Raw genomic sequence first — 71,700 nt, 5'->3', positions numbered from 1 at the left:
TCGTACCAAGGGATTTGTGTATCGTTACATCCCGACCATCTAGCATTTATTCATCTCAAGTGTTTCTATTGCTCAAACATACAGTAATTCCTTGACTTGTAATGTAGCAAAGTGGAATATTCTAGATAAAGCAATAACATCTCCACGGAGACAAGCAGCGCCCACTAGAAAAGTTACACAGTGCACTTTTAAGACATGTTACTGTTAAAAAAGGCTGTTCTCCACCAACTACCCCCAGATGCACTAGATCAAAGTTATTCTGAAGTTTATTTGGAAGTACTTTGAGATCCCCCTGAGCCTTAACTGTTGTTGTTTTTTTAAACTCTGCACATAATTTCATATGGCGGCTGTCGCACTCTCTGTTTCAGTTCTACTTGTTTGTGTAGCAGCAGTGCACTGACCTGCTGGGTTATGTGTGTCTCATGTTGAAGTTCCAGGCCATTAAAAGTTAAATGTTTTGAATTGTTGCCTTGGCTACGTCTGTTATTGCCGTCGCCTTGTGCCTCTCGCTCTTGAGTCCACTTTCTTCTCTGGCTTCTTCACTAGGGGTGTGCAATATATTTAACTGGGTATTCTTAAAGACGCTGTACCTGATCTCATTGTTAAAAAAATATATATAATAACAACTAGTTCATTTTAAACAGTTTACAGGTCCAGTTATTGCGTCTATATTACGCAAAATTGACTCTTGTGAGCTTTAAACCATGTTATAATGCTGTTAACTCATCAAAAACATACCATTCACACATGTTTGAGTCGTCCTTTATTATTATCTGTATCCATCTCCAAATCTCCACATGCTCTGTTCCACCTTGTTATGTCATGTAGTGGTAGTTTTCAAATTAACAGCGACCTTTTGTTCAGTAGAATTTGAATTTCAAGGCTGAAATTATCCAAATGATTCCAGTGAAAGTGTATGTAGAGCTCTTTGTGTATTACTGCATGTGGGAGTGTTTTCTGTGTGCAAGAAGAGCTCAGCCAGAGGGTTTTTGTGTTAAGCATGTGTGAATGAAACAAAACACAACATGAGGAAACAACATTATATCAGAAAATAGCGGAATATCGTCTCTTTAATGATTATGACTATATTATAAAACACTTTAAAATTAGAGGCAGACCGCACAAATTTGTCCTGAGGTAAAACAAATGAAGCTAATTGACATAGATAAAACCAAGCATAGGTAAAATGCTAAAAACATTGGATGCTGTTGTTGTTGCTGTTGTCCATGGGTCAGATAGATGAGCAGATTATGTCATTAAAACTGAAGTGGCTGTTGAATGATTATGTCTGTGCCAGGCCTAGAACTTAGCACAGGCGAATGGGAGGTAAACAAACAAACAAACAAACAAACAAACAATTAACCTTATTGTAAAGCAACTTTGAGAGCAATGAATTTGTCAATTTTTACACAACTGACACTTTGCATCTGGCAACATTCCCCGTGGGTGTGAAGCTAACTGAAAGTACTGCTCTGTTAGAATCTCTGCTACTTTATTGTACCACTGACCAGAAAGAGCTGACTTGGTTGGAACTACAAGTTAAAAAAAAGTCTAAATCCTTACAATCTAAATAAAATGATTACTCCACTTAGAATCTACAACTCTTCTTTGTTGCTTTGTTGTTTGACATATTTACCATCTTCTATGTTTTCAGTATTTTTCCTTGAGCATGTATTCACTGTAGTTCTGGTCTGAAAGGGGGTATGAGATAGCCATTAGACCATTTATTTTACTAAAACAGTAAACAATGTATTAAGAATGTTTTTTTTTTTGGCAATTTTTTAAGTTTAAAAAAAGTTTTGAAATCCTGACATCGTTGTTACCTAGCTGAGTAAAAAAAAACCTCTAACATGAACAGAAAATATTATTTGACAAATAAAAATGTAAGAAACATTGTATCAAACATTTGGACAGAATCCTGCCAGTATGATGAACTTTCTACTTCCTTTCATTTTCCTATTTTTCAACTTTTCTTTGAGAATTGCTTTTTGATTGATGACAAATTATAATTTATACTTATATAAAAATTAAGGTCAAAATTTGAGAGAGTGTGCATTTAAACTAAGTGCCTTGATGCTGCCATGTCCTCCCCTGTACCTTCATGTGTCTGTATGAGGGTTTCTGTGTTTTTCCTGAGAGCTGAGTGGGTTTGTGGAGGAGCTGCTGTGTCATGGGCCAAATACTGATTATGAAACAGAAATGCTCCATTGTTTCTTGTGAATGAGCTCGCTCTGTTTAATCTGCTTTACACTGGGATCAAACCAAGTCTCTTACACTGCTGTACAGTCGCTTATACAAATTCAACAAACAGTGAATTCAAATGAGTCCAAAATGAAGGCAACACCGAGTCAGCAGGTCTGCACTTTGATTTTGCAAGCAATTTTTTTCATATTTATTGATTACACTTGCAGTTGATATATTACACAGAATTGACTCTTGTGAGCTTTTAGTCATGTTATAATGTTGTTTCCTCATCAAAAAACATACCTGGAGTTGTATTTTGTTTCATTCACACATGTTTGAGTAATCCTTTTGACCATTATTATTAGTCTGTCTACATCTCTGAAACTCAAAATGCTCCGTTCCAACTTGTGGTGTCATGCATCTGTTTTGAAGTTTACAGCTCCGTTTTGCCTTTAGTTCAGTAGAAATTGACAAAAAGTGTATGCAGTTTAAAAACACAGTGGTGCACTTCCTTACCTTCATTACCACATAACATCACAAGAGAAGAACTCTGCTGGATTTGTTAAACAAGTGTGAATGAAACAAAAGTTTTGTTTTGTTACAAAACACAACTCCAGGTATGTTTGTGATGAAAAAACATTACAACAAAAAACTGAAAATAGCGTAGTATAGCTCTTTATTATTTATTATTATTTATTTTATTTAAAACTAGGACAGTGCAAAAAAAAGAAACAAACATTAATCTCAGATTGTGTACAATCCTAGGTGCTCAGGTAGAATCCATTGCAAACGAAGAAATTCAATTTGTCAACTGGACAAAAGTTTATTTGGTCGAATACGTTTCGCAGCTTATCCAAGCTGCTTCTTCAGTGTTGATCAGACGCTGGTGGACACTTTCTTATAACTGTGAAAGGAGGAGCTAACTACACTGAAACTACTCTAAAACTAACACCCTACTTTTTACAGTTTCTATAGTTTCAGGTAGGCCTCCTGAGCTGTACTGAGGGTCATATTAGTAATCAGGCCCCTTTGGGCCTGGCCTGGCTATTCCTGTTGTTTTTCTTGTTTGTTTTGATTTAGGTTTGAGGATGGAGTTGTAAATAGAAGATAGATGGTGTCTGAGCCCTCCATTTCTGTTTAAGAAAGGATTCTCTTTCTTAACAAAAACTGCTTCTATATCTCCCCTCTCAAACTAATTCTTTTCTCTGGCCAACATCTGTACCTCACTGTCCTCAAACGAGTGACCCATGGCTTTTAAGTGGAGATGTACAGCAGACTGAGGTCCACTGCTGCTCTCTCGTCTGTGTTGGAACATCTAGAGCTCTGCACCCGTGGGACTCAATGCGAAACAGTGCAGTGCGGGACACATTTTGAAAGCTCATTGTGGGCGCGGGTGGGAGTAGCACTGCACACTGCGGGAGCAGGCAGATGACATGATAAACTGCAGTCCTGCAAACTAAATGAGTGTAAAGTAAAATATACAAATGATGAATGTATGCCTATCATGCAAAATTTGTGCTGGATATTTTATTTGGCATTAATAAAAACATTTTAAGCAGCCTAAATTTGCGTATGCGGTTTAATCTTGTGCATATTTTAGATGATTCCTTTCCGCTTCTCCGTGTTTGATAGACCTTAAGAAAGCAAACATCCCCATCTTGCAGGACTTGCAGGTGGGAGTGGGACTGAAGATTCTGTCCCGCGCAGACCTCTAGGTACATCCTCTCATGAAGTGCCTGTTTTGTTTCTCCAATGTAGCGCTCACTGCAGTCTTCACTACACTGAATAGAGCAGACCACATTGCTTTGTTTGCAGCTCAGTGTTTTGTCCTTTGGGTGGACAAGTTTCTGTCTTAAGGGCCGTTCACACCAAGGCGTCAAAGCGTCCACTTTCTATGTAAAGTCTATGTGGACGCGCGACTAGAGCGTCCTGCGTTTTTGCGGCGCGTTTTCGGCGTCAGCGCGGCGCGAATCTGGCGTCGATGCGGCGCGTCTTGAGCGTTTTGGCGTCAGCGGCCAAGACGCGCGTCCAAGGCGTCAGCGTCAAGAAGTTGAAAATGCTGAACTTTTCGCGTCAGACGCGCCGCGTCAACCAATCAGGGACGAGTATCCAGAGACGCAGCGACGTTATTATCAGGAAGCAAGACCCGAGAACCAGAACGAGAACCACAAACATGAGCGGAGCATAAATATACGCCACAATCACCGAGCCGATCGCGAGGACTACACCAGGACCGGACCAGGACTAAACCAGGACTAGACCGGGACTAAACAAGGACTAGACCGGGAGTAGACCGAGACTGGACCGAGACTAGACCGGGACCAAACCAGGACTAGACCGGGACTGATCCAGTGTCATTAGCGGAGTATAAATATATATACGCCCCAGTCGTCGACCCGATCTCCTCCGCTGATGTTTTATGTCATAAAAACTCTCTCTCAGTCTGGTCTGACATTGTTTCGGGAAAAGACCGGGACCGGGCTCTTGTTTCCAGGGCAACGGACGCGCGTCAAGTATTTTTGTCCCGTTCGTCCACGGCGTCAAAGACGCGCGTCGGGGGCGTCTAAACTCAAATGCAAAGGCTCCAAATAGAGACGTCAAGGCGTTTTTTGACGCTTTGGTGTGAACGCCCCTTTAAAGTGTTTGTGGGTAAGACAGAAACTGGTCCACCCAAAGAAGAAAAGATAGCACCCCACACTCATCTCAATAGGCCTAGCTAACTAACAGAAACTGTAAACAAGTAGGGTGTTAGTTTCAGAGTAATTTCAATGTACTTAACTCCTCCCTTCAGAGAGATTTAAGGCAGCGTCCACCAGCGTCTGACCAGAACTGAAGAAACATCTAATCGTATTTGCCCAAATAAACTTTTGTCCAGTTGAACATTGTACAGTGCATTTCTTCTTTTGCCATTAATCTCAGAAAGAAAAGATGCTCTGCGCCAAATTAACTACAAGCTACTTTCCATCTGCAGTCTTTGGGCAGGTACAGAATATATTAAACAAACTATTTACATTAGACCAACTCTAACAACAACATTTCGTCAGTAACAGTGACTCCTTAAAATAAGCACAATCCAATTTATCATTAAACATTTAAAACAATCAAAATTAATTCATTCCAATTTCCATAAATACAAGATTATATTAGATGTAAAGAGTCTGTGACTGTCCAAAAAGCACTATATAAAACTGATGCATTATTATTATTATTATTATTATTATTATTATTATTATTATTATTATTATTATGTTCTCTTTTGTAGACAGCTCATTTTGGTGGCCACAAGGCTTCATTTTAGGCCCCCTCTTATTAACTGTTTATATCAATGTCCTTCCGACTGTCTGTCCAGAAGTAAGCACAGAGATGTATGCTAATGATGCTGTCATATATGTCCATACCAAATCCTTCCACAACCTGCATCTGTGCTCCAGAGTGCAATCGAACAAATCTCAGGCTGAATGGTGCGCTCATGTCTGACTTTATATTTCGATAAATCTGTCAGCATGTATTTGTCGTTAAGGAATAATCTTCCTTCTGCTTCTGAAACTGGCATCAAGGGAGAAAAATTGCAAGTTGATTGTCTTAAATGTTTAGGTGATGAACTGGACAGAACACTGTTGTTTAAAAAGCACATATCTAAAATTATTAAAACTGTGAAATGTAATTTGTCTAAGTTTCGATTCAGTCGTCACCAATCAATTCCAATTTCCATAAATACAAGATTTCAAATACTCATATTCATTGTCATCAGTATCCTAAAATCACCAATCTCCTCTTTAATGTAACTACTATGAAGAACTTCTATAGCAGCTACTTCAAGGTGAAATACTTGAATGTGTCTTAGTCATTTGTCCTTTGTGTCCACTGGAATGAGCAGAGGCACTTCCTGCTGTGTGGGACCAGACACAATGCAAAGACTGTATAGATACTGTGTGCATACTTTTACAGGCTCGGCCCCGACACATACAGTATATTCCCCCAGACGCACTTCAAAATATTAGTCCAGTTTGTTTATTCATGTTTCCACACAGAGACGAGGAAGTCCTGGCCTCACCTGGAATGTGGAACCTGCCTGTAGGTTTGTTTTAGAGATCAAGGTTTGTACAGAAATGACTGAGTAGAAAAACACTGTATAACATAATAAAATAATAATAGAATATCTTCATTATTTTCATATAAAACTGAATACGTCTTTTCAATTGTAAAATAAATAATTGCATGTACAGTGAAATATAAGACTTTTTTTTAGTTCTATATTAGGAATAGGAATTTATTTATGGACAAAATTGTGAAATAAAGGCAAGGCAAGGCAAATGTATTTGTATAGCACAATTCGTACACAAAGTAATTCAAAGTGCTTTACAGAATAAATAAAAACACCAAGATCATGTAGCGGCTTAATACGAACATTTTTTTTTTTTTCAAAATGGCGAGGCTCACAGCAGCAGTTACAGAGAAGAGCGACAATTTTTCAATGTAAAGTCAACTGGAGCCAGAGTCAATGGAGCCGTAAGTGCCTCTATGCTCACTTCCTATTTGCAGCAGGTGGCTAGAGGGTTAGCTATTTATATATACAGTAATAATATATATATGTACTAACTACTACTACTACTACTACTGTTGCTGCTTCTCCTGGATATTACTACTACTTTATTTATTTATGTATGTATTTATTTATTTGGCGGAGGCATTGCACAATAAATGTATTGCACAAACCAGAACTACTACTACTATTGCCACTACAGCTACTTCTTCTGCTTTTACTACTGTTACTCCTCCTCCTCCTACTACTACTACTACTACTACTACTACTACTGCTATTAACACTAACTACTGCTACTCCTCCTCCTCCTCCTCCTCCTACTACTACTACTACTATTACTACTACTACTACTGCTATTAACACTAACTACTGCTACTCCTTCTCCTCCTACTACTACTACTACTACTATTACCACTACTGCTACTCCTCCTTCTAGTACTAGTACAGCTACTCCTACTTCTACTACTACTACTACTACTACTATTACGATTACAGCTACTCCTACTTCTACTACTGCTACTATTACCACTACAGCTACTCCTACTTCTTCTACTACTACTACTACTAGTACTACTACTGCTACTACTATTACCACTACAGCTACTCATACTACTAATATTACCACTACTGTTACTTCTACACCCACAACTACTACTACTACTTCTACTACTACTACTTCTACTACTACTACTACTATTACTATTATTAACACTACTGCTTCTCCTCCTCCTCCTACTACTACTACAGCTACTCCTACTAGCGTGTTAACCTCCTCTTACTTTTAGTTTTTAAGATGTTTCGTGTACATGTCAGAAATACCAACATCTTAAGAGTGACAGAGGTGAGGGGACATTGTTGACAGTTAAATGGTTGTGTAGTGTGGAGGGCTGTGCTTAGAGCTGACCCGCTGCTCCCCTGGTCCACTCAGGAATGTCACAAAAAGACGCTAAACCACATCAGTACATGCTTTGGTTTTTCAGTAGGTTTGTCCTGCTAAAAGGTGGTTTTAATATCAACGCTGCACTGACCTCAAGTGGTTAAAAGCCAAAATTACATTTATCAAAAGCGACAATGAACATGCTCAGGTTCCGTGGACAATGCCGGTCAGTTGTTAAAATAGATTGAAGGTGCACTATGTAACTTTTCTGAAGAAGGGTTGATTCTTAACTTGCCATTGTTTTGCCTGGAATACTCCACAGTATAGCATTAAACTTATCAACCTCCATGGAGACACTCCAGAAAAAGTGACCCTGCTCACAGTAATAAGTATAAGACAACAATGCCAATGCTTTCAATATTTTTTCAGAGATTCTGTATACACGTTTGCTGTGATGTTTGGAAATAGGTCAACTGAAATGTGAGGTTTCCAGACAGAATCTCTCAGAAGGTGCATTCAATAGTTTTGATCGTACTTGCAAGAAACAAAACACTGTACAAGAGCCTGATCCCGTCAGATCTCAGATGCTAAGCAAGGCCGGGCCTGCTTAGTACTAGGATGGGAGACCAGGTGCCACAGGGGGGCGCCAGTGGCAAAACTGTCATAGTGTCCTTAGGCAAGGCACTTTGCCCACATTGCCTAGTGTGTGATTGTGTGAGTGTGTGTGAGTGTGTGTGGGGGTGTGTGCGCATGAGTGCGTGTGTGTGTGTGTGAGTGATGGTGGTGACCGGAGAGGCCAATGGTGCAGATTGGCAGCCTCGCTTCTGTCAGTCTGCCCCAGGGCAGCTGTGCCTACAATAGTAACTTACCACTGCTGGGTATGGAGTGAACGAATAATGCTCTGTAAAGAGTCTTTGAGTGTCCAAAAAAGTGCTATATAAAATTGATGCATTATTATTTAGGTGATGAACTGAACAGAACACTGTTGTTTAAAAAGCACATATCTAAAATTATTTAAACTGTGAAATGTAATTTGTCTAAGTTTTGATTAATTCGTCACCAAATGAGTACAGCTGTTGTCAGGCTTTTTGTGCATTCATGATATTTTCACATTTTACTTACTGCAGTACAACATGGTTACTGGCAAACAAACTCTGCAATGCAACCTCTTCAAAGCTTGTGGAAACAAGCACTCAGGCTATTAGATAAGAAACCTACTGTATGTCACAGCATGATTGCAATATTGTTAAGAAATATACAGTGTTAACATTTCAGAATCACATCCTGTTGGCCAATTTAGTCTTGTGTATAAACATTTTCACAATCAGGTAACCCCAGCCCTTTAGGTCCACCACATTTAGACAGATGCTTGTATGTCAAAGTAGCAGGGGCCTGGGACTCCCACCTGTGTCTGTGAGAGAGTGAAGCATTCTGGGACATTTGAGTTTCAATGTTAAGAAGTGACTTAAAGAGAGTTGGAGCTGGAGCCATTAGTGATCATAATGTATGTAAATATTATTTGGGGTGTTGATGAGCTGCTCCCTCTGCTTTTGATGGGTGGTTGGTGATTGTTTTTTAGCTGTATGTTTATGTATGTTTATGTTTAATGTTGCATGGGCCATTTTGTGAAGAATCTGCACACTGTTATCTGCTGTGACTTTGCCTCTCCCCAGGAACTACAGATGAACATTAGCTCAGAAATAAATCCGGTTTGTGTAATGCATTTATTGTGCAATGTTCCTGTCAAATAAATAAATAAATACATACATAAAAAAATAAAAAAAATAAATGAATGAATTTTAAAGATAAACACACATGTAAATGAATGAATGCATAATCGATAAGTTTAATTGTATTCTGTGACATTCCAGAATCCTGAAATGGCTCTGCCCAACAGAAAAGTTACATAGTGCACCTTTAACTTGACAAAGGAGGAAGCACATTCTTTTACAGGACTAATAAAACAATTTTAGCTGAGATGAAACCAGAAATTGAGCATTAATTCCTCATTCATAATCCACATACTTCTGTTGTTTCACACTTTGCATGCGTCTGGTCACATGCTGTGAAATTGTGTGCTCAGAGAAGGTTAAAGGTGAACTTTTCAGGCTCTGTTCCACCACTATGAAAATCCCATGGCTTTGTTTGGCTCTGTGATACAATACACAATATGGTATTAAACTTATACAAGATGCATTTATTCAATTGTTGGTGTTTTTAATGTGCGAAAATACATCTCCGTGGAGATAAGTAACTGGCAAGTCCTCTACCTGAAAAGTTACGTAGTCCACCATTAAAGAACTAATGCTTAGGCTAAAAATAAATAATGTATAACAAGAGCTACTACAAGGAGACCTCTTTCATACTAAAAACTAGTGTACTTTTTTTTTTTTTTTTTTTTTTGCCTTTTCTCTGAACCTCTTTTGTCATTGTTTTGTTAAATTCCCCAAACTGCTGTAAGTCATGTAGGCGCATGTGTGTGTGTGTTGGGTGGCATCATGTATATAAAATTGAAAGTAATCTGCTGATGTGAAAGAGTGAACAGGAAGTCTCAGTTTGGCACACCCAGAGTTGAGTTTCAGTTAAACAGGTGGAAGGTGTGAAAAAGACCAGCCACATAAACTTCATCAAAAGGTGCGAAAAAAATAAAAAATCTATAGAAAGTCCATTTCAAGATTTTGGTAAATTAGAGAGAATTTATACCACACAATAGCTTTGACTTTATCTTGAGTACCATTAAAAACACAGTGGAGCATTTTCTGTATTACATGACCTCACAAGGCAGTACAAAGTGTTTTCTATTTGAGAGAAGGACACAACTCCAGGTACAGTTTGCTTGTGATGAGAAAACAACATTATAACAGATCAGAAAATAGTGTAATATTATTAAATCTAAAACTGACAAAAACAATGTAAATATTTGAAAATGCATCTTTCTCAACCTCTGATATGATATAGTTGTTTGTTGTTGTTTAAGAATAACATTATTATTATTGAGTACATTCTGCACTATTGTGGCTTTTTGAGTACAATTACTACACATGTATTATGTTAAAGGTTGTATAGAGGATTTTTTAAAGGGAAAAGAAATACAGCGACAGTCCTTTTTCAAATGTTGTGCTTGCGTGACACCAGCTGCCTCCTCCACAGCTTCCTCAGTAGAAACATCTCCTCTACTCTAGAAATCACGCTTGTTTACAGCCAGTGCGTGTTCAGAATTACTGCTGAAGTGACCTGTCTAGAAATAATTTAGCGACCGACACGTCAGTTTTTAGACCCTTCGTCTGCTTCAGTCGCGCAATCGCTGGAAGAGATCTCCAAGAATCACGTGTTTGGCTTTGCTCCTTTATTCCTTCTCTTCTTCTTTCAGCGACCTCAAAAACAGACTTTCTTTTGCGGTGAACTGGTCGTGGATTCTCATCCACCATCGCAACAAACTTGTGCGAGCTGCGAGGAAGCTACAGTTTGAAAAAACCTCTAAGAACCGCTGCATAAACCACATAATCCCTGCGTGCCTGCGAGTCAGTTACACTAAAAACGTAGGGAGTTTGATTGACAACCTAACAGCCAATAGAAAATGAGGTAGCCTTGTTATCTATTCGCTGAAGTTTATCTGGCCTCACTATGTCCACAGTTGATAGATTTTCATTCTTTTTTTTTTTTGTCAACATAATTACATAATAACAAGGCTGCTGCGTCTCTCTAATGGTATTTTAAACTTTCACTGACAATTTGAAACTAAAAAAAAAAAAACATCTTTCATATAACCTTTAAATTACAGTGGTATGTTAAAAATAATAAAAGACTACAATGTAAAATGTAAAATTTGGGTTACTACTTTTTACTTTTACTTTTTTATAATCTGTGTCTAGTGTGCAATCTAATTTGAGTCTAGTTGTATAGAGTGTTACAGTTACTGCACCCACTTCTAACTCACGTGATGAAGCAAATAACTGTGTGGTGACATGTGAGGAAGTTTCAAATTCAGACTCAGACAGGAAATAAAAGAACCATACACTTAAATACTTAAATCAAAAAACGATTATAGAAGCCAGAAATTCATTTAAAACACTCACTTAAAATGAATTGTTATATATAATAAATTAAATAAATCATATTCAATAAAAATACAAATAAACATGTTTTTCTCCCTCCAGAATAGAACAGGACAAAAAAATATCACCTTAACTTAATCTTAAAGTGTCACTGATTTGGAAACAAAGTGAGTCAGCCTCCTTAAAGGTGCATTGTGTAACTTTTCTGGGGGAGGGTACACCTCGTTTTTTTGTCTTTAGGGAGATGTTATTGTTTTGCTTGGCATGTTCCACAGTATGGCATTAAAAGTCTGTTCAGCTTTTGCTTCATTAGAGGTGATTTTAGTGCTCAGAAATGCATTCTTGTCCGCCTCTCCAAACAGTTCTGTACCTTGACCTGCTTGTTTCCATGAAGACAGAAGTTTACTACTACTACTACTAAAAATACTGATACTAATAATACCAACTATACTGTAAACAAGGGCCAAAGCTCATCCAATATTAACAGAAACATTTGAGAGCAACTTCAGTATTTGTTAACCTGCCATAAAATGTGTTCCTTATGTAAATATTCACACAAGTTAATTCTTCATATTTGTTTATTTTTGTTTACATTTTTATCAAACTGTTTTATCTATTTAATGTCTATTTATTTAGTGTTATCTGTTTATTTAAGTCACATCATGGAGGTCATATACAGATTTTTTTTTTTTTTTTTTTTTGTAACTGCAGAAGTTTTGTCAGATGAGGGTGACACGTGCAGTCGAGTGCAGACCAAAACCACTGTGACGCCTGTTTTTGCTTTCTTCCTCTCCACACACGTACAGTGGCATAATTGCATGAAGAAATCTTTGTGTAATGTCAGTTTAGATCATCGGAGTTTGTATCTGTCTGGGATTAAGCTTTTGTTTATGCATCTTCTTGCAGACAGGATGACACTTTTACAGGTAATGTGTGATTTTTATTTTTTTGTTTTTTTTTGGTTTTGCTGTTTCATTATGTTTTGTGGATACTTGCACACACTCATGCACTTGTGCTTTCACAACAGTTACACAATTATTTCGTATCTTGCACTTCACTAAATATGCATGTCAAACTTATAGCAGTAATATAATAGTTTAAAGCTCTAGTCATTAAAAAAGTGCATGAATCCATACAATTGTAAAACTGACAGTTAATCATTTCCATTGATTTTTATTTTTGTATGAACTTTAGAAGGGTTTTATGAAACTTTCTGTCGATGGTCTGCCACCTGCTTGTCTTCGCGGAGATATTATTTTTTCCGCAATGTTCCACATAATGGCATTAAACATTAGCAAGAGATGTTTTTATTGCTTTGAAAAACACGCTTTATTACTTTAGTGTAACAGCAACTTGTCCTGTTGGCATCAGCAGCTTGTCTCCATGGAGAAAGATAAGTTTAATGCTATACCGCAGAACAACCCGTGTAAAGTTATTACATCTCAGTGGAGACAAGCAGGTGGCAAACCCTCCACCCAGAAGATTACATTGTGAATTTATACAAATTAGTTTTGAACACACACCCACTGTAACTTGCTTCATCTATTCGTTTTTATAAGTGTATTCAATGTGAAACTACTTTTATGACTATGTGTGTATAAACCAGCCTCACTCTCCGCTGAGTTAAACTGAGACATGCACCTCTGAACTTCCTCTAATCAAACAACAACTGGCCAGTCTGTTTGATCTGGTTCATGCTGGGCCACTCTCTGCACTGAAGGGTCAGACATGTTCAAATCAGACAGTTATAGACTAGTCTCTGTTCCTCCATTCAGCCGGGCAGAGGAAGGGTGGAGTGTATTTTCACAAGCGGAAGATCACAGATAATACAGTTTCCATGGTAATGTCACAACCAAGGTTCAGGTCAAATCTGCAGTGCTGATCCTGCTTAGTGTAGAAATGCATGTTTTTAACGTATTTTTGAGCAAACCTGTAATGGAATAAATTATGTGTCTTTTTAATGCCACGTTAGAATGTTTGTTTCATTCACACATGTCTGAGAAACCCTTTATTATTATTCTATCTATATCCCCAGAGCTCAAAATGTTCAATCAATCAGTCAGACTTTATTTATAGAGTGCTTTTCATACAAAAATGCAATACAAAGCACTTATGTTCTGTTCCACCTTGTGATGTCAAGAAGCTGTAGTTTGCAATATAACAGCTATCTTTTACCTTTTGTTCAGAGGTTGGCAATTCTAGAAAATCTTCCAAACGATTCTGGGGAAGGTGTATGGAATTGAACACACAGTAGAGCATTTCCTGTACTGTATCCAAATCATCCAATTTGTCTTATGGATCAGTAAAGTTTGTTGAAGTCTAAATGACATACTGTATTTTCTCACCAAACTTTAATGTCTGTGCAGGTCTCTATGGGAACAACATGCAGCTTGTACAGAACATTTTGAGATTTTAATGATGAATACCTAGCGTAAAGATGGTCCAGAACATTTCCAGGTCATGGGGTGTCACCGGGGAGAACGCATCCAACCATTGCCCTCACAACAACCTGAGCAAGTGGGAGGAGCAGATAGATCAGATGTACACGTACTTCTACCTGCTGCTGTTTGTCCCCGGACTGGTCCTCAACACCACCGCCCTCTGGGTCCTCTGCAGATACATCAGGTAATTATATATGAAGTACACCAGTTCTGTTTGGGCACATCCTTGGTCCTACTGGATATAAATAAACACTTCCATCCGGTCTAAGAGTGGACATATCCAGCTCTTATGCATTTGAAACTGAAGTGTAAAAGTAGCAAAAATAAAAATAAAACAAACAAGAAAGTAAGTAAGAAAGTTTTTATTAGTGGATTTAGTAAGTAAGTAAGTAAGTAAGTAAGGAAGTAAGGAAGGAAGGAAGGAAGGAAGGCTTTATTTACCTTTCACACATAAAGAATCAAAAAGTGCTTTACAGAGAGCAATAAACAACATGTACAAAAACAGGAATACAGACACAGTCAACTAAAAGCTTGTATAAATAGCAGTGTCTTGAGCTGCTTTTTAAAAGAGTCAACCCTCACGGAGGGTTAGGCATAGGGCAATCCATAATTTGAGGGCCACATCCTGAAAGGACTGGTTGAGTGTGGATGCATTAAAACAGGTAAAAAGAGAATTACAAAAATCTAAAGAGATGAAATAAAAGCGTGAACATTCATCTCAAGATCAGCATTTGATAAAACTGGTCTCAGTTTAGTGATGTTCCGTAATGATTCAAAATTACCTTCAAAACCTTCAACATACTGTGAGTGTGCTCGCCATTCAGCAGATCTCACCTATAACTGGCTATATGGTGTCAGCTGCTTGTCTCTATGATGATAAATAATAAGTTCAAAGCCATACTAACTGTCCTCTCTGACCTCCAAGAGTCACTAGAGGTCATTTTCGTATGTTTAATCATATCCATATTTAACCTCATAAAAACTGAACAGAAACAAGTCAAACCTCCTCTTTTATTTTCAGTGTCACGATTTGGAAATCATAAATACAAACTTCATAAACTTCATCTTCATCTATGAGTTAATGAGGACCAAATATTGATACTTTGCAGCTAACTGTAGGCACTGCTCTGTTTGAAGCTCTGTTAGAGTTTTTTGTTAGAATGTTTTAAACACAATCTGACCATAAAAAAAAAAAAAAGCTGGAGCTACAACAGGTGAGCTGATTTGTGCTGCTAAACAAGTCTCTCTCAAAATAACTTTACAGTTAAAGTTCAGTTGGTCACTTCCACCATTTTGTTGAAAATCAAACTCCAAAACGTGACCATGAACACTCGTATTGATCATAGGCTCCTGAAAATGTGCTGTTTAAATTCATTTTCTATTTTTTTCTTGAGTTTTCAAATTATCTTCACATTTTTTTGGGTGGTGTAGCTTTTGCGTGCATTGTGTAACTATGGTTACTCTGCTTTCGATTATCTTCTGACTCCCACTTGGACCTCGGATTTGACGTCATGTCCGTTCCGTGTGTTGGAGTAACGTGTAGCCTCGCCACAACACAGACTACCAGACCCAGAGGCAGTGTAAGGTATTGCAGTAATACGAGTGACTGAAATAGTCATTTAAACCATCAAAGTCCAAACACAATAGAAACAGTTCATATTTACATGTCACAGTGGGCGACGCCAGCTTGGCTTCTGACTCGGAATCCTTGCAGGCGTGATGCGTGTGTCTCTAGGCAACTTCCTCGGAAAACCGACTCAGAAGGATAATCGCATGCAAGCAGTGTTGGGGAGTAACAGATTACATGTACCGGAGTTATGTAATCAGAGTACCAATTATGAGTAACTGTATTCAGTTACAGTTACTGTTTCAGTGAGTGGTAATTGGATTACAGTTACTTTGTTGAAATAAATGGATTACACGGGGGTATTTTCCTGTTTTCACATTTTGGGCTATATCCTCCTCTTTTTTTTTTTTTTTTTCAGTAATTCCATTCATTGCCAGAAACTAAACCAGGTCTAAACTAGATCTAAACTAGATCTAAACCAGGATTAAAACCAGGTCTAAACTAGATCTAAACCAGGTCTTAAACTAGGTCTAAAACAGGTATAAAACAGGTCTAAAACCAGGTCTAAAACAGGTCTAAACCAGGACTAAACCAGGTCTAAAATAGGTCTAAAACAGGTCTAAAACCGAATCTAAACCAGGACTAAACCGAATCTAAACCAGGACTAAACCAGATCTAAACCAGGTCTAAACCAGGTCTAAACCAGGACTAAAACAGGATTTAACAGGAGTAAATCATGCTGCACGGACTGTGTCTCCTCCGCTTCTATCAATAATATTTTTAATACGGTTAAGTAAAGTCTGGGCTTTTCATTTTCTTTTAGCAGAACAAAACATCTTTTGTGAAGATTTCCTCGTCTTTGCTTCTCTACAGAAAATCAAGTAATCCCAAGTATTCAGATTACGTTACTCACCTAAAGTATTTTAATGGATTATGTTACAAACTATATTTTGGGGTATGTAATCTGTAATCTGTAGGGGAATACATTTTAAAAGTCACCTTCCCAACACTGCATGCAAAGTTACTTCTGCTGTACAGATGTATGTAGAACACCCCCGGCGTGATGTCACTGCAAAGTATCAATAAGGATTTTGCACCAATAATAACATTTTATTCACAAAAATATTCCTGAGGCAGAACTATGGACAGCACAAGAGACAAAATGTGTTTCTTTGCTTCTGTTGGCCTGTTTTTGTCCATGGAGCTTTTGTTTTTTTCCTGACCATAATTATTTCCGCAGCTCACGGACTCACACGGAAATATCTTATTCAAGGAGAGGAAGGTTCAGGTCAACTGTGTCTGATCCCAAAGTCTGTATCAGTGATTAATGTGTATGTAGTCTACAGTGGTCCTACTGTTTAGCTTGAACTTTTAACTAACTAACTTTTATATTTGTTAATAAAGATGCATTGTGTAGTTATTTAGGTTGAGGGTCTGTAATCTGCTTGTTTCTGTGGTCTTTGCTCTGCCCTGAATGCTCCACAGTGTGACATTAAACAGCTCTACTTTACATTTATTCAACTACATGTGGTTTTACAGCTCAAAAATACCAAGAAAAACAAGCCTTCTGACTGTGAGCCTCTCCACAGATCTGACCTTTTAACTTGGTGTGATTTAGTTTCCATGAAAATAAAAAAGTTTGTGAAACATTTCAGACAAAGCAATAGCATTTGACAGACCCTCCACCAGAAAAGTTACACAATGCACCTTTAAACTGTAGAAGCTTTTTCACATTTTAGACGTGTTTTGAGGTTTTAGATGATGCACCATTCCCACTCATATAGTTTTGCCACGCACTAATAAAATCCCAAAGGTGGTGATGTGAAATGCATAATCTCACACGTTTAGGGTGATTCACACTTGCATAATCACCACATCAAAACTGACACAAAACCAGGACGAAATCTTAAACCAAACCTAAAATTTGCATCAGATATAATTGACAGTCCCTGGGGATGTGATGCGTTTAACTGTAAGCAGCTGAGGATTTGTGCTGTTGAACAAATCTCTCACACATAAAATGACACATCACAAGTTTTAGCCAACAGTTTTTCAGGCACTCTCATCGTTTTGTTGAAAATCTAACTCCTAAACAGGACCATGAACGTCACATTGACCAGACTGGGACCAGACCAGGAATGAGACCAGGGCTGAGACCAGGACTGAGACCAGGACTGAGACCAGGGCTGAGACCAGGGCTGAGACCAGGGCTGAGACCGGTTTAGTTCTGGTTTAGTCCGGTTTTAGACCTGATTTAGTCCTGGTTCAGTTCTGGTTTAGGTCTGGTTTAGTCCGGTTTTAGACCTGATTTAGTCCTGGTTCAGTTCTGGTTTAGTCCTGGTTTAGACCTGATTTAGTCCTGGTTCAGTTCTGGTTTAGACCTGGTTTAGTTGTGGTTTAGTCGTGGTTTAGTCCTGTTTTATACCTGATTTAGTTCTGGTTTAGACCTGATTTAATTCTGGTTTAGTCCTGATTTAGACCTGGTTTAGTGCTGGTTTAGTCCTGGTTTAGTCCTGGTTCAGTTCTGGTTTAAACCTGGTTTAGACCTGGTTCAGTTCTGGTTTTGACCTGATTTAGTCCTGGTTCAGTAATGGTTTAGACCTGATTTAGTCCTGGTTTAGTCCTGGTTTAGACCTGATTTAGTTCTGGTTTAGATTTGGTTTAGACCTGATTTAGTTCTGGTTTAGTCCTGATTTATACCTGGTTTGGTCCTGGTTTAGTCCTGGTTTAGTCCTGTTTTAGTCCTGATTTAGACCTGATTTAGTCCTGGTTCAGTCCCGGTTTAGACCTGATTTAGTTCTGGTTTAGATTTGGTTTAGACCTGGTTTGGTCCTGGTTTAGTCCTGGTTTAGTCCTGGTTTAGTCCTGTTTTAGTCCTGGTTCAGTTCTGGTTTAGACCTGGTTTAGTCCTGTTTAAGTCCTGGTTCAATTCTGGTTTAGACCTGGTTTAGTCCTGGTTCAGTCCTAGGATCAGTCCATATGTGAGGCTAAAGTCCGGCATCTTAGTTTTAGTCACGGAAACAGGAAACAGTTTTTTTTCCATTATTCATTTAAACACAAATTTAAACATTAAACACATTTAAATGAAAAGTGAGTTGGAGTTTTATTTTGAAAAAGGAATGAACGAATGATACACGGATTCCCCTTCGACATGATCCTGGTGTTTTTATTAGCTATTTTATCCGTGAATAAATTCCTGTTCCTAATAATGAACGCTGCTCAAAATTAGAGTGACCAGATTTTCAAATAAAAAACTGGAACAGCCTCGGTTATAGTCACATTTTCTTTGTGTTTTGATCATTTTTAAGCATTTTTTTATGTATTTGACCTAAACAAATGACAATGTATGCCTCTTTTTACTGTTGGCAGGGATCAAATTGGTCAAAAATAGGGACACCAGGGACATTTTTTGTATAAAACTGGGACAAATCACTGGTTTTGGATAAATCCTCTGGGACTGGGGACACAGATCTCAAAACTGGGACTGTCCAGGGTAAATAGAGACATTTGGGCATTCAGTTTATGGTTTGAGAGCAAGACCACACCTCATGAGGGCTACTTCCTGCCCCTACCACATTTGAATATTACTTGTATGATAATTATTTGTGTTTTCATTTGCTTGTATTATGCTTTCAATGTTTTTCTTATTCTGTAAAGCACTTTGAATTTGTGTATGAATTGCCTTGACTGTTGCTTAAGTAATATATAAGTCATATTTACATTACTTGTGGTCTATATCTTGCAGTAAGAAGACCAAAGCGGTGATCTTCATGATAAACCTGGCATTTGCTGATCTGGCACACATCCTGTCTCTGCCTTTGAGAATCTACTACTACTTCAACCACCACTGGCCTTTTGGGCGCAGAGTCTGCCTGCTCTGCTTTTACCTCAAGTACCTCAACATGTACGCAGCCATCATGTTTCTGGTAAGAGCGGAAATATTCACCAGCTCTCAAACATTCGAAGTGTAATACAAAAGCAAGCACAGTCATAAAATACATAAAATATATATGAACAAAAAAAAAAAGGCAAAAAGTTGTGTGGGTGTTACGGTGGTTTGCACTCTTCAACTGCATGACTAGAAGAAGGTACACAGCTCAATTCACTGAAGAAAAAAAAAACTGTAGATTTTCATTTGCATGCTGAAAAAATGCTACGTGTCCACAGTCACAGAACACAGCAGTGGGCAGAGATAATGCAAGATTACTCAAACAGGATCAGTCACACATGCATGCATGAATAGAAATACCACTTTGAGAAAGCTACAAATGCCAAAAGTAATATCTGGGCAAGTTAAAATGACTTAAATTAAGATAATTTGACTTTATTTGAGTAGATTCAACTTGACAAGTCAGATTGTCTACCAATAGAATCAGTTTCTTTTTCTTAATTCAAGCAACATTCAATTTATTTTCTTATTTTCTGTGCAAATAGTTGTTGCTTTTCTTATTTTAAGTATAGTGTAGTACTTTCATTAAGTACAAAAAATCTTGTTCCATTGGTAGATCTGGTCAAGTGAAATTTACTCAAATCATGATAAAAACATCTTAAACTAGATTTGAATAGATTTTAGTTTCATTTTTTTCAGTGGTAAAAAAAACATCACTGGACTTGGTTAAAACTAATAAAAGTTGATTTTACAAAAGTCTCCCTTAATGGCTTAATGAACAGTTCATACTTTGTAGCTCATGTCATCAACATTCCGTCGGGGTGTGAAACTGGCTGAAAGCACTACTCAACAGAAGCTCTTTACTCAAAATAGACTTTTTAATTTTAATGCAATAATTTTTTAAATTATGATTATGGTTTTTGCACTTAAACAATCTTTCCTCCATCAAATTAAAGCCACAACTAAGGCAGCATTAGTATAGATCAGAGCTGGGACCAAGTCGTTGTTTTGCAAGTCTCAAGTCTTTGATCTAAAGTCCAAGTCAAGTTCCAAGTCAAATACAGGCAAGTCCAAGTCGAGTCTCGAGTCACTGGTCCGTAAGTCCAAGCCAAGTCCAAGTCGTCTGCTTTGAGCTTCAAGTCTTTTCAAGTCTTTAAAACAAAGTAATAAATTAGATTTTTGCAATTTATATGAATTATAAACTAAATTGTTCTTAAAAATCATAGTATATTTATATATGAGTATTTATAGAGTACATAAGAGTTGTAGAAATGTTAATTATTATTATTATTTTTGGTGTGAATCATTACGGTCAGAATAGAAAGACTTCAGGTTTAAAAGTTCTTCTGAAGTCTTCTCAAGTCACAGGCCTCAAGGCCAAGTCAAGTCCCAAGTCACTGACCTTCAATTCCAAGTCGAGTCCCAAGTCTTAGTCCATTTTATCAAGTCAAGTCTCAAGTCCTAAAAATAGTGACTCAAGTTTGACTCGAGTCCAAGTCACGACTTGCAAGTCCCCACCTCTGGTATAGATCACAGGCTCCTGCAAATTGTCTGACTAACTGAATACATGTACTGAGAATATGTATTCTGAATACTTGTTTTGAGTAACTGTATTATGGTACAGTGACTTTTTCATTTGGTGGTATTCAGACTAAAGTTACTTTTCTAAAATGAAAGGAATACATGGCAGTTTGCTTTGATCATGTAATTTAGGCATCAAACTGTCAACCGTCTTTTAGTGAGAAAAATAAACAACACTGCTCCTGTGGTGTGGCATGTGTGATTTTAACTTCTGCACTCAGTGATGGGAAATAAAAACAGGAAACAAACATAAAGCTGTTATTAATACTATGTTATGTTTTCACACGATAATTGAAATGCAACTTGACATAAACATATCCAGAATACAGTACTCTGATTGGACCACATATATGAATACATTACAAAATATATGTTAATGCATCACAATTCAGTATTCTGTAACTAAATATATTTTCATAATATTTTTCATATCACTGCACTGCAAAAACTAAAATCTAACCAAGTTAAAATTACTTGAATTAAGAAAGTTTTATCATGATTTGAGTAAATTTCACTTATACCAGTCAGATCATCTATAAATGGAACAAGACTTTCTATACTTAAAATATGAAAGTACATCTGGCTACACTTAAAAACAACAACTCTTCGCACTCAAAATAAGAAAATAGATTAAATATTGCACACACTTACTCCATTGGTAGATCATTTTACTTGTCAAGTTGAATCTACACAAATAAAGTCAAATTATTTTAATTTAAGTCATTTTAATGTACTCAGATATTACTTTGTGCAGTGTGAACACCCCCAGCATGATGTTACTGCAAAATATCAATACCTTCTTCAATATACAATATGTTTGTTCTACTTAGATTTAGACTTCGACAAGCTTTATTGATGCACAATGGAAATTATTTGGACACAGTAGCTCACACACCACAATACCTTATAATAACAAAGAGCAAAAAATAAAAATGGTAATAATAAATTCTAAATTAGTAGCAAACACGATAGTCATAGACAGATGTCAAATAAGGCATAATTATTTAAATGCATATGTAATAAAAATATCTCAGCAGGAAACAGTGCAAAGACGATGAAGCCCACATACAGTATTACACCCCAGTCATTTCAGTACTTATAATTGTTTCACTCTCTCCTACAGGTTTGCATCAGTGTCCAGAGATGTGTATTTTTGCTTAAACCTTTCTCGGCGCGGCGGTGGAGAAGGCGTTTTGATGTTCTGATCAGTTTCATCGTGTGGGTGGTGGCAGGCCTGGGCTGTTCTCCTTTCATTTTGATGCGCTCGTCTTCGAACCAACAACCCAAGATTTCCACTTTAAACCAGTTTCAGGGCTTGAACCAGTCTGTGCCAAACATTGAAAACCAAACGACAGGATGCTTCAAAGATTTACCCATGAGGCACGTCCCACTGTCTACGGCTATAATAATAATAACTCTGGGTGAACTTTTTGGATTTCTTTTACCTTTTATCTGCATATCCTACAGCTCGCTTCGGATTGCGCACTCCCTCACGCAAAAACAAAAAATTCAAGAACAAAATAACACAACGAGAAACAGATTGTACTCTTTCACTTCAAATGCTGACGTTGACTTCCAGGAAAAACAAACTAAAGATGAGAAACGGCGAGCTTTGAGAATGGTGCTCAGCTGTACCGGTCTTTTCCTATTTTGTTTTGGCCCGTATCACGTCAACTTCTTGCTGTACTTATTGATGTCACAGAATATTTTGACAAATTGCAGAGTCATATTAGCTGTAAGGCAGTTTCACCCCATTTCTTTGTGCATAGCGAATTTAAGTTGCTGTTTGAATCCAATCTTGTATTACTTCCTAACAGCTGAATTTCGGATGCACTTCACGCAGCGGACCGCCTCCTTTTCGGAAACGTTCCTCTCCTCGCCTCTTAGCTCTCCAAAATATAGTTCAAGCAGGTATAAGCCAAAACGTATGGATAGTACTTTGTCCAATTTTTGATACCTCAGGGACTTCATTTCTATTCTAAAAAACAAATGTTGTGAAATGGCACATATTAAAAGTCCTATATCAAGAAAAATGGACTTTTGTGAGCTTTACGCCATGTTAAAATGTTGTTGTCTTCATAAAAAAAACATACCTGGAGTTGTGTTTTGTTTCATTCACGCATGTTTAACACACATATCCTAAATCCTGCATATTTAAGCTGATGTGATGTCATGGTAATACAGGAAGTGCTCCACTGTGTCCTTCACTAGAATCATAATAATAATAAAGGGTTACTCAAACATGTCATGTATGAATGAAACAAAACACAACTCCAGGTATCCTTTTTTTTTTTTTTTTTTTAAATCCCTCAGTCGTCCAGGTAGAATCCATGGCGAGGAGAAAATTCAGTTTGTTGACTGGACAAAAGTTAGTTTGCTTGAAGATGTTTAAAAGCCACAGGCCACTCATTTGAGGACAGCGACGTACATATTTTAGCCAGAGAAAAGAATTGGTTTGAGAGGGGAGTGAAAGAGGCCATTTTTGTTAAGAAAGAGAATCCTTCTCTAAACAGAAATGGAGGACTTAGACACCATCTATCTCCTATTTACAACTCCATCCTCAACCCTAAATCAAAACTAACAAAAGAACAACAGGTGTAGTCAGGTCAGGTCCAGAGGTGAGGGAGCACCGTTATGACCATGAATGCTAATTAGACCCCACACCCTGCACAGGTCAATAGGCCGAACTAACAAACAGAAACTGTAAACAAGTAAGTGTGTTAGTTTCAGTTAGTTAGCTCCTCCCTGCAGATATAAGGAAGTGTCCACCAGCGTCTGACCAGAACTGAAGAAGCAGCTTGGATAAGCTCCGAAATGTCTTCAAACAAATTAACTTTTGTCCAGTCAACAAACTGAATTTTCTCTTCGCCACAACTCCAGGTATGTTTTTGATGAGGTAATAGCATTACGGTAACACAACTAAAAGCCCCAAAAAGAATATTTCTGAGTAATATAGGACCTTTAGGATAATATAGTTTATGGGTCAAAGTTCAGTATAACTATGGAAAGCTAGAAGACGTGTAAACTGAAGTCTGCAATGTCGTAACACTTCCCACATTTGAGCCTGAACTGCAAAGAGATCAGTGACCTCAGTGTCCAAGCCCCCATAACCCAAGAGCTTCCTGTTGAAAATAAAACACCTCATCCATCAAAAACTCCCAATTAAAGACCCTTTCTTACTGAGCCCCACATTGTTTTAGCATTACCAACTCATCACAAACACATCTATTCTGGGAAGACAATATTTGAGTTGATATTATCTTGAAATAACACACATGGGATTGGGAGTGGAAAATGAAAAAAAGACTTGATCATGTTCTGGGAATTTGCGCTTTTGTTCAGACAGAGATCATCATTTATCTTATAACTTTTTCAGATTTTTACCCCTCGGAGACAAATACATTTATCTGAATTCAGCAAGACCAAAATGTTTCATGCCTGTACCTAATTTCAATACCATATTTTCCGCATTATTCGGTGCGCTGGATTATAAGGCGCACTGTTATAGAATGGTCTATTTTCAAACTTTTTTTCACAAATAAACAGCCCCGGACTTTAAACGAAACACAACAGTTCGATGGGTCAGTGGGTCTTTGTTTGGCGCGTTCACGGTGACTCTGGGCTTTGTTCAGTTGTGGCGTGTAGGGAGGGTGCTGTCTGGGACCGCTGGATTGTCGGCGTGTTCGCAGTGACTCAGTTGTTCAGTTGTGTCTAGAAGTGGCACATTGCACTCCCTTTTTCGGTTTATTCCTCCGTTCCGTTCCTCGTCTGAGTGGAGTGATGAGTGTGTCTGTGGGTGTTTTTCGCTGTGCGGTCGCTGTCTGCTCCATGCGTGTTTGCGTGCACTGCGGGTGGTGCGGCTTTGTAGTTTACTGAAGTCGTGCTGGGACACCCGAGTGGATTCATGTATAGGGCGCTCTGATTGTGGGGTGCGGTCGTTTTTTGATGGGGTTGGAAGCTTAAGAGTGCGCCCTATAGTGCGAAAAATACGCTACTAAAGAAATGGTCTCTCTAAATTCATATATTGTGTCATAGTTTCTGTGTAATTTAGCAAATAATTTAGTTTTAAAATGGCTCTACTTAAAATATACAGGCCTATGTTCATATTATAAAATTTATTGGGAAAAAAGTGACACATTTTATCTATTTAAGCTCATCCTTCTGTTATGTGGTGAAGGAATCTCTGCCCGTCAGTATGCAAAGAGGTACTGAAAGTTTAGATGTGCATGAGATAAAATATAAAATGTCCAAAATCCCAAACTATGCCATAAGTTCATTTTACCCGGCATTAAGAAAAAGTGACTAAATACTAATCTTGTAATAAAATAAACTTACCTTTTTAAGCTATCTTTGTACCAGTGCCACTTCTTCTTTTTGTACTTCAAAGTATTTAGTATTGCATTGTAAATATATGTAAATATATGCAAATAAAGTTATGTTGTGGTTGTTACTGTTTTTGGCTGCAAACAGGTGACTTCTCTTGAGCCTACACTTCCTCCCACAACACACCACTTTTAACTGCCATGGCCTCAATTCAACTGTATACACACAACAGTAAGATCAACTGAAGCAGAGGAAGGAAACCCCCTTTTGTGCTGAATCTGCATGCATGAAGATGGTACAAAAACTAGCAACAACCTGTGCAGAATAGGCCTTGTGATTTGGAGGATATGAATCAGAATTCTGTGGTGGTTTATGATGAATATTTCTGGGCTTATCCCCCTGAAACCAAAACCAGTGAAAAGTCTTCTCTGTCAGTATAAATAAACAACGGTGACATTTTTTTTTTTTTTAACCAATTGCTATTACTCAACCTTAAATATTGAAACAGTTGAAACTTTAAGCCTTATGAAATATGGAAAAAAATTGTGGAGCTGATCCCAAACAAATAATGATAAGTTTCAACATTTGTAAATCGTAAGTTTTCATATTTATATTTATATTTATATTTATATTTATATTTATATTTATATTTATATTTATATTTATATTTATATTTATATTTATTTCAAAACAGTGAAGCCTGGAGTTTCTATCAAATGCCTGTGATTATAAAGATGTTTTTAGCAATGATTTAAAAGCATTAGTGTTTCTATATTGTGACTACTACTATTACTAAAAGTACTACAACTATTACTACAAGTACTACTACTACTACTACTACTACTACTACTACTACCATACTATGACTGCTTCAACTATGACTGCTACTACGTCTCTGCCTCTGACTACAACTACTACAACGACTACTACTACGAATACCAATAATACTAATGGACCTTAAGAAAAAAACTATTAATTAAACTACAGTTATTTTTGTAAATTCCACAGTGTATAGTCAAAACAGCAGACGCCTCAGGCTTTGACAAAACTGTTGATTTAACCAAAAGAAAGTCTGAAAATCAAACTATGAAATGATGGTCAATAGAAACATCTGTCCAGGACAGTCGCAGGCAGCTGCTTCCATGTTTCCCAACAACAACAATGTGTTTTTATTGTTTTTATTCAACAAAGAGCAACAAAGCTGTACACTACTGGTGGAATGTAACAAAGTAATAGTAATCTGTATTTTAGAGGAGATTTTATAGTGAATACTTTCTACTTTTACTTCACTACATTTGAGAACAAGTATCTAAACTTTCTACTCCACTCTCATTTTTGAGCAGGACTGAAAACTGAAAGTATTTTTTGATTCTTGCGTGAGACCTGCTGAAAAGCCTTTAACATGTTACATGTAGTTTAAGCAAACAAAAATATACAAGTAAAACGGCTAGAAAAAAAGTGCTGATTCAGTTGTTTCTGTTGGATAAAATTCAGCACAGATACTAGTATATTATAATATACTATATGTATTATATACTATATTTATTATAATATGAAAATCACTACATTTGAAGCTTTATTAGATCTCAAAATATGCACTTTTTTATTTTCACTCTTTAAGTACATTTTTAAACAGGTACTTTTATTGAAGTAGATTTTTCATATGATACTTTTACTTTTGCTACAGTATCTGTACTTTTACTTAAGTAATGAAATTGAGTATTTCTTCCAACACTGATTACATTTTTATCACACACACTTTCTTTGCATTGTGAATAAAGTTATTTTACTAAATAAAAGTCAGGCATAAGAACTGTAACAGTGTGGGCAAGTAGGTGGAGCTGTAGTCACCAAGAACAGCTCATAGTTTGCGAGTGTGTACGGAGCAGTGAGCCTGAATTCAAGAGTGCTTACTCACTGAGGACCCCAACTGTCTTAACAAAAACATACATTAAGCCAATACAAGTCAACACATTGTCAGCACTTCTGAGGAAAACGTGAAGGGAAGTTCTTTCCTGGAATACTGTAAGACTTTTACATTTTTTGTTCATGCAAAACTAACACAATAGTTCCAGAAAAATGATTCACCACTAATAGAGCAAGGAGATACACACCTTTCCTGTCTTCATTGTAATGGTCATGAGTGGCAGTTTTTTGGTCTTGAACAGAGTAGATTGGTAAGTTCTGCTTTAAAAACTGTTATAAGATTGTTCAAGTCCTTGTGGGAACAGAATACATTATCATTTGCAAATGATATTTTAGAGAGTTAAAGAACCCATATTACACTATATTCTGATCTATGTTATAATGTTGTTTGCTTGTAACAAACAGACCTGGAGTTGTGTTTTGTTTCATTCACACACACTGAAAAACAAGCTCACTGGATTTGCTTAAAACAATTATGGAAAGCAGCTGCAGGCGATATTCTATACCCTGTACATATATTTTTTTCAGAACATGAATATCACTTTTTCAAGTTGATGAAATGTGATTAAATCATGCTAATTACACATATTTATCTTATTTTATCTTATCATGAAAATTTGCCTTTTTTATGTTTTATTTTTTCTATATAATTTAATTCTGTCGACAATTAATTTAACATGCAATATTGAATGTCCTTAAAGAGTTTTAAAGTAAAATAATACAAAAAGAGTCTTTAGTTTCCCATAGCTCTGGATTTTTTAAAACAGAAAGAACAGGTACAGTGGCATACAGTTTGGAGCTGGACAGTGTGAGGATTTATTCCAGTGAAGATGCTCTGGTCTCTGCCTGTGGACACAGGAATAACACATGATTACATTATGAAATATACTTAAAGCACTTACTATTCTCTAATACAATAATGGACCAGGACAGAATCAGAGTGGACATTAGAATTGTACCTGCAGAAACAATACACACCATGTGCCAATTTTCTTCCTCAAAACACAGTGACAGGGAGGGCATGATGCTAATAATTTGTTTCATGAAAACAGTCCTTACATTAACCCTCATTTCAAATCAACCAAACATGTGTCACTGATGACATTCTAGGCCAGTGAAAGTGTATAAAGTCTTTGAAAACCTCAAACCTCAAGGTCAGTTCTCATAATCCTGCCACATATTGAATATTCCCTCCCAAAATTTTGGGGAGGGGGATCCTGAATTTTCCCTTCTGGGGATCAATAAATCTATCTATTCCCAAAGGAGGAGTGTCACCAGAAATGATAGCAAAGTCATGTTTCCTCAGCCTGATATGCAGTTCTAACATCGGCCACAGTCAAGCGACCTTTGTAAGACTTAAACATGCTGGACCGAAAATCGTAAAGAAGTCATGTTATTATATTGTCAAATTTTCTTTGCAATTTGAGCAACTCATCTTGGACCATTTTTCATGTTTAACACACAAACCCTGCATGTTTAAGGTGAGTTCTTTTGACAGAACAGAAAACACTGTTCCACCTTGTAATGTCATATAATGAAACAGAAAGTGCTCCACTGTGTTTTTAAACTCCATGCACCTCCACTAGAATCATTTGGATCATTTCAGCGCTGAAACTGCCAGTCTCTTCTGAACAAAAGTTTAACTTTTCTAATAAACCAGAATTACTCAAACAGGATCCCAGGCAACTGAAAATGTAATATTAAAACCCATTTTGTATTTCTTATTGAGTTTTCAGACTATCTTAAAACGTTTGCATTGTATCACCATCTTCTGAACATTGGATCATAAACACACAGGCAGAACAACCCTAGTCAGAGAAGGTGAACAAAACTGATTTTAAGTAATAAAAAAGACCCCATATTACTAAATGCAGCTTACTCATACCACAGTTTGAAAAGCACCACACAGGATGATGCATGTACAAAACAAATGCCCCAACGCTGGATTCCCGGGCTCTTCTGTAACTCAATAGCAGAAGTAATGTGTCAAAAATGCATGCAGACCACACCCCCCACACTCACAGAAAACCAGCCCATATGCGTCTGCTGTGTGTAAGCCATAGACCTGTTTTACACATCACGCAAGACAGTCAGCGATGGAGAGCCCCAAACAGGAAATTATGAAAGAATGAACACAGCATGTATCTCTGTTTATTGAGAAAGGACATGGGTGAGAGGACGGGCTGAAAGCAAGAATCTGTGGACATGTTTGAAGCTACAGTAGACCTAAAGCTACAAAATTGTCAAGAAAAAGGTAAGAAAATGTATGTTTTTAGTTTTTTTTTTGTTTTTTTTTTTAACAGTTTACATCTTATAGTAAGAGTTGAACAGCCTGTGTGTATGAAGTCATGCTCCGCTGGGATGTATGTATCTTCTACGTGAGGAATGCCTGCTATGTCAGACTAGAGGGGGCCACCAGGGATGTTGTCTTGGTTTAGAAGGTAATTGTGGAAAAAAGGAGTTACACGTGTACAAAGCTAAAGCTACTAAAGCTAGCAGGAACATTTTAGGGGCTCACTACAAAAAAGTTGAAGTGGAAAAACCCCATACTTCCCACGGAGAGATGATTCATACTAGAAATATATTATGTTTCCATTGGCAACACTAATATGCTGAAGTGTGAAGTGTGATGTCTGAACAATGACATTATCGGCTGTAGTAAAAGGATATTACCTTGTTTATAATCTTATAATAATACTGTGGATGGACTGATAGCCACAGTGGATGTTTGTATACTTAGTCATACAGTCTTAATAAAAGCGCTGAGGTCATTTGAAATATTTTTCAAATCAAAATTCAGTTAATCAGCTGTATTTACTACCACTATGAAAGTAATGATAATTTGAAGTGATATGATATTACTCAAGTAGAGGTGTAAAAGTGTATAAATGTGTATTTTAAGTATTTATAAGCACAGTATAGGCCAATAACATTTTATAATAATATATAATAACTTTGTTATTAATTGTTATATCTGTTTCATTTTCGTAAACAAGAGTTACAAAGAAGGAACACAATCAAACATGTAGTGCAGTGTAAAAAGCACAAATAGTTCAACACTACTAGGACAACTACTACTGCTACTATTACCACTACATCTACTACTATGACAACAATTACTACTAAAACTACTATACTACTACTATAACAACAACAACAACTACTAATGTTACCACTACCTGTTACTACAAAACTAATTCCATACTACTTGTACTACTGCTGATAAACTTCTTCCAATTACTACTGTCCTTATCTCTACTACTATTTAGAGGTACTACTTTCTGTGACAGCAGCGCTAGATTTTCATCACTCTGAAACTCATGAATATGTAAGAATGAACGTTTGCAACTTTTTTTTGGAAATACCACATGTACGTGGTAGTCTCTGTACTTACAGTAAATGAGAGTTAAAATGTCAGTACATTCAGCCTTCTTATTTATGCCTCTGTTTGACCGTGCTGCTTTTCTATAGAATACTGTGTTCATTGTAAAGCTGCTACAACACTTCTCATTGACGTCTGAGGTGACAGACGCTGCTGTTGTGGTGGTTTTGGTCATGTTCAGACACACGAGCAGAACTTTACCTTAACATTGTTAAAGTTTGGATTTGAACATGGTTTCCTTCATGCAAGTGAAAGAGCTTCAAAAACTTATCAAAGAGACTGTGCTTTAAGATGCACAATGCAACTTTTCTCTGCAACTTCTCTGTCTCCAGCCCAAGTTTCAGGTCAGATCTTTGAAAAGGCAACCCTCCTGTATAAATGCAAGACTTTAGTGCCACATCCCAGGTAAAGCTGTACACTAATACTACAAGTACAAAGTGCAAATACAAAGTTGTGTTTGCAGACACTTAAGTCAAAGTTATGCACAACTATAAACATCATGAATAGCGTCAGGGCTGAAGGTGTGAAAACCAAGTCTGCTGCGTGCTGTCTGCAATATGACAACATTGTTTGCATGATCAACAAATAATTTTGTTTGCCAAATCATTCAAATGTATTAGTGATACTTGGTTGCCAATGCCTGATCTCAGAAGCTAAACAGGATTGGACCTGGTAGTACTTGAATGGGAGACCACTGGGGCCACAGTAGGGCAGTGGAAGCTCTGTTGTTGTGTCCTTAGGCAAAACACTTTAGCCACCTCACACAGTATGAATGTGGAATGTGAGTGTGTGATTAGTGGTGCTTGTAGGAGCCAATAGTGCAAATTGGCAGCCTCACTTCTGTCAGTCTGTCCCAGGGCAAGTGTGGCTACAATACTACTTAGCACCAATGAGTATGGAGCTGTAAGAAAACAAAACATTATTATTAAAAAAAATATGTTTAATGTCACAAGGACGATTCCAGGAAAAGCAATACATCTGCATGAAGACAAGCCAGTGCCAGAGCCCCGGAAAAGGTACATAGCTCACCTTTAAGTCAAAGTTGTGATACTTTCAAGTAATACTCAAGTAACCTGCAGTTATTTTATGTGTCACAACAAAGAAATTCAATTTGTCAACTAGACAAAAGTTTATTTGGTCGAAAGGGAGGAGCAAACTACACTGAAACTAACACCCTATTTGTTTACAGTTTCTATTTGTTAGCTAGGCCTATTGAACGTGCACTGACTGTGGGATCATGTTAGAAGAATCATTCAGGCCCAATATGAATGTTTTCACACCTCTGGCCATGACCTGGCTCCCCCATTGTTCTCTTTGTTCGAGGTTTTAGGATGGAGTTGTAGATGGGAGACAGATGATGTTCAAGGAAGGATTGTCTTTCCGAACAAAAACAGCCTCTTTAACTCCTCTCTCAAACTGATAACATTTGTCCTCAGTCTATTACTTATTATTTATTGCAATGATACTTATTTTGATCATATTCTTACATATTTTCACTTTCACCTTTGCACTCTGGTCATAAATAAATGTGCTATACCTGATTTTTCTGTCAAAAAATTGTGGAAAAACAGAACTAATTCATTACAGTTTGCATTGTTCCACATTTATTCCTCCTTTACCTTAAGCCTTCTGAGCATCACAATTATTCATGTAGATGAGTTTATGGCAGTTTCAGAGACTTTCACAACTTTCAGAGACCAGAAGAGAGTTTTGCCATCACGAAAACGCTAAAAAACAACTAGCATGCTAACAACAACTAGAATGCTAACACGCACTTCCAAATTAGACACAGACAATATACTGCAGACTTATTTTGAGAGCTGCTTCAAATACATGAAAAACAAAATAAAACTAGTACAGGACCTTTTCGACAAGTGTAATTTGCTTTTATAGCGTATGAGAATGACTGACTTTGTTGTACGTGTTGCAGTGGGAATAAACACATTAAAACAAGCAACATGTAGGTCAGAGGTCAGAGGAAGCCCCATGGGAAGCTGCCTGTGTTTGGAGACTGGATAAAAAGCACAGATGAGGAGGTTGAATGAGAGCCAAAAGAGTGAAAATCCAACTGTGACAAAGACTGAAAGATTTGAATGCTGCCTTAAATTGTAAAATAGACTGTGTGACATCATTTAGTGCTTACTGAGAAGTCCAGTCATCTGAGGAAACTATTATTGTCTTTTTGTGTAATAGGGAAATATAATAATGTCAGAAATTGCTCAGTAGGAGTATGTACTTTTAAAAAATGATTATAAATAAGCACATTACATATCTTTTTCTCTTTAAATTGCATGAAATGTCTTGTCTATTTTGGCTTACTGATATATCTTGTGGGTTGCAGAGCCTGAAACAAGAATGAGTGTTTAGCCAGAGCACTTTAATCTTGAGTAAATTTAATTATTTATGCCTTTGTTTGACCATGCTGCTTTTCTATAGAATAGTGTGTTCATTGTAAAGCTGTTACAACACTTCTCACTGCGCGTCTTTGATGACAGATGCTGCTGTTGTGGGGATTTTGGTCATGTTCAGACACACAAGCAGAACTTTACCTCAAGCTTCACATTGGTAAAGTTTGGGTTTGATCTTGGTTTCCTTCATGCAAGAGAAAGAGCTTCAAAAACTTGTTGGAGAGACTGTGCTTAAAAATGCACAATGCAACTTTTCTCTGCAACCTCTGCACCACTCATCACAGATTTATGAACAATAAAAACACATATTGTATAAATGCAAGACTTTATGCCACTTCCCATGTAACGCATAATACTCCATTAAGACCAGACAGTGATGGACTCATGGAAAAGTTACATTACACTAATAATACAAGTCAAAGTTGTGTTTGCAGACACTTTGGTCAAACTTGTGCACAAGTGAAAACATCTTGTGTGTGAAAACCAAGTGTTTTACACGCTGTCTGCAGTATGACAAAATTGTAATGTAAGCCCTTGCTCAGTAGGAGTATGCACTTTTTTGCAGTCTGATGTGGTTTCAAGTACAGATGTTGGAGTTATAACATGATTATAAAAAGTATATTACATATCCTTTTCTGTTTAAATAGCGTGAAATGTCTTGGCTATTTTGGTTTATCTTCTCTTTTTGTTACTGACATACGTTGTGGTTTGCAGAGCATGAAATGAGAATGAGTGTTTAGCCGGAGCACTTTCATCTACTCTTTTGTAAAAGATGTGAAGAGTGAATGATTTACTGATGGTCGTATGTACCTTGTCACATCATTACAATCATTCTAATAGCATAATTACCATATTTTTTGGACAATACGTAAGTCACACTTTTTTTCATGGTTTGGGTGGTCCTGCGACTTATACTCCGGTGCAATTTATATATTAAATTTTTCAAACTGACAGCCACGAGAGGGCGCTCTAGGCTTGTGTGTCAGTTTTCTACGCCTGTCTCATGCAGAAAAAGCCGCTGTCCTGCTGCAAGTAGTGAAATATTCAGCTGAAAACAGTAATCGAGCAACAGAAAGAAAGTTTGGAGTGAGTGAGAAACATTTGAGGGACTGGCAAAAAGCGGGAATAGAACACAGCTTCACGGCAACCGGGAGGATGCATCGTGCCTAGACTTCAGTGACAACTGAAGTTGCACAGAGTTGCTCAAAAGTGATACCGAGGATGAAAAATTCAATGGATTTAGTGATTTGGAGTGAGATGGAGAGTTTGGTAAACTTATATTCTGTTGTTTATGCTATAGTTATCTGAACAACTATTAACATATGTTACGTAAACATACCAGACGCCTATTCAGCCTGTTGTTCTTTATTCTATTGTTATTACTATAATTTGCCTTTTAAGATAAAATGTCGGTTCCTGGTCCCTGATTTTATAAAATAAATTTCCCCCAAAAAGTATGACTTATAGTCCAGTGCCATTTATATATGTTTCTTTCTTCTTCAATATGCATTTTTTGGCTGGTGCAACTTATACTCCGGAGCGACTTACAGTCCAGAAAATACAGTAAATGCATTCTTCAAACCCTAACTCCTAATTCCTTAAAATGATTATGGCAGATTTTGAACTTTCTCTCTTTTTTATTTAGTTTTTTATTATAGGCAAGAAGCAGTTAATGAAAGAAAAAAAAAAAGGAAAAAAAAAAAAAGTTGAAAATTACAGAAAGCTGAACATCTGGGATTCTGTTCAAACATTTAGTACAGTTTACATGCAAGAAACACATATTTTAGATACTTTAAACATTATGTCAACAAAGTAAAGGTGTTTTCCTGTATTTTAATTTGTCAAATAATAATTTCTGTGTATATCAGAAGAGGTTTTGGGCCAGTGAACAACATAGGTATTTAACAGTTACAGAGTTCACTAATGTGTCCCTGTTATGACCCAGCTCGTTAGGGTCAGGGAAGTAATAAAAACCAAGATGTAAAATGATATGAATAAAGTACAAATGTAATAAACAGGAATGTAAAAGGTTAAAATATGTACACAAATTTAACTTAACCTAACCAAAATTAACCTAACTACAATAAAAAACAAAATAACAGGATTTACAAATAACAAGTTATGCGCCAAAAAATGGGTCAAGTAGGTCTAAAAAAAAACGGAGTGACAGACCAAGGGACACAACCACAAACAAAACCTTAAATGCCCCTAAACAAAAGTCACATAAACCTACAAACAGAATTGAGTGACAACTAAAAAGTCACAAATTTAGACTTACAAAACCAAGTGAGACACAGATACTGAAAGGCATACTGGCCACAAAGACCAGCAGCCCGTAACTTAAATAGGGTGGTTTGGTGGTTGCGGTTGAGGTGGGACTGGACTGGTGAAGCCATACCCCACTGATCAGGGACCAGAATGCAGCAGCCAACCAAGACCAGGCAGGAGAGCAGTTCACCAATCAGCAGCAAGGGTTCCCGCAGCAGAAATCCACAGGGACAGCAAAAAGAAATCAGCTCTATAGATGCATCAAAAATCTCGGACTTCTGGTCACTGCGCAATGCATACTGCGAAGGATTTTCTGAAAAATTTAGCATCAAACCGCAATGTTTGTTTTCCCAGTGGGATTCGTCTATTGACAAAGCCGATCTTTTCTAGTCTTTTGAACCATATCACTTTTGTTTCTGGTTCTGATATTGTCATATTTTAGTTTTGGGATTCGGACATCGTAATTGTGTGGTTGTTGGATCCTAACAGCAGAAAACGACTTGAGAAACTTGTTTCTGAACTCCATCAATGCAAAAGGGAATCAGATCTATGTGACTGCAAACACTTGTTCAAACTGTTTCGCTTCCCAACAGAATAGAAAAATAGTGAAAGGCGACGGGCAGTATTGATCCAGAGAAAGGACGAAAAAGGAAACCTTTGACTGCCTAAATCATCCAGAGTTTGCATCGAACATTTTGTATGTGGAGCACCAACAAATCAAAATACCGATCCCTCGCTCAGCCTTGGTTATGAATTTAAAAAGTCAACGCCAAAGCGAAAGGCACCAGCTGTTCGCCAAGAAACACCTTCCACTGCAAAGTGACCAAGACATCATGTTGCTGTAAAACCACAAGAACAAGAAAGTGCGAGCTCGGCCTGTTTGTCTTCTGCACCTCTCGCTTAACATAAATCAAATCAAATCAAATCAAACTTTATTTATAAAGCACTTTTCATACAAAATGCAACACAAAGTGCTTTACAGTGATTAAAAACAGTCCCGCATTTCCAACCACCCAACCACCCACCCACCAACCCAACCCCCGCACCCCCAACCCCACATAGTCAAACAACCCAAACACACACACTCACATACACACAAACATGCACACACACACACACACACACACTCACACTCACACGCTAAAATACATAACCGGACACAATAAAATGTGAGGCTGAATACAGGCGAACCAGTTGAGAACAAATGGGATCCCGCTTTGATGGCGCTCCACATACAAAAAAGGCAGTCGTCTTTCCTGTGTATCAAAACTGCCCATCACCTTCGCCTTTCACTGTTATTCAATTCCGTTGGGAAGGGAAACAGTTTAAACAGAGGTTTGCAGTCACACAGATCTGATTCCCTTTTGCATTTATGGAGTTTGCAAACAAATTTCTCGAGCCGTTTTCCGCTGTTAGGATCCAACAACCACACAATTACGATGTCCGAATCCCAAAACTAAAATATGACAATATCAGAACCAGCAACAAAAGTGATATGGTTCAAAAGACTTGAAAAGACTGGCTCTGTCAATAGACGCATCCCACTGGGAAAACAAACATGGCGGTTTGATGCTCACTTTTTCAGAAAATCCTTTCCAGTGTGCATAACCGGAAGTCCGAGATTTTTGATACATCTATTCACAATTATGTCACAAACCAGGAAGACATTTAGAAACATGCTATGACAACTTCCAATGGGTTCTGTTCATGGTAGTCAAATCAAAATCTAGGAAAAATTAGAAAATAGTCCAGTTTTCTTCATTTACATGTCATTGTAGAGTTCCGTTATATTCGGCTAATCAACATTTATAACCATACCTCAGTTTTCATCATTTCCACCACAAATCTAAGTGCACTGGGTACATGAAGCACCAAATTCAAGATGATTCCAAACAACTCATACGTACTCGGTCTTCATTTTACCGCTGATCACATTTACTGCATTGGGTTTCATGACAGGCGGTAGGTACGCTGGAAGTTGTCATCGCATGTTTCCATATGTCTTTCTGGTTTCTGACGTTAAGCGTGAATAGTAAACAAGAAACTCACAGAAAACAAGTTAGAGAACTGGAGGCCTGGGGCTGTAACAGGTCCTATGAGTTTCAGTCAGCAAGTGAAATTTGAAACCTAAAAAAATACCAAACTGAGAATTTCTTTTGTTTATTGTAAATTATTAATATTATACATGAATGATTTTGTTAAAGTTTCTGAGCTTGCGGATGACACAACATTATTTTACTCTGGAAAAGACATAAAAGAGGTCACAAGTAAAGTTAACAAAGAGCTAAGAAAAGTAAAATATTGGTTTGAGTTAAATGGATTGATTCTTAAAGGCAAAATTGCTGTGCTGCGTAAAGTAAACTAAAGTTTAAGTTTAAAGATTTTTTGAAAAATCTTATATAAAATTGTCTTAACTGAGTTTTAGTAAAATGAGTGATACAACATGTCCTTGGAACTTTAATTAAGTAGTTACTAAGCCTAAATCATTCTTAAGAAACTTTGTTCATGTAGTCTAATTAATGTGATACCTAAAAGCCAGATTAATTGAATTCTAAAAATGTGATATTGCAAGCACTAATTCAAAGCAACTGCAAGAAACCCCAAAACTGCAACCTCTGCAAGTTATCTGATGTATTTGTGTCTCATCTCCATCAAAATGTGCTCTTATTTCCTATTGTGTACTCCTACAATACTGTACAGTAATCTCTAAAACGGAAACGTGCCTTATTGCCTCCTACACTTTAAGTGCATTCACACTCTGCACTTTATACTGGTTAATATTATGAGAACATTTGCACAGTTTAGTTTCACCACTGAATGTCACCACACACTTTTGTCCAGATGAGCAGATAAGAGCTGTGAAGGTTAAACCACATACAGTATGTTTCTGTACTGTAAATGGTGCAGACACCCTGATCACACGTGGTAAAGCCTGTGCACAGCTGAAAACATCTTTAAAAGCGTTAGAGTTTAAAGTGTGAAAACCAAGTTGACCGTATACGCGCTGTTTGTATTAAGGGAATACAAATGTTTGCTAACAGATTGTAGTTACGAAAGTCAAATATATTCAGTCAAGCATATTAAATGTAGTGATACTTCCTTGTTACTGACTGATCTTGGAACATAAGCTGGTTAGTATGTGAATAGGAGACCACTGTGAATATCTGTGAGACATTGCTCTTGTGTTCTTTGGCAAGACACTTCACCCACCTTGCCTAGTATGAATGTCTTGAGTAATAATAATAGCACTGCTATCTCGTGGGCCTCCGCCGTGTCCTGATGCAAAACAGTGCAGTGCAGGACACATTTTGAAAGTGGGAATGGGATTGCACACTGCGGGAGCAGGCGGGTGTGATGATAAACTGCAGTGATGCAAACTAAATATGAATGTAAAGTAAAATATACAAATGATTCATGTAAGCCTATCATACATCATTTGTGCTGGATATTTTATTTGGCATTAATAAAAATATTTTAAGTGGTCTAAACTCACGCACATTTTAGACAATTCCTTTCCCTTCTCCATGTTTGACAGAGGTTAAGAAAGATGGGGATCTTGCTGGATTTGTGTGGGGGAGAGGGACAAAATATTGCAGATGCAGGCGGGAGCAGGACTTCACAATGCAGGTGCGGGCGGGAATGGGACTCAAATTTCTGTCCAGCGCAGATCTCTAGCTCGGGGTTCTCCCTCTCTCTCTCAAGTCCAAGATTAGTCCTGGTTTAGTCCTGATTAGTCCTGGTTTATTCTTGATTAGTCCTGATTAGTCCTGGTTTAGTCCTGATTAGTCCTGGTTTAGACCTGGTTTAGTCCAGTGACCTACTGATGTTCAGTGATGTTAAAAGTAGCCTCAGTTATGACTGCATGAATTTGGAAATTATTTACTATTATTAAAAATAATTTATGAATGCACTTAAAAAATGAAAATAAGTTTTACTTGCATTTTGACAAAGAGATCACGCATATGTTTTGGAAAGATACTTGAGTAACAATAAGACAACTGTATATACAAGACAAAATCAATACAATAATGACTTTTATTTTAAGTTAATAACAATTCCATAACTAGAAAATATTCTGTTACTGGTGTACTACTGCTCAAACATTATAACCAATTTCAGCTGTCTTTAAAAAATCTAAATCTGAAAATTTTAATCACAAAGGAGAAAAACAGCAGATCATCATCATGTGTTTGGTGTGATGCTTCAGGTCACAGTTTAAAATGATGATTTGGTGGATCAAAGCGTCTCCAGTCCTGAGGCACAGTCTCTTCAGTTTCCTCTTTGATATCTTTAAACTTGCCTGCAGTTCTGTATCAGTGGGACTGTCTGTCTGTGTGTGTAAACACTGTGACTATATCTCTTTAACCAAAAACACCAAACATGCAACCAAAAACAAGCTAGAGTAGACTACAGGTTACTCCACAGATCATTGTACCCAAGTTCGGGCTCATTTAGGGTTATTAATCATGTTTTAATGTTCACCTTATAAAAACACTCATGATGTTTGGTTTATTCCTCACATGTTGTGATGAGAAAACAACATTATAACACAGATCAGAGATTAGTGTTATATGGACCCTTTAAAGTTTATATATTTCTGGTTCTAAATCTTTTTTCCTATAAGCTGCATAGATGTTCACACAAATCATTCCGAATAACACATCTGTTTACATATAATTCTCTGTTTGTCTTTTAACTCAGATGACCAACACTGAAGAAACTACAGTGACATGAACTTCCTGTAGCCATCATGGACGCCTCTGAGAAGCAGCCGTCTTGATTTGGGATTCACTGTGAGACTTTAATACTAAGATGAACCAGAGCTGTGCCAGCACTGAGGACTTCAGGACATACCAGCACTACCTGTACGCTGTGGTCTACAGCGTGATCCTGGCGCCGGGGCTGCTGGGTAATGTGCTGGCACTCTGGGTCTTCAGAGTCTATATCAGAGAGACCAAGAAGGCTGTGGTGTTTATGATGAACCTGGCTGTGGCCGACCTCCTGCAGGTAAAGTCTATTATGGAACATTTCAGAAATGCTGTGTGGCTATTGGAACTATGGGTGAAGATGCTTTGTCGGGAATGTTCCACAGTATGAAATTAAATGAATGCATCTCCATGGAGACAAACAGATGACACCTTCAGACCCAGTTATAGAGCAGATCACAGTAAGAAGGCTTGTTTATCAAGGCATTTTTGAACAACATAAAACACGTACAATGTTTGACAGATGTTTAATGCCACACTATGGTACATTCCAGACCAAGTCCACACCATCTCCATGGAGACAATCAGATAGCGTGCCCTCTACCAGGAAAGTGAAATTGTGTAACTTTAACAAAGTCACCAAAATAGTTAATGAATAAGTGCTGCAACAACATAATCACATTTATCAAGACGAATCCACTGAAAAAACCTACACAACTAATTTAAATGTGATCTGTGTACAACCAGCTTGTTGCCATGGAGATGTTCTTGCTTTAACTGAAATTTTGCACAGCATTGCCTGTGGATGTATGTATGTATCTCCAAGGAGACAAATGCAAGTGTTTTGGGGCATAAAAAAGAAACGCAATTGTATAAATTAAATATATGATTAATGCCATAGGTTTCATTAACAATGAAGAACTTAAACTGAAGGAAACCTTTATATTTTGTAATTTTGTAATTTTATAGTCAGAGTTCAAATTTAATTAAATATATATTGTTGATCATTTTAACATGGTGCATCATTTCCAACAATCATTTTTTTTATTTATTTATTACATATTTTTGGTTCAAGTTAACAGTTCACTTCAGTTAAATTTTGTTTAGTTTATAAAACTTAATTTATCCCTGAGGGACATTTATGTTTGCAGTCACAGACAACAGCATAAAACACACACACACACACACACACACACACATTTCACACAGGTCAGGTGCTTGTACAGTTATGGGCATCAGAGTTTGCATTAGTGCAAATGAGGCACAAGGTGCATGGCCAGATACAAAGCAAGATTAGAATAGTAAACAATAGGCACAATAGAGTAAACAAGAACAATAGAGTTTAAAAAAAAATAAAAAATAAATAAATCAAACAAACATTCAAACAAAGTTAAAGGTGCACTGTGTAACTTTTCTAGTGGAGGGTCTATCATCAACTTGTCTCCATGATGATGGCACTGCTTTGCCTGGGCTGTTCCACAGTACGGCATTACACAAATATGTTGTATTTATTCAGTTACACTGTGTTTTTATTTCTCAAAACCACCACAAAATTTAGTTAAATTAAATGCCATACTGCAGAAGATTTCAGGAAAAAACAACATGGAGTTAAATAGGTAGCAGACCCTCTACCAGAAAAGTGACACCGTACATCCTTAAATAGCCAATATGCAAATGTTAAAGGTGCACTGTGCAACTTTTCTGCTGGAAGGTCATCTGCTTGTCCCCATGGAAATACAGTTGATGATGTCTTGTAGTATGGCATTACACATCTCCATGGAGGTGACGCCACTAGGCCAAGTTACAGGTCAGATCTGTGGGTAAGTGACCCTGCTCTCAGTAAGAATGCATGTTTTTCCAGACAATAAAATGCTCTTGTAATTTAATAAATGCAAGTAATATATGTATAATGCAATACTGTGGAACATTTTAGGAAAAGCAATAACTTCTCCATGGATACAAGCAGGTGATGGATCCTCCCCCATAAATGTGACAGAGTGCACATTTAACTATTTTCTCTTAGCTGAGACATTTGTTTGGTTAGCTAAACAAATCTTTGGACAACACCAGCTCCATCTAAACCATGTCACTTTTTATGGCAGCTGTAATTTCCTGTGGGACATTAATGAACTAATCAATCTGTTTTATGGTTACTTGTTTATTTACACTGATTTAGTGAAATCTATGAGAAAGTGCACAGGAAATAGGGACAGTAAATCACTCAGATTGTTTTGAATATTGTTGATAGAAAACCATTTGAACCAAACAGCAGAGCACTTTTTAGAAAAACACAAAACTAATGATAAATCAGTTTAAGTAGAGGACTAGGCAACTAAAGACAAAGAGGCATTTTTCTGCCATTTTCTCTTCTCTTTTTCTCTTCTCTTTTTCCAGTATTTTCATTTGTTTATTGTTGCCACTGAAAAAGAAAGAACATTTTGTAATCATTACTCTCAGATTTATTTATTTGTGTGTGTGTGTGTGTGTGCATACGTGTGAATTTTGTTACAATATCTGTTCAAATGTGACTCTAGAGAAAAGTTGTACACAGCAAAAACTGCTAAACTGAACTGAACTGCTGAAAAAACTGAGCTAAAATTTCAGGATGAAATATTTCAGAGTTGTTTTTAAGACAAAAAAGTGTTATTTTGACTACTTAAAAGTTAAATGGGGGTTCGAGTTGGGGTTATTTGCCCGAGTTGATATGATTGAAGTTAATTCAACTTCCCCTAGTTTCCCGACCCACCACTTCAAACTCCTGCAAGAGAAGACCAGTTGGAACCAGTTTTGTACATAACTTCATCTTAAATTAACTAAAATAAAGTGTAAAAACACAGTCCCTGACAAAAGTCTTGTCGCTTATCCATTTTGTAGAAACAAAAGCTTATAACCTGACTTTAGATTAATCGATTGGTTTTAGAAATGTCTCATATGAAAGCTAAAACCCTCCCAAATTATGTTCAATATACTAAAATAAATTTGCTTCACTGAAGAAAGATTGATCATTTAATGAACACAGAAGATTTTGGCAAGACAAAAGTTTTGTCACCTACAGTAAATTGAACAAATAATTTACTTCAAATACAAAAATATGTTGCATAATGTCAGTGAATGAAGTAGTGGTGCTGTGAGATCCATATTTAATATCTTGTATGACTTCCATGAGCTTGAAGGACGCATCCATGCGGTTCGACAATGATTCATACAATTTGTTGATGAAGTCATCAGGAATAGCAAAGAAAGCGTCTTACATGCCTCCCAGAGTTCATCAAGATTCTTTGGTTTTGCCTTCCATGCTTCCTCTTTCATTCTACCCCAGACATGCTCAATGATGTTCATGTCTGGTGACTGGGCTGGCCAGTCCTGGAGCACCTTGATCTTCTTCGCCTTGAGAAACTTTGATGTAGAAATAGAAGTATGCGATGGAGCACCATCCTGCTGCAAAATTTGACCCCTTTTATGGTTGGGAATGTAAGAGGAGCTAATACTTCTTGATATTTTAGGCTATTGATATTGCCTTCCACCCTGCAAATGTCTCGCACACCCCCATACTGGATGGAACCCCAGACCAGGATTTTTCCACTACCAAAATTTAACCGTTTTCTGGGTGAATCTTGGATCCATGCGGGCTCCAGTAGGTCTCCTGCAATATTTGTTGCGGCTGTGATGTATTTCAACCCAGGATTCATCTGAGAAATCCACCTTCTGCCACTTTTCCAGTGTCCATCCTTTTATCAGGCTGTGGGACTTGGCAAATGCCACACACGTTTTTTTAATTGCCTTTTGTTTAGTGCTGGTTTCTGTGCACTGATTCGACCATGGAGGCCATTTCGAGACAGAATTCTACAAACTGTTGTGGTTGACACAGGGACTTGAGGTGACCAGGCCTGGTGGAACTCTGCTGCAGTGGAAAAGGGGCCATGGATTTTTGAATCAACAAACGGTCCTCCCGAGCAGTTGTCTTGCGGGGTCTGCCGGACCTGGGCTTGTCAAAAACATCTCCAGTCATTTCAGATCTTTTTCTTATTCTTTGTACTTGATGCTGAGACACATTGAAGGTGTCACCACCTCAGCAGTGGATCTGGTCTTCAGCCTCTTGATAATTAACGCTTTGGTCTCAGGGTGGATCTTACGGCATGTTGTCAGGGTCAAGTTGCAGTTGATGTGAAGGTCTGGTGTGCTGGGGGTCTTTTTATACACACCCACTAACTGATTGATCAGTAACTGATCACAGATGAGGCTGTAATGTAGGATTGGGTGCATCATATGACAAGGCGACAAAACTTTTGTCTTGCCAAAATCTGACCTTTCTGTGTTCATTAAATGATCAATCTTTCTTCAGTGAAGCAAATTTATTTTAGTATATTGAGCATAATTTGGGAGGGTTTTAGCTTTCATATAAGACATTTCTAAAACCAATCGATTAATTTAAAGTCAGGTTATAAGCTTTTGTTTCTATAAAATGGATAAGCGACAAGACTTTTGTCAGGGACTGTAAAACACCTTTGTGTGTTGTTGAGCTAAATCAGGATAATCATCCGTTTACTCTCAAAACATTAATATAACTCTTGATTTTGGGGTTAAACAGGAACTTTGGTCCAGTGTTACTTAATTAATGTTTCCAAAAATATAAAATTAACTCTAGAACAGACTGGACTCATATAAACCCTGAGAAAATGTTCAAATTGATTCTGTGAGAGTGAAATTTTAACACTCCTCTTTTTGCTGTGGAATAAATCACCAATGACTATCAATATTTCAACATTTTTATCTATTGAGTTTTTATCTACAGAAACATAATTGTCAACATGAATTAAAGCCCTGCTGTTTAACATCAGACACTAAATCGAGAAAATAAAAGCCTTTATCGCATTATGGGTATGAAAACATAAATCCTTATAGGTCTGTCCACACACACGTCCACTGATTCTAGTTTAAAGCCGCAGTGTGTAAAATAGATTGAAATAAAAGCATGTTTTTCTTTGTTTTGTTTTTTTCATTTTGTATGTTTTTATTGCACGTATAAAAACTTTGAGAGAGCTTGCATCTTCACAAACCTGAAGTGTTGTTTCTTTAGCTGTAATCCTGAACAGTATGGCATACAACTTATATATCTCCATAAAGAATATTCTGAAGTATGGTTTTAAATTTCTACTGAACATTACAAACATGCTGCTTTCAAAAGTTGCACCGTGTTGCTTTATGTGTGGGTGAATACACACATCAAGAATCTCGGACTTCCGGTCATTGCACAATGCATACTGGGAAGGATTTTCTGAAAAAGTGAGCATCAAACTTTCATGTTTGTTTTCCCAGTGGGATGCGTCTATTGACAAAGCCGATCTTTTCAAGTCTTTTGTTTCTGGTTCTGATATTGTCATATTTTAGTTTTGGGATTTGGACATCGTTAATTGTGTGGTTGTTGGATCCTAACAGTGGAAAACGGCTCGAGAAATTAGTTTGCAAACTCCACAAATGCAAAAGGGAATCAGATCTGTGTGAATCCAAACCTCCCTTCAAACTGTTTCCCTTCCCAACGGAATTGAAAAATAGTGAAAGGTGAAGGTGATGGGTAGGATTGATCTACGGGAAGGATGAAAAAGGAAAACTTTGACTGCCTAAAATAAATCATCCCGAGTTTGCAGTGAACATTTTGTATGTGGAGCGCCATCAAAGTGGGATCCCGTTTGTTAAGCGAGAGGTGCAGAAGACAAACAGGCCGAGCTCGCACTTTCTTATTCTTGTGGTTTTACAGCAACATCACGTCTTGGTCACTTTGCAGTGGAAGGTGTTTCTTGGTGAACAGTTGGTGCCTTTCACTTTGGCGTTGACTTTTTAAATTCGTAACCACGGCTGAGTGAGGGATCGGGATTTTGCTTTGATGGCGCTCCACATACAAAATGTTCGCTGTAAACTCAGGATGATTTAGACAGTCAAAGGTTTCCTTTTTCGTCCTTCCCGTGGATCAATACTGCCCATCGCCTTTGCCTTTTACTATTTTTCAGTTTCGTTGGGAAGGGAAACAGATTGAACAGGGGTTTGCAGTCACACAGATCTGATTCCCTTTTGCATTCATGGAGTTCGCAAACAAGTTTCTCGAGCCGTTTTCCGCTGTTAGGATCCAACAACCAAACAATTATGATGTCCGAATCCCAAAACTAAAATATGACAATATCAGAACCAGAAACAAAAGCGATATGGTTCAAAAAACTTGAAAAGATCATCTTTGTTAATAGACGCATCCCACTGGGAAAACAAAAATGGCGGTTTGATGCTCACTTTTTCTGAAAATCCTTCCCAGTATGCGATGACCGGAAATCTGACATTCTTGATGCGTGTATTGTGGGTTATGTGTGGGTTGCTGTTCGTTACATGCCTATGAAAAAATGACAAAAATACTCATTAGTCTGTGCTCTTTTTAGGTGCTATCTCTTCCACTGAGGATCTACTACTACCTGAACAACAGCTGGCCCTTCGGTCGCCCCCTCTGCATGATCTGCTTCTATCTCAAATACGTCAACATGTACGCCTCCATCTTCTTCCTGGTTTGTGTGAGTGTGCGGCGCTGCGAACTCAACATACGCCCCCTGCGGTACAACTCAGCACGGCGCAAATGGGACATACTCACTTGTGCTTTGGGATGGTTAACAGTCTGTCTGGTTTGTCTCCTCTTCCCTTTACTACGAAGCCCCAGCGCGCAAAACTCTAGTACCGACGTACTTGAAGACAGCCAGAAGTTCACTTTCGTTTGCTTTGCGGAGCTGCCGATGAGAAACCTTAACCCATCAGCTGCTTGGGCTCTATTAATCATCGCCGAACTCTCAGGATTCATAATACCTTTAGTTTTGGTGATAGCTTGCACTTGTTTAACAGCTTGGAGTTTGAGGCATCCAGCGTCAGAAGCTATCCCAGACCGCGGAGAGAAACGAAGAGCCCTGAGGATGGTGCTAAGTTGCACTGTAGTATTTCTTATCTGCTTTGTACCGTACCACGTGACGATGCCGCTAGACTTTTTGGTGAAATCAAACTTCTTGAAAAACTGTGCACTCAGAGATTTTGTGCTACGTTTTCATCCCATTACTCTGTGTCTGGCCAGTTTGAACTGTGGCCTGGACCCTCTTATGTACTACTTCATGACGGATGAGTTTTGGAGGCGGCTAAGTAAACATGAAATCCCCGATGGAGTGAATTTCAGTCGGAGATTGTCGTGTATCACTGGGGAGGACGTGCAAAATGGTGATTCTACAACAGAGACGAGCTGATAAAGTATATTTTGAATAAACTGTATTTGGATAAACACCACTGAGACTTGAGATGACACTTTTCAGGCAAGACATTGTGACCAGCTGCCCTATAAGTAAGGCTTATTTATGCTCCACTTCTGTACGTAAACAAACTGTCATTGTATTTATACTTCCAAATGTTTCTAATGTCAAGGTCGTGTTCTGTTAAGTAACCACCAGAGGGCGTTAAATGTCAGCTTGAGAATAGGCTCTGTGCACAATAGCACCCGTCAGCCTCACTGTTAGCGTCGCTACTTCCTGTCCAGTGTTATTTCTGTGAAGTTTTTGCTGTTGTACTAAAATGAATACATATATAAATATAGAAGATGAGGCACTGAAATGGGGGATGTGGGTGGATGTCACTGAAAATGTGATAAAAAGTACAGAAATAAAAAAGAATACTTCACTGGAGAACACTGTGAGAGATGTTTGTGTCTCAGTGCTAATGCTAAGGCTAATTTTGAGGCATAAACAAATATTAAAAACAAAAAATTTAAAACTCCACAAACTGAAGTATTCTAAGTATAAAAATAATTATCTTTATTTTAATCAGTTTGAATTCTAATAAACAGATAATTTATTAACACAGCAGATGTGCGCCCGGCCTGAATGCGGAAAGCGCCGCGATCAACATGACGCTGCAACATTAGCTGGCGCTGTTTTCAACACTAAAATAGTTTATCGCCGTGTGATAAAATAAGTTATGATGCTAAATGAACATTAGTGAGTGGGATGCGTCTTAATGACCCATATGCGTTAAATCAGGTGAGTGCATAAATGACGAGAAGGAATGTCTCAAACTTCAGTAGCCTAATGTCGCAATTCTATTGAATGTCGGTAGTCAATAAATCCGAGTCAGTTCTCCCGACATCCTTGGTAAATTCAAATTTGTTCCATTGCAACAGTTGGAGAAAATATGAATGCCCAAGAAAGGTTAATATTGTGTTTCGAAATCCTGATTTGGTTGACTGTTCCTGTTTCTGGAGGTCTCCCCCCCCCCGAGAACCCTCTTTCTGTAGAAGACATGTGCAGTAGAGTGCAAAGTGACTGTTATAAAATAAACAACCTATAGAGAGATTATGTTTTACCATTTTAATAAAAGTGACTGTTTGAGACACAGTGAGTGTGCTGCTGTGCACAAAGCCTATGACCAAAATGGAGAAAATAGAGCAACAAATAAACAGGTTAGATTGCATTTGTTAGAAAATATTCAAGAAAAAAAAAAAAAAAAACAAGGCGAGAGAAGCACTTTTATTTGTTTTGCAGGTGGTTGTAATCGCTTTATAAGAAGTTTAGCTTCCAAAGTTGAGCTGTGTTCTCTACTGCCCCTGGTGGTCAGTTCATGTACAGCTCTGTTGCAAAGAACCCACATGTTCTGAGGAGATGGACCAGATGATGGACAGAACAACACGGGACGTACAGAAGCCTACATGTGTATCCATATTTGTGTAGAACGTAGAGCATAAATGAGCCCTCCACTGACTGCCTGTCTCCATGGAGAATTCATTGCTTTGTAATGTTCCACAATAGGGCATTAAACATATCCATCTTGCATTTCTTTTATTTATTTTTTTTACTGCTAAATACCTTGAAAAGCGTGCATTCTTGCTGTGAGCGTAGCATGATGGTGTCACCTGAACTTCCATGCAGATAAATAAGTTTAATACCATGCTGTGGAACATTTGTGGCAAAGCTACAGCATTGTCATGGCAACAAGCAGGTAGCAGAACCTCCACCTGAAAAGTTACAAAGTGCACTTTTAAATGTTGTTCACAGACTCTGCTATTTGTCAGTACTGGCCTATGTGTTTTTCATATGGTTTCATTCACCAGTGACACCCTTTAGAATTTGGGGAATTCACAATTTCAAAGTCAAATCAAGTCAAATTTTTTGGGCCAAATGATTCTGTTCTCAATGGTCATAATGTTTTGGTTGACGGGTGTATCTGCCACATGTATGTGAAAATAATAAGGGAATATTATATTTATTTTAAGCATGTATTTTGTTGTACTTTCTGCATACTGAGCTTTAGAATTGAGCCAATATCTACACCACTAAAATCAACAGGAAAAATGGTAACTATGTACAAAACTATGCGTTGAAAACATCACTGCTTTATTTATATGATTACAATTATTAAAATGTCTTATAGCTCAAAGTGCTGGAGTTGTATGGTGCAGCTCGATCTGTTTCAGACTTCCTGTCTCTTTTTTGTTATACCTAACTACAGAATGTTTAATAATACATACACTTTTTTTATATTTGGTTTAAAAATACAAAATGTGTCATTCTGAAAAAACTCTTTTACTAATCAGGATCACACATTTTAGGTGAGATAGTTAAATTGTAAGATTATAGCCAAGGGAACATCATGTCCATGGAAACAAGCCATCAGGTTTGTGTAGATGCAAACCCAGTCACAGTAAGGCAACATGGTTTTCCTTGTTTTTTCAGTGCAGTAAATGCCACCATACAGCAAAAAAACATTCTTTTATTTTAGTCTAGTTTTTGAAAAGTTGCATACTGTGGCATTAGGACAAGTATGTTATATATTACTAGCATGCTTCTTCTTAGGGCTACAGATTTAACACACTTCATGTTTGGGTTTAATGCAAATTTATTGCAGTTTTTTTTTCACAACGTACATTTTCAAATATTAAGGATTAAGCAAAATATTGAAAACAGTAAATCTATTTCCTACAACAAAAACATCACATTCAAATAAGAGATTTAAAAAGGAAAATCTTTGCCCTTATGCGCTCCAGTAGCTATTCGTCAAGTGCTCTTACAAATAAAGTTTTTACACATTGAACACAAACACTGGTCACCATCATTTACATGTAAAACAGCAGGACTTCAGAGGTGCTGCAAAACACTCTGGGAAATATGTACACCGTGACTGAGACTGGGTTGTGCTTGGACATCCGTAAGTGCACAGTGCCAAGACACACCCTTTCAGTGATAACAGACTAACAATGTAGAGATGTTCATAAGGGGAAGTAAGTGCTTCTGCAAATTTGGTGTCAAGTTCAGCAAACAAAATTAAGCAATGACTTTTAACGTCAACAAACTGTAGTCATTCAATCTAACATCAAACATCAATATGGCTCTAGTTAAAGATGCACTGTGTAACTTTTCTAATGCAGCGTCCAGCACCACTTGTCTCCATCAATAAGTCATTACTTTGCCTAGAACTTCCCACAGTATGGCATTATAATATCTCCAGGGAGACAAGCAGGTGATGGCACCAAGCTAAGTTATAGATCAGCTGTGTAAAGTGAAAAGCCCATTCACTGCAATGCATGTTTTGTTCTTGTCTTTTTTTTTCTAGCAATAAAAACATATGTAATTTAATCAACGCAAGATATTAAGTTATGAAATATTCCTGGCAAAGCAGTATCATCTCCATGGATACAAACAGGTGGTGGACCCTTAACTTGAAAGTTACACAGTGCAACTTTAAATTACAGAAAAAGATTTGGCTTTCCATGCTAAACTTACTAAAATAGACCAATATTTTAGGACTAGGCCAGCCATAGGAGATAAGAAAATAGATATTCTGAAAACCTGAATCAGAAGACGTGGTACTCTTTTTACTATTCCCAAACCTGGAAAAATGGAGCAGGTTGCATAGGGAAGGGCATCGGGTGTATAAAAAATTACTTTCTTGACCAGCATGACTTCACAGAGGACAGAATTGGAAGAAAACTACGACTTTTTCCATTACAAACTTGTATATGAACAACTCTACTGCCAACACTTCAAAGTACTAATAAAACACTGTATTATAACTTTGCCAAAAAGAGATCACTTACTCCCCCTTCAGGTTACATTGAGTTAGTGCAAGAACAGTAGGCTCACATTTAGGGAGATATTTAAGTATAAACAACTTCTCAGGATGTACAATCTCGTCTACAGCGTGAATAAGAAGAATAAGTAATACTATCAAAACAACAAGTTCATTGAGAAGCACTGAAATAAACTAAGCCAAATGTAAGGAAGCCTATAGTCACTTCTACTTATATGAGCTGGTGGTTGCATTGAAGACTATTTGAAATACTTGTAAGCGTAATGACCTATGACCTCTATAGTGGAAGCAGCGGATAAAGAGGAGATCGAAGTCTTAAAACACTGTAACAGAAATCACAACTTCACTCAGGCTAAAGCAGCAGAAATGTTTTGTACAAAAGTAGTTTCCATCTGAAAGTTGTATCCCTCTTTCACCTACATCACAAGTAAACCAGCTCGTACACGCTTTTCTATCTCATTTTTAACTTTAGCCCTTGCAGATCCTGGTCTCTGTCACATACGTGTTCTCAAAATGGCTGATGGTGAAGCATTCCTCGGCAGCGCGCTTCACGATGCCCCCACCTGCGACAAAATAAAACAAAAAATGTAAGTTAAAAGGTACTGCACATTGTGTAACTTTTCAGGTGGAGGGTCTGTCAAATGCTTTTATCCGTGGAGATGTTATTGCTTTGTCTGAAATGTTTCACAGTATGGTATTTTGTATCTTCATAAAGACCAAACAAGGCCAAGTTACAGGTCAGCTCTGTAGAGAGGCAACCCTACTCACAGTCAGAATGCTTGTTTTTCTTGAGCTATAAAACAATCTATAATTTAATAAATGTGAGACAGAGCTGGTTTATGTCATACTGTGGAATATCTGAAACAGAGTAATGGTATACGCACAGAAACAAGAAGGTGATGGACCCCTAACCGAGAAGTTACAGAGTGCATCTTTCATTTTAAAAGGATTCAGGTAGTTGAAAATGTTAAACAATGTGATAGAATAATACTTAAAAGGAGGGCCTGATATGAGAGGGATTTCATTTCATCTTCATTGTTTGTTTCAATTGTGCAGTGTTGTGATGGTACTTTAAATACACACACACAAATCCAATAACAACTGAAAAGGAGCAGAAAGAAGAAAACATCTTACAATATCTCTCTCTTTGTCGTCTATAAAAATCTAATATACAATGACACAGGATGGTTTGAAACTGTGCACTGTGCATCATTACTCCTCACTGGTACATCCACTAGATGGAGACAAAATGTAAACTTTAACATGTACTAAAAGTCTAATAGCGTAGCCTGATCACTATTTAGTGTTTAAGGATGTAATAGGCAGTAAATGTAATTTTATAAAAAGTTCCTTGCACATGACACAGTATGTTGGGCTTTCCTGAATAGTTTTAGGATTATCTTGACCTTTATAAGAATAGAACATAGTAACACTGTAACATTCAATTGAATAAAGTGTCATTATTTTTAGATGAAATTTACATTCTAGTGTCTCAAAAAAGTGTTTTTTAAAATCATGATGGAATCAAAATTTGTATTGATTTCTCTAGACTTTTCCTTAGTATAAGACTTTAAAATTGTGACAACACTACTCATTACATGTATCTAAAACTGCTCTAAGATGAACCACTCCTTATCAAGCCTCTCCAGATAGACAGTTCTGTTTTAAATGATCTCATAGCTGTATTCTCACACAGACCTAGAGTATACTCACACACTTCTATTTTAAATGATCTCATAGCTGTATTCTCACACAGACCTAGAGTATACTCACACATTTCTGTTTTAAATGATCTCATAGTAGTTATAGTTGTATTCTCACAGACCTTAGGGTACTCACATATGATCTCATAGCTGCATTCTCACGCAGACTGTATAAGGTATACTTACACAGTTCTGTTTTAAATGATCTCATATTAGTTGTAGTTGTATTCTCACCTTGTACAGTGTCACGGCGTTGCATTCTATAAGTCTCTTTCCCGTCACACAGGCGGCGGATGTAGGAGCCCAGAGGTTTGATGTCCTCGATGCGCTCGGTCACTACCAGGTCCTCCTGCACCAGGTAACTGCGGTACGACCCCGACTGTACAAACACATGTACGGCGTATACACACTTACACACACATAACCTGGGTTTGTCACGATAATTACTATATGCTCAATATTTATGTGTACAATTTATTTGCAAAAGGTGGGAAATTTTTGCCATTTCTACATAATACGAAAGTGATATTTAGCTATAGAGGTTAAAATAAATAATGTCCATTGCTAATTATTGGTCTATTTATTTGTGTCAGCTCAGGCCTTTTAAAGACACTGTCTATTTAAACACTGGTTTACTTGGATTACCCAGCTTTGTGTCAGTGGCAAAAAGTTTCAGTTATTTTCAATATGATTATTTATAGCAATATTTCTCTGTAGCAATATATCATCTCACCATGAGCTGAGAAAAGAGATCGAATGAGGTCTTGAGGAGGCAGCACAACAGAGGTGTTCAGGGGGATCACGAAACAGGTACGCAGGGTCAGGTCCAGGTACGCTGTCAGCTTCTGCTCCCACAAAATAAAACACAAATAATGCAGAAAATACACCTACTGTACTACTTCATTAAAAGTGCTTTTTGCTCCAAGAGGACCCAGAAGAACGGTCAACTGCTTGTCAGTAGCAAAACTAGTAAATTCTAAATTTAAACTGACTTTTAACCTACACTGACTTTTACTTACTTTATTTGGAAATGGGTTTGTGTTGCTAGGTTTTGTGTGGATTGTTTCATGGTGATTATACACTTTGTTATGAATTACTAATATTTTACAAAAATAATTTATTGTACACAGCCTAATATGTTTAAATAAATACTGATTGCATGATAAGTCATTGCCACCCTAAACTAATTATTATTCAGTGTTATAACATTATTCATCTGTGCAGTGAAATTATTATTGATCAGTGAAAAATGTCAGGAAGTATAAAGTCAACTCTTTCAACACTGTAATAATATACTGGGGGTGTGATGGTAAGCATAGGCACTGCTCTGTCTGAGGCTTTATTAGACTTTAATCTGTGCTTAATTAACACACAATATGACCATAAAGCACTGACTTAGCATGAACTACAACAGATGAGATGATTTGTGCTGTTAAATAAGTCTCTCACACATAATGTTACATTACAGTCTAAACAGGATCATGAATGCTTTTATTGATCACAGACTCCGGAAAATTTGTTGCTTAAATCTATTTTGTGTTTTTTTCTTGAGTGTTCAGTCAGTCTTTAATCTTTTTTGACAGTGTTTTCTAATGCGTGCATTGTGTCACCATGGTAAGTCATAAGCAGCCTCACCCTGTTGAAGTCGTGGAGGATGTACGCAGGGTCTCCTGGTCTGAAGCGTGGAGGAGGGACACTGATGACGGCCATATTATCTGAGATCTCCATCTTCTCCTCCACCTGCGGCAGGTAGTAGGGCTGTGCCTCTACTCCAGAAGATCCATCATTAAACTGCATTGAGCCGTGGTACAGTCGCTGTGGGCAACACACACAGGATTAAGTATTATATTACAGTGTGTTTTATTTGATTATCTTTATACCAGTTTGAATCTTAAAGGTGCACTGTCTAACATTTCTAGTGGGTCCACCACCTACTTGTCTCCAAGGAAATGTTATTGCTTTGTCTAGAATGTTCCACAATACAGATTATACCTGTCTATCAAGAGGGAGACAAGTAGGTTACAGCACTAAACTACATTACAGTTCAGATCTGTGGAGAGTCGCCCCTATTCACAGAAGGGATGATTGTATTTTTGAGCAACAGAAACACCCATAATGAATAAATGCTAGATGGATATGTTTAAAACTATTATTCTAGTTAGTTTGGTTACACTGAAATATTTTTAATGTTTATTTTTCTTAATGTTTGAGTGCATATTTCTGTTCTCTTGTTGTCATTGACCTTTGTGTTGCAACACTGGAATTTTAATAAATAAAAGGTTCTCATATTGTACCTTAATAACCAACTAAATACAGATTAAAATATAGATATAAGACAAGCATATAACTGACCAAAGTGTGCTTTTTTGTCATCAACAAAATACGGCAAAGTAGTTCTTAAAATATTTCTTTATTTATCACATGAATTTTCAACATTATACTTGTGCATTAAGACATACTAATAATAAGCATACTAATCTGAATGTGGTAAAACATGTCTAAAATAAAGGTTCATTTCCTATTGATATTTCTGACTTAAGCTGTATTTTTGCATAACATTAAATTTATGACAAGTCAGGGAAACTAAATATTTTCTCTAATGTAACAACAAAACAAAACAAAAACATTTTCTATATTATTGCTTATGCATTTTAGGCCATAGTAAAACCAATACTTTCATATATAGGTAGTCTAGTGATATGTATAGTCAAAAAAAAAAAAAAATTACTGGTATAAAAGTAGTTGAGTTTAGTCTAATGAAATGTGTAAGTGCAAAGCTGTAATTGCAGTGGGGACTAATGTTTCCAGAAACACAGTATAATCTGGAGCCAACTAAAACTGAAATAAACTAATCACTACACAACTCAACGACTTAAACTGAAGTATAGAAATAGAAATTCAAACAAGCTCTTGTGAAAGTTTGTTGGAAAAAAGAAGTGTCTGAGAATAGGCATTATAGTGTTGAACAGAGACCATTTTAGCTTCAGGTTAATCCACAGACACCTTAAAATAGCTGAGACCAGTGGCTTACTTCCTATACACACCACTATGTTTAGTGTGTCAGGAGAATAGGCGAGAGCATGTATTTCTTAAAGATGCACTGCACAACTTTTCTGGTGGAGGGTCTGCTACCTACTTGTCTCCATGGAGATGGTATTGCTTTCCCTGGAATATTCCATGGCATGACATTAAACATATCCATCTAGCATTTATTCATTAAGAGTATGCCTACTGATCAAAAATACATTCATTAGTTTTGTGAATAGGGGCGACTCTCCACAGATCTGAATTGTAATGTAGCGCAGTGCTATAACTTGCTTGTCTCTCTTGTGATAGACAGGTTTAATTTCTACTGTGGAACATTCTAGACAAAGCAATAACATTTCCATGGAGACTGTACTTTCTACTCCATTACATTTTTGAACAGGACTGAAATGTAACAGCATTTTTCATTACTGTTTGAGATCTGGAGATAAGGCTGAGAGTTTATTTTTAACATTTTCATAATTAGAGCAAACAAAATTATACAAATAAAAACAGTAACAAAAATATGACTGATGCAGTTGTTTCTGTTTAAGAAAATTCAACACAAATCTGTATCAAAACTACTACATTTGAAGCCTTTTTAGAACTCAAATATGAGTGTAATACTATCAAGTTTACTCTAATTTTTAAGTAGATTTTTTCATGTGATACTTTTACTTTTACTTGAGCATTTCTTTGCTCCGGTATCTGTACTTATACACTTTTACACAAACTCTATTTGTTCCAGGACTGGTACAATAGTGTGTATTTTGTACTGTGTGTCCATAACCTTTTACAAATGCTGGCAGCTACAGAGGCAGCCCACACATGGTTAGTAGAAGTTGCACTGCCCACAACTATTCTAGACTTTTCCATTAGAGAAAAATACAAAGAGTACTAATTTACTTGATAATGGTAAAATAAACAGTGTTTATGGAATAAACTGTTCCACAGTATGGCATTACTCTTAGTTATCTCTATGGAGACAGCAGGCAATATTATAGGGCCAAGATATGTCTGATCTATGGAGAGGCAAGCCCATTCACAGTAAGAATGCAAGTTTTTTAAGTCAATGAAAACAGGTTTGATTGAGTAGATGCAAGATGGATTCCTTTAATTCCATACTGGGATATTCCAGACAAAACAATAACATCTCCATGGAGACAAGCTGGTGGTGGACCCTCCATCAGAAAAGTTATGCAGTGCCCCTTTAAGCATGGTTGGGCCTTTAAATGGATGTAATAAGACTAAATCAGGCTGATTATGACCTAGAATGTCTAATAATGTTTGAACTTTTATTCATACAAAGCTGTTCTGTAGTGATTTAAAGTATAAATAACAGTTACATAACACAGTTGGATCTCTTGTGTAATGAGTTTACTGTGTTTTAAGAAAAATATGACACTATTTTCTGGTCTGTGTTATAATGTTGTTTCCTCATCACAAACAGACCTGGAGTTATGTTTTGTTTCATTCACACATTTAACACACAAAACCTGCATATTCAGTCCGAGTTCGTCTCTATGAAAACCCACCTTGTGATGTCATGTGGTAGTTCAGGAAGTGCTCCACTCTGTTTATAAACTCCACACACTTTCACTAGAATCATTTTGATAATTTCCTAGAATTTCCAATCTCTACTGAACGGAAAGTAAAAGGTACCCCTTAGCTTGAAAACTACCTCTTCATGACATCACAAGTTGGAATAGAGCATTTTGAGCTTTGGAGATGTAGACAGACTGATAATAAAGGGTTACTCAAACGTGTGAAACAAAACAACTCGGGTATATTTTGATGAGGTGACAACATTCTAACATGGCTTAAAGCTCACAAGAATCCATTTTGTGTAATACAGCACTCATAAAGACATGTTAACTATTCTGCGTGTAACATCACAAAACAACATTTTTGCTATGGTGCATTGTGTGAATTGTGTGGAGGGTTCATCAAATACTTTTCTCTGCGGAGATGTTATTGCTTTGTCTAAAATGTTTCACAGTATGGAATTAAACCTTTCTATCTTCATGGAGACCAAGACAGACCAAGTTACAGGTCAGATCAGTGGAGAGGCGACACCGCTCACAGTCAGAATATCTGTATTTCTGGTTATTTCTGAGCCACGTTTAATTGAATAAATGTAGGGATGTGTTGTGTCAAAAATGATATATATCTCTTGAACATAAATAATGAATCCATTTGTGAAGCCCGATGAGTTTTTGGAATATAGACCAAGGTTTATTCTTGTTACAGCAGATATGGACAGGGCCTAGGCCTGTTTCGGCCAAAGCCCAACAGCCTCTCACCCTGTCTCCCCCATGTCCCCTTCTGTCTCTTCCCATCTCCCTGCCCAGAGCATTTGAGCTCTGAGTATTTATACAGAAATACATGTTACATACATATCAAAGCAGAGTGACTTTGGTTTCAGAGGGTGGTACTAAATTAACATACAGTTGAGGACAACAAAAGGCTTCCTGAAGGCGGAGACAGTTGTGCCTGATGAACCTTTACACATGTTAATGACTGGTCTGGGTTTCAGGTAGAAATCACATTAATTTACACAAGACAGATTGAGAGAAATCTTTCCACAATCTAAATTTCTATCACAGATGTAACAATAACCGTAATATTGTGATATCGTATAGTCAAAGTTCTCACAATAATATCGTGGACCATCACAATATATCGAATTACAAGTCTCTTTGCTTAAATGAATAGTTACGGTGCACAATATCTAAAAAAAAGACAGAGGGAACTACATAGACCATGATCCTTTGCTCCATTTCAGTGTAGATGACAATAAAAAATAACAGTTCTAAGCACTTTCAAGTCTTTGTTAACTGTTTTTCCTCTTAAAATGCCTTGAAAAGACTGAATCCAAAGAACTGTTTTGTTAGCCTGCACAAAATATCTCAATAAACATCCTACCGTGAGGTTCATACCGTGACGATATCGTATCATGAGATTTGGATATCGTTACACCCCTATAGAACAGAGCTGTTTAATGTTATACTATGGAACATTCCAGGCAGAAATATGACATATCCATAGAAACAAGAAGGTGATGGACCACCAACCAAAAAGTTACACAGTGCACCTTTAATTGGATACTTGGTTGGCTGAAATTACCACATATTTTACTTTTACTTATTCCTTTTCCTTCAACAGTGAGACTGATTGTACAATAACTCAAGTCTGTTCGTCTTTACTCAGCACCGGCCCAAATAGACCACTGTGCACTTTTAGAGAAGGGGAAGCTACTGTCAGCAACATCCCCTCTCAGAGAATGTACCAGAAGTCACAAGGAAAACACCACTGAAACTGAAAATAAACACACATTTTTGGGCTTCTTGGTAACTTTAATTTCCACATATTATTCTAATTTAGTTATAATATTATTTGACATTATTGAAACAAACACATGCTTTCAGACTTATTTCTTTTCTTTTTGGATTAAGCCCCTTTAAAAGCCCCCTATGTGGAAATGAGGCTTACCACAAAATAACTAGAAAAATAGCAGAACAGTTGCGTAATTTGTAATATATATTTTGGCAATTTCTCTTTAACTTTTTTCTTTTGTATCTGAAGCAACCAATAATGTAACAATGGCTAATAATGTAATCATTTTGGCAAGTTTAAATGTAATAACAGGCCAATAACGTTATAACTACAGTGAGGCAGTAACATTAATAATGCTTTGACAATAATGACTAAACTATGGCCGCAGTTATTACATTAGTACTTGTCCTATAACACTTAAAACAATGCATCTGGTTTAATTCTGTGTCATTGCTATGCCAATATTAAAGGTGCATTGTGCAACTTTTCTGGTGGAGGGTCCATCATCTGCTTTTTTCTATGGATATGTCATTGCTCTGCCTTGAATGTTCCACAGTATGACATTAAACAAATCTACCATATTTTTCGGACTATAAGTCGCACTTTTTTTCATGGTTTGAGTGTTTCCTGTGACTTATACACCGGTGCGACTTATATATTAACATTTTCAGACTGACAGCCACGAGAGAGTGCTCTAGGTTTGTGTGTCAGTATCTAGTACTACTTTTACTCCTGTACCACTGTCACTTCGCAGTCTACTGCGCATGCCTTCTGTAGAAATAGCCACTGTCTTGCTGCGATTAGTGAAATATGCAGCTGAAAACAGTAATCGAGCAGCAGAAAGAAAGTTTGGAGTGAGTGAGAAACTTGTGAGGGACTGGCGGAAAGCAGGAAAGGGGAGCACAGCTTCACGGCAACCGGGCAGGTGCGCCATGTAACTTTCCTGGAAATTCAGAAAGGCCGGAATAATTCTAACTGGAACTGATGCTGGGTCTGATGGCAGCTACACAGAAGAGGAAGCGGCGCTCTGTTTAACTCATGGATCTATGGTTTATCTGCGGGGGTCACGCAGAAGTGACACCAAGGATGAAGAATTCAGTGGATTTGGTGATTTGGAATGAGGTCGAGAGTTTGATAAACTTATGTTCTGTTGTTTGCTATAATTATCTGAATAACTGTTCATATGTAACGTTAACATATTAACGCCTGTTCAGCCTGTTGTTCTCAATTCTGTTGTTATTACTATAACTTGCCTTTCAAGATGAAATGTCAGTTCCTGGTCTCTGATTATAAAAAACACATTTCCCCAAAAAGTGTGAATTGTAGTCCAGTGCAATTTATATATATTTTTTCTTCTTCATTGCACATTTTTTAGCTGGTGCGCCTTATACTCCGGAAAATACGGTACCTTACATGTATTCAATTTAATGGTTTTATGGCTCAGAAATACTGTCTGGTTTGGTCTCTATGAAGATAAAAAGGTTTAATACCATATTCTGAAACATTTACAACAAAGCAATACCATCTCCATGCAGAAACGCATTTAACGGAACCCGCACTAGAAAAGTTACCCAACGCACCTTTAACTTACATATTCCGTATTAATTATAACCAACTGATATGTAGACAGTTTCGAATTGCTAACCTAAAATGTTCTTCCAATTCTCGTTTTGAAGAAACATATGATTGAATGTGTTGTAGGCATATTATTGTAACAATTAATATTTATTTTACTTGCCCATTTTCTCTTTAACTAGTGATTTTTCATTGATGTTTTCATGCGCTGTGACCTTGAATTTTACACTTTTACACTTGTGCGATATCTGTTCAAGCCGATTTATACTCACTTAAATCTAAATGAAATAAGCAAGCCTTTTTCGCATTGATACTTTGCAGTGACATCATGCTGGGGGTGGTCTACATGTATATCTATTGACATAATGTTCAATTGCAGTGACACAATGCACACATTAAACTGCCAAAAGTCTGAAAACTCAAGTAGAAATACAAAATGGATTTAAACAGCACAATTTCAGGAGCTTGTGATCAATACGAGTGTTCATGGTCTGGTTTAGGTGTTTGATTTTCAGCAAAAAGGTGAGAGTGACTAAGAGTTTCTAGCAGAGCAGTGCTTTCAGTTAGCATCACACCCCCAGGGAAAGTTGATGACATCCGCTGCAAAGTATCAATAGCCTATAGATACATATTGAAAATGACTACCGGTAGCTGGGTAACCATAATCATAATACAGTAACCGTGGCACAGACCTTGGGGGTGAAATAGCGGTACAGACAGGCCCCTCCCACGATGAGGCCGCTCAGGATGAAGGCGATGCCCAGCAGAGTGAGCAGACAGCGGCCGGTGGAGCCCTCGCTGGGGGCGGGGGGACCAGCCAGCTCTGGGTCCTAAAACATACAGAAAATATGCTGAAAAATGCTGAAGAAAATACAGACGATAAACAAGAATACTGAATCCAAACCATGAAGCAGAATTATCCACAGAAAAGTTTTCTAAATATACAATACTGGTAAATATTTTTGAGCTGTATAAATGAATAGCAGAATGGAACACTTAAGTAATTGGTTGAATGAGTTAAAGGTATTTCTGATGGAAGATCTGCCACCTGCTTGACTCGATGGAGATGTTTGTTTGGTCTTATGTTGTCTTATGGAGATGTTATATTTTGTTTGGAATGTCCCAGTATGGCAGACATGTCAAACTCAGGCCCGGGGAACAAATTTGCCCCGCAATATAGTTGTATTTGGCCCACGAGATCATATCAAATATGTATTAGAGCTGGCCCGCCGGTTACAGATAGACTATAGAGAGATTATATAGAGACGTCACTTTTGCGTCTTTGGTTCAGACCGTCATCACATAAATGTAGCCTAAATCTAAAAAAAAAAAAAGTACATACAATGGCCAAGTTTAAATGTAAAAGCCTATAATGTAAAAACCTGCCAGTAATGTAATAACAGTGAGAAAATAACTTAATAACACCACAGCAGCTCAACAACAGCTCTTCATTTTTTGGGTTTGCCAAATTTATAAAGTTAATTTTGTCCACTTTTTCCTTTTGATAATTTCTTGTTTAGAACTACAGTGGAAATAATGTAGTCCACTTTAGACCTGGTTTAGTCCTAGATTAGACCCAGAATAGTCCTGTTAGACCTCGTTTAGATCTGGAGGTACATGATGTGAAAAGTTTGACAGCCACATACTTATTTCATGCTTTTATATTACTGCCATAGTTTTTACATTATTGGTCTGTTATTAAATTATGGGACTTATTACATTTAAACTTGGCCAAAATGTTTGGGCTATTAGTTGCTATAGTCCACCTCAGTGAACAGCTGGTTTAGTCCTAGGTTTATCCCTGGTTTAGTCCTGGTGTAGTCCTAGTTTTAATTCTAGTTTAGTTCTGGTTTTAGTTCTAGTTTAGTCCTAGTTTTAGTTCTGGTTTAGTCCTAAATTTAGCCCTGGTTTAGTCCTGGTTAAATTCTAATTTAGTCCTAGGTTTAGCCCTAGTTTAGTCCTGGTGTGGTCCTAGTTTTAATTCTAATTTAATCCTAGTATTATCCCTGGTGTAGCCCTGGTTTAGACCCAGTTTAGTCATAGATTTAGTTCTAGTTTAAGTCCTAGTTTAGTCCTGGTTTAGACCTGGTTTGGTCCTAGATTTAGTTCTAGATTAGTCCTAGTTTTATTCCTGGTTTAGACCTGGTTTAGATCTAGTTTAGTCCTAGATTTAGTCCTGGTGTAGTCCTAGATTTAGTTCTAGATTAGTCCTAGTTGTATTCCTGGTTTAGACCTGGTTTAGATCTAGTTTAGTCCTGGTTCAATTCCATCTATATACATACACATTTTATTTTACTCTTTAAAAAATTTTTAAAAAGATATATTTAAAACGATTGAGATGAACCCTTTTTCACATGTCCATTTGTTTGAGACCCATGTGATCTGTTTTGCATGCTTAAAAACACCATATTTCTTGCAGAAGTTTTTGCAGAAGCTCTAAAACGTTCTCGAACATAACACTTTAACACTTTCATATCACACATCAACATGGGAGGAAAAAAATCTCATCCAAAAATATCTGATCAGCAAAATGGTTTCCTCTTAGTGATAAAGGTCAAAACCACAGAACATTCTGTATTACATTAAATAATACTTGAGTCTCCCCTAATAATGTCAAACACTGTGACTGGTAACATTGGGTGCACAGTTTGTAATTTCTTAAATTTTATTGATTCACAAGGAAAATTATTTAGACTCTGTAGCTCACAGCATATTATAATAAAGAGAAATGGTATAATATATTCTAAATAAGTAGCAGAAATAGCAAAAGACTGATGTCAAATAAGGCATTATAATTATATGGCATTAGTCTCTTGCTGTTTCTATGACATTGTTTTAGTGAACTGTGACCTTTTCTTTCTGTTCTTTCTTGTTTTATTCAGTTACAAAATTAACTTTGGAATCCAACAAGATACAAATACCAAGCTTTGTGCAGAAAATACATCTAAATCCAATTCCAAATCCTTAAAAATCTGACCCGGGTTTACAGGGGAGCAAAAAGGCGCATTGCAACCTCATTTAAAATAGTTTGCCCCCCTCATTTTAGATGTTAAACGTTGCCTCAGCACTCCTTTGATACTCAGAAGCACCCTCAGTCAATTTGGTCTGCACAATGCAAATATTCACTAAAATTCAATAAAAAAAAAATATAAACGTGAAAAATGAATTTTGACAACTAAAATGACTAAAATACTCCACATACGATTTTCCTCAATAGTGGATCATATTTTTTAATAGGGTGACCAGATTTTCAAAATAAAAGCAAAAGAACTGGGACATACCTGGTTTGGGTTGGTTGGTAATAATAAAAATGTGAAATTATTGTGTAATTAAAGAAAACTGTTCTGCACTTGGCACTAATGTGAGTAAGTATAGTCACATTTTCTTTGTGTTTTGGTCGTTTTTAAGCAGCTTTTCTGTATTTCACCTAAACAAATCTCAATGTCTGCCTCTTTTTACTCTTGGCAGGATCGGATTGGTGAAAAATAGGGACACCAGAGACATTTCTTGAATAAAACTGGGACAAATCAGCTGGGACAGGGGACACAGGGCTCAAAACAGGGACAGTCCCGGGTAAATAGGTATGTCTAGTCACCCTACATATTAAACGTGTGTTCATAATGTCCATTGGGCTAATCAGATGACAAACTATATCTATTTTTCTTAAATTAAGACACATAATCAGATCTGAATCGTTCGCAGACGCGCAGTAGCTTAAGGTGTCGTATATCCTGCACGGGTCGCATCCTTGGATCCATGCGCACTAATCCAGATGGATGTTTGGCCTGAGTCTGACAGCTGTTAACATGGGCGGTCCTTTCCAGTGCTGTCTGCTGCATCAGGTGCAAAACGCAAAGATGCGCTCAAAACTCAAAACGCACCATTTACTTGCAGAAAAGCGCAAATACACACGTCCAAATGTAAAGGGATTTGTGCAAAGGATGCGCATGGATTTAGCGTCTGGAGAGGCCTGTTCCAGACTGCACCGTTAGCTTACCTTCATCGCGACTGGGATCTCCTTCCCCAGCCCCTTGTGCGCCAGGGCAGCGTTAAAAGCGATCTTCACCATGTCCGCAGACCCGTGTCACTGCTCGGTGTGTGTGGTTTTCACGCCGCGGTGAATGTTTTGGCGCTGAACCTGCAGTCTCCCGTTCACTCTGAGCAGCTCGCCTCTGTGACGCACTTTGCAACCTCGGCTTTATCTAGCGCTTCCGGTGTTACGGAGAGATTGGCATCCCTTTGTTTCTGCTGAATGTCGCGTCCGTTCCAAGTCTTTGCAAGAGTGACCACTTCAATAGTATCAGACAAGCTATGAGAAGATGCCGTCTATTTGTCTTATTCCACCCAGGCCTGTTTGCTTTTACGTAAATTTAATCTTCATAATATAAACGGTACGGCAACATTAAGGATTGAAGCAACCGTTCAGAACAATCAAAAGTACAGTTTAACATTTATCAAAATATGTTTCTTATGGTTAATAAACACTATATTTTCAGAACATTTTTTTTTAAAGCAATAGGCTAAATGCAGTTAGTTTAGCAAGCACACTGGTCTTGTCGGTGCCACATTTGACAATTCAAACATGCTAAATGATTTGTATTTTCAGATATAGCCAACAAATATCAAATGCCCCCCGTAGACTTTGTGTACAGCATAAATGCGTTTAAATCTGCAATAACATCAAAGAATTATCACTTAGCCAAGCTGTTGGACATGTGCATAGTTGGACGGGGATGCGTAATTACGCACAACACCGGGATTAACGTACAAGACTAAACGTAAGACAATTGCTAAACTGTGATATTATACACAAAAATACACAAAAATACATGCAATTAAAATATTTACAATAAGTGTTTTATTTGACATTTTTAAGGTTGATTTATTTAGGCGAGTTTCTATGGCGTTTGTAGCTTTAGCTCTATCTGCTGGCCATAAATGGTACTGCACCTTCTAAGTGCTTAACTCGGCGTCCATTTGATTAGATTGAGCCAAATGCGCAACGACACAAACTGTTTACACTTTCAGTTTGACTTTCCTGACTTTACAAATTTCATATTTATACTACGTGGCATTAAAATGACTCAATCAGGAGACGGCTGTAATGAATTTAAGATCTTTCCACTGTATAATGCGGTCTTTTCATAATTTAACACAGTGTAAATACCGCTGCACTCTCGCACAGCAGGGTAGGGCGGTACCTGCCAGTGTCTGCCGGCGCACTCACGCTACGCACGGGACAGAGTGGAGACGCAGGCCGATGCCAAAGCCGTACAGTTTACAGTGACACATGGGGCTGCGGTGGTCCCTGCCTCCTCCACTCTCCGGACTCACTTAAACGTGTTCATGAAGGTAAATAAACACTTGCTCTGCTCATTTAGTCTGCTCAGTCCGTGGATTCATTCACATAGAAACTGTAACACTGTCTGCAAAAGCACACGACTGTAGGATGGATACGTAGCCTACTTTAGGTCTAGATAGTGTAAGTGTTAACAAATATTTGTTATTCGTCATTTGTAGGGCAAAAAGCCAAATTATTTTAATTTTTTAATCCTATAACCTGCATAAAGGTGATTGTGTATATTTAGTTTATATATTGAAACTAAATATTGAATAAAATGTAAATGTACGCCTACTCTTTGTGTGCTGTTTATACTGGCAGCTAATCTTTCCAGTAGAGATGGTGCAACTTCACTTCCTAACTGACCATCTGCTTTCAACACATTATTTTACTCTTACTGAAAATTACTGCCCCATGATCTTACCCGTACAGTGTGTTTTACATTTCTGCACACTTAATGAGCTTAAACATTTGGCGGTTTTCTTTCTGCATTGTCACTGAGCAAGACACTTCATTACTTGCCTGTAAGAAATTGCAGAGGAGAATTATTATGACGCATGGGCCTTGAGAATGACAGGCGCATCTTTGTCATCACTGTGCACCGATAGCTGCTGTAGTCTTGTTACTGAACTCAACAGAAAAAAAGTGATTCATTGTCCAGGCAGTAGTTATCAGTGTGTTTAAGCATCCACTATCAGACATGTCAAACTCAGGCCCAGGGACCAAATTTTGCCCAAGATATAATTATATTTGGATAATTATCAAATATGTATTAGAGCTGCCCGCAGGTTACAGATAGGCTATAGAGACTGTTACGACCCAGCTCGCTTGGGGTGAGGGAAGTAACAAAAAATAACCAAGATGTTAAATGGAATAAATGAAATAATGTAAAGGTAAATTAACAAAACAGGCTAAAATATATACAGAAAATAACCTAAACTAAGAAAACAAAACAATAGACAACGACTTTTGTGCCACAAAAGGGGTCACGCGGGCTTACACAAAACGAGTGGTAAATCTAAGGGACACACACGAACTAAAACACAAGTTCCCCAAATTAAACCACATAAGCCCACAAACAGAATCGAGTGACCATATTAAAAATGCACAAAATCAAACTAAACTACAGACCTAAGCACACGGACAAACACAAACACAAAATGGCAGACTGACCACCAAGGCCAGCAGCCCCGAACAGGTTCTGGTAGTCTCCTTAAGTAGGGGGCGGTGGCTGCAGGTGAGGCGGGCATAGACGTGCCCCACCAATCCCGGGCCAGGACTCCCACAGCAGGAATCAGGAGTGCTCAGCAAAATAATTTACAACACACAAAACAAATTAGAAGAAAAGACCTGGGGCTGTAACAGAGACATTATTTATTTAAAAGTTTGTTTAATATTGTATTTTATTTTATATTCTGCTTGTTCTGGATTCAGTGTTTAAGCAAAACTATTATGAAACATTTATTTTTTATAAGAAAAGATTTAATATTTCATTTCTTGAAAATTTTCAGTAAATATTTAGTTTGGCTTACAACTTAGTCCCAGTTTTTCATTTTGGCCCTCTGTGAATTTGACACTCCTGCACTTATGTTCTGCCTGGTCTTTTAAAATGTCCTGTGTTATTATTGTAATAACAAAAGCAGACAAAATCAACAATCAGATATATATATTTTTTAAATATATGTTTATTAAGGACATCACAATGACATTGGACAAGCCAGATGTACTGCTTTGAGTATTTGAGCACAAGTGGTAGTTTTCAGCACCTGTCTATGGAAAAGAAAATAAATAAATAAATAAAAATAAATAATAATAATAATGATAATAATGATAATAATATACAGGCATAAAAACAGGTAAGTCACATTTGTTACATACTACTACTACTACTACTACAGCTATGCAGTGTTCTTACATTTTCAGTGAGAGCATTCTTGGTTGGAAACATAGAATAATTTTAATTTACTTCTATTAATCATTATTATTATTATTATTTGTTGCAATTGGTTGGTTGCAATTGGTTGCTGCAAATTTTAAATGAGCTGGTAAGCAGTTCCACAGTCTGGTCCCTCTGCCAGAGAAAGAGGACAGATTAGGAGCTGTCCTGTACATTGGGACAACACAATTACCACAAGTAGCACCTCTTGAAATACTGTAGCTCTGTGTGTACATTTTATGGTCCTGGCAAATTCTGAATTCAGTGATTATCAGAGTTAAAACACTCAAAAAATAACTTAAGATTATTCAAATTAGTATCATTTTCAAAGTTAAATAGTTTATGTTTCTATAAAACTTCATAGTGAGGAGAGGTTTCGATGTGGTTGAGGAGCTCAACAGAGACAACTCACTGTAGTTTCCATAGTAAGTTTTCCGTTTATTTTTTCCCATATAATCTTCGAAAAGCTAATACCAATGGCACGAATGTTTTAAATTCAAGAATGATATTTAAACTGTAAGATTCTAGCTTTTAAAATGATAAAATGATAGGTCTTGTGGTCATTCTGCTTATCTTTATATTTCTTGCTATTTTCTTTCCTGTTGTTAAAGGTGCACTACATAACTTTTCAGATGGACCGTCCGCCACCTGCTGTAATTTCTTCCGCCTGGAATATTTCGTACTGTCATTTGCGTAGCTGTCGAACACGCGTCCGTACAGTTGCACACTCCACTGGACTGTTCACGGGCTCTGACATCTCCACAGCTAAACAGACAGATTGGACCGGTAATCACCACTGAAAGGTACATAAACATAGCAGCTGATTTCTGCACTTTCTCCCTCTTCGTCCCCCCCTCCTCTTCCTCGTCTCCCCCAAAACTCTAAGTGGTCCTGAAAGCCTGTTTATGAGCTCGACTTACGCTGCGTTTGATCTGAGGGGCTGCCCACACACGCACACACGAGACTGGGTTAGCGCGAGCAGTAATAGCCAAGATCATAAACAAAAGACTTAAGTTTAATCCGGAGGGCTTCTCACACAACAGTAAAGTAAGTGGGGAGAGGGGGACCCCGGTTTGGGCTTAAGGGGGGGCTTAGGGGTCCATGTATGTATTATGTTCATATACATTTGGGGTGATGTGGTTTGCTGATGCACAATTGTAAAGTGATGACTGGAGAAAGTAACACGGAGAAGTTGGAGCAATCTACAACATGTGATGCTTGAGTGAGTTTTCCGAGGGGCTGATTAAACTGTACGTCCACACAGTTTACGGCTCAAACTCTGAAACTTAATGCACAGTTAGCTGGGGTTTGAGCTGGGAAAGAGCGGAGGAAATGGCCACCACCGGAGAACAAAATCAGTGGAGAAGTGTATTTGAATACTTTAATGACTTAGTTGTCTCTTATCATTTAAAACAACAATATCACGGTATTTTCTGGTCTTTGTTATAATGTTTCCTCATCCAAAATATCCCTGGAGTTGTGTTTTGTTTCACTCACAAAAGTTTAACTCCCAAACCCTGCATGTTTGGCTGAGTTCTTCTCACAAACTGAAAACACACTGTTCCACCTTGTGTCCACACCCTTTCACTAGAATTATCTGGATTTGCATTTTACAGTCTCTGTTGTACAAATAGTAAAAGGACCTGTTAACTTGCAAACTGCTGCTTCATGACATCACAAGGTGGAATAGAGCGTTTTGAGCTTTAGAAATGTAGACAGACTAATAATAAAGTGTGAATGAAACAAAACACAACTCCACGTATGTTATTTGAGAAGGTAAAAGCATTCTAACTTGTCTTAAATCTCACAAGAGTCAATTTTACGTAACATAGGACCTTTAATGCTCAATGTGTCAGTGTAAAATTTTAAATTTTGATTGATTTTAATACACAATGGTAACAAAAAGGGTGTGTTTTTTATGTTATTGCCAACACAAAATATTCATAACATATATAATCTAATCTGGTCTGGTAGCCTTAAAGGGACAGTTTGGAATTTTGGACATAGAACCTCATTTCCTAGTTATCCAGAGTGTTGGAGACGTGTGGAGACTCTTTTTAAAATATTCCATCCAGTCCTTGTATTTGCAGAGGTCGCTGGTGCTAGACTAGTGCATGTCAATGACCATAGTTATCCTGCCACTAAAAACAGTCTTACCCACTCCACAAAACACCCGAAGCAAATCTGTTATTACGCCAGACTGTCCATGTAAATGTCTGTGTTGATTTGAAATAAAACTAACCTTGCATTGTATGAATCGTTACATGTTGAGGGACTATTTTCTCAGCAGCAGCGGAATTTTACTTTGCCGGTAAGATAGATATCAGTCCGCCGCTGCCAAGCTTTCTATCAGGAAGTACAACTCACTGCTGCTGCTCAAACATAAATCCTTCAAATGCAAGGTTGGTTTTACTTCTAAAATTATTCTATAAAGACAGACATTTACATCAACAGTTTGGCGTAATAATAGATTTGCTTCGGGTGTTTTGTGGAGTGAGTAAGACTGTTTTTAGTGGCAGGATAACTATGGCCATTGACATGCACTAGCCGAGCACCAGTGACCTCTGCAAAGACAAGGACTGGATGGAATATTTTAAAAAGTGTCTCCACACGTCTCCAACACTCTGGATAACTCGGAAATGTCCAATCCGGTGTCCAAAATTCTGGACTGTCCCTTTAATAGAGCTCAACAGTGACCTCCCACCCAAGGTTCCATAAGTAAATTTCTCATACATTTTTCCCACAGACTTTCCAAAACAAAAAAAATAAAAACGTTTGAGTGCTTGTCCAGGCCTAACTAATGACCTATAATTTTATTTTAAATGATTCTTAAACTTTATAAATCACAAAGTTATTAAAGCATTTCACTGAACCTTGTGTTTTAAATGTACTTAAATGTACTTGGACTTAAAACCACCGTGTTATAGATATCTGTCACCATGTAGCTGGTTTGCTTCTGCGATGCCTTTGAACACTGACCCTTTATCGTACCCAGAGCACAGCAGCTTCCAAACGGCGACCTGAGAACCTTCTGTAATCAAGTTCCAGCAGCAGAAGAGGATTCTTGCTGTTTTTGAGTAAACGTTCCATAAACACGAGCTTTTCTGGTGGAGGGCCCGTCAGATGTTTTTCTCCATGAAGATGTTATTGCTTTGTCTGAGATGTCTCACAGTACGGCAATAAACATTTCTATCTTCATGGAAACCAAACCAGACCAAGTTACAGGCCAGATCAGTGGAGAGGCAACCCCGCTCACAGTCAGAATGTCTGTTTTCTTGGTATTTTTGAGCTATAAAACCACCTGTACTTGATTAAATGTATGGTAGATCTGTTTCATGTCATACCGTGGAACATTCCAGGCAGAGCAGTGACATATCCACGGAAACAAGAAGGTGATGGACCCACAACCGAAAGTGTCCCGTGTCCCTGAGTGTGTGAAGAGTGTGTGAACATCAGCATGACTTCAGCAGAGCACGCCTCACCTCCTCCATTTGTCACCAATTTAAAATCCAGCGACCAAAACCACAAGTGACAAATGACTGGG

The 71,700-nt window shown here is 37.5% G+C and overlaps 3 protein-coding genes across 4 annotated transcripts; 2 read left to right on the top strand and 1 right to left on the bottom strand.

The window, feature by feature from the left end:
• The first annotated feature begins 12,430 nt into the window (after positions 1–12,430).
• On the top strand, positions 12,431–25,592 carry p2ry10 (P2Y receptor family member 10). The gene is made up of 4 exons (XM_020917715.2): positions 12,431–12,585; positions 14,026–14,284; positions 19,413–19,593; positions 22,261–25,592. The coding sequence occupies exons 2-4, from the start codon at positions 14,097–14,099 to the stop codon at positions 23,089–23,091; spliced, it is 1,200 nt and encodes a 399-aa protein (XP_020773374.1). The 5' UTR covers positions 12,431–12,585; positions 14,026–14,096; the 3' UTR covers positions 23,092–25,592.
• Positions 25,593–29,419: 3,827 nt separating this feature from the next.
• gpr174 (G protein-coupled receptor 174) lies at positions 29,420–49,629 on the top strand. Of its 2 annotated transcripts, none has more exons than XM_055159529.1 (3): positions 29,420–29,650; positions 40,146–40,451; positions 46,573–49,629. In XM_055159529.1, the coding sequence occupies exons 2-3, from the start codon at positions 40,257–40,259 to the stop codon at positions 47,410–47,412; spliced, it is 1,035 nt and encodes a 344-aa protein (XP_055015504.1). In that variant the 5' UTR covers positions 29,420–29,650; positions 40,146–40,256; the 3' UTR covers positions 47,413–49,629. The 2 variants fall into 2 exon arrangements, with proteins under 2 accessions (XP_055015504.1, XP_020773369.2); XM_020917710.2 differs by having other exon boundaries at positions 29,421–29,640.
• A 403-nt stretch (positions 49,630–50,032) lies between these two features.
• LOC110153785 (integral membrane protein 2A) lies at positions 50,033–65,087 on the bottom strand. The gene is given in 7 exon segments (XM_020917707.2): positions 50,033–51,804; positions 53,179–53,323; positions 53,678–53,698; positions 53,700–53,789; positions 54,580–54,759; positions 61,572–61,709; positions 64,877–65,087. Coding segments are annotated over 7 exon segments (741 nt in total). The 5' UTR covers positions 64,949–65,087; the 3' UTR covers positions 50,033–51,709.
• Positions 65,088–71,700: the final 6,613 nt, after the last annotated feature.

Source organism: Boleophthalmus pectinirostris, unplaced genomic scaffold (assembly GCF_026225935.1).
Source record: "Boleophthalmus pectinirostris isolate CB_2022bp ecotype Guang Dong unplaced genomic scaffold, ASM2622593v1 HiC_scaffold_23, whole genome shotgun sequence".
NCBI lineage: Eukaryota > Metazoa > Chordata > Actinopteri > Gobiiformes > Gobiidae > Boleophthalmus > Boleophthalmus pectinirostris.
Note: the sequence above shows the minus strand (reverse complement) of the source record. Positions and strands in the feature narration are given on the sequence as shown.

What these genes read in the sequence shown, in the direction of transcription:
- p2ry10 (XM_020917715.2), top strand. Translation starts at nt 14,097, where the DNA reads ATGGTCCAGAACATTTCCAGGTCATGGGGTGTCACCGGGGAGAACGCA. An exon ending in GTCCTCTGCAGATACATCAG is followed by an intron (nt 14,285 to 19,412) that starts GTAATTATATAT and finishes TATATCTTGCAG; the next exon opens with TAAGAAGACCAAAGCGGTGA. An exon ending in ACGCAGCCATCATGTTTCTG is followed by an intron (nt 19,594 to 22,260) that starts GTAAGAGCGGAA and finishes TCTCTCCTACAG; the next exon opens with GTTTGCATCAGTGTCCAGAG.
- gpr174 (XM_055159529.1), top strand. Translation starts at nt 40,257, where the DNA reads ATGAACCAGAGCTGTGCCAGCACTGAGGACTTCAGGACATACCAGCAC. An exon ending in CTGTGGCCGACCTCCTGCAG is followed by an intron (nt 40,452 to 46,572) that starts GTAAAGTCTATT and finishes TGCTCTTTTTAG; the next exon opens with GTGCTATCTCTTCCACTGAG.